This window comes from Manis javanica, chromosome 4 (assembly GCF_040802235.1).
Source record: "Manis javanica isolate MJ-LG chromosome 4, MJ_LKY, whole genome shotgun sequence".
Lineage (NCBI taxonomy): Eukaryota > Metazoa > Chordata > Mammalia > Pholidota > Manidae > Manis > Manis javanica.
The window spans coordinates 112,058,224-112,130,312 of record NC_133159.1 but is presented as its reverse complement, the minus strand read 5'-3'; the positions used below and the strand labels follow the sequence as shown (position 1 = coordinate 112,130,312).

The 72,089-nt window shown below is 44.7% G+C and overlaps 1 long non-coding RNA gene across 2 annotated transcripts; it reads left to right on the top strand.

Annotated features, from left to right (window-relative positions):
- Nucleotides 1-17,957: 17,957 nt before the first annotated feature.
- LOC140848732 (uncharacterized) lies at nt 17,958-40,225 on the top strand. Of its 2 annotated transcripts, none has more exons than XR_012129845.1 (4): nt 17,958-18,147; nt 26,026-26,142; nt 37,427-37,475; nt 39,911-40,225. It is a non-coding gene; the product is annotated as an uncharacterized lncRNA (long non-coding RNA). The 2 variants fall into 2 exon arrangements; XR_012129844.1 differs by lacking the exon at nt 17,958-18,147 and adding an exon at nt 25,551-25,832.
- Nucleotides 40,226-72,089: the final 31,864 nt, after the last annotated feature.

Below are 72,089 nucleotides of genomic sequence, written 5' to 3'. Positions count from 1 at the left end.
AAATTCCCTCAACTTTTGCTTGTCTGGTAATTGTTTAATCCCTCCATCATATTTAAATGATAATCGTGCTGGATACAGTGTCCTTCATTCAAGGCCCTTCTGTTTCATTGCATTAAATATATCATGCCATTCTCTTCTGGCCTGTAAGGTGTAAGGTTTCTGTCGAGAAGTCTAATGATAACCTGATGGGTTTTCCTTTATAGGTGACCTTTTCCTCTCTAGCTGCCTTTAAAACTCTTTCCTTGTCCTTGATCTTTGCCATTTTTATTATTATGTGTTTTGGTGTTGTCCTCCTTGGGTCCTTTCTGTTGGGAGTTCTGTGTATTTCCATGGTCTGTTCGATTATTTCCTCCCCCAGTTTAGGGAAGTTTTCAGCAAGTATTTCTTCAAAGACACTTTCTATCCCTTTTTCTCTTCTTCTAGTGCCCCTATAATACAGATATTGTTCCTTTTGGATTGGTCACACAGTTCTCTCAATATTGTTTCATTCCTGGAGATCCTTTTATCTCTCTCTGCATCAGCTTCTATGCGTTTCTGTTCTCTGGTTTCTATTCCATCAATGGCCTCTTGCATCTTATCCATTCTGCTTATAAATCCTTCCAGAGCTTGTTTCACTTCTGTAATCTCCTTCCGGGCATCTGTAATCTCCCTCTGGACTTCATCCCTTAGCTCTTGTATATTTCTCTGCATCTCCGTCAGCATGTTTATGATTTTTATTTTGATTTATTTTTCAGGAAGACTGGTTAGGTCTGTCTCCTTCTCAGGTGTTGTCTCTGTGATCTTTGTCTGCCTCTAATTTTGCCTTTTCATGGTGATAGAGATAGTTTGCAGAGCTGGCACAAGTGATAGCTAGAAGAACTTTCCTTCTTGTTGGTTTGTGGCCTTCCTCTCCTGGGAGAACAGCGACCTCTAGTGGCTTGTGCTGCGCAGCTGGGCACAGACAGGGCTTCTGATTCCTGCCGGGCTGCTATGGAGTTTATCTCCGCTGTTGCCCTGGGCGTGGCTTGCCTTGGGCCGCTGCTCTGATATGGTGGAGCCATGTTGTCGGGGGAGCTGCCAGGATGCTGTTTATCTGCTCTGTGCTCCCTGCTGCCCAGGGGGTTAGAGTGCCCAGAAATCCCCAGATTCCATGCTGCCGGACTAAGTGTCCCGGGATGCATCCGTCCAGTTTTGTGGTCCCTGTCCCTTTAAGACTTCCAAAAAGCACTCGCAAAAAAAATAAATAAATAAATAATTTTTTAAAAAAGCCGCTTGCTTTTCTTTGTCCCCAGGCACCGGCCTCAGTGACCCGCTCAGAGGTCTTGCTGTCCTGTTTCCCTAGTATCCAGGATCCCCTGCATGCACTGTGTGTGCGCTCTGGTCCAGATGGCTGGGGCTGGGTGTTCAGCAGTCCTGGGCTCCCTCTCCCTCCTCACTCCAACTCCTCTCCTCCCGCCAAGAGCTGGGGGGAGGGGCGCTCGCATCCTGCTGGGCTGGGGCTTGTATATTACCCCCTTCGCAAGGCGCTATGTTCTTGCAGGTGTGAATGTGGTCCGAATGTTGTCCTGTGTCCTCTGGTCTCTATTCTAGGAAGAGTTGTCTTTGTTATATTTTCATAAATATATGTGGTTTTGGGAGGAGATTACCGCTGCTCTATTCACGCCACCATCTTGGCTCCACTGTATAAAGAGAATTTTTAAGAGTCAGATATCAATGTGGTTCTGTAACTTGAAAGAGGCCTAGGGACATCACTGAGAGTATGTGATGAGAAAGAACATGTATGTGATGTCACCCAAATCCCTCTGGATGGAATAAAGAGGTGAAGGACTCATTTTCTGCCAGGTGCTGGGAAGATGGCCCTTCGACCATTGGGGATGGCCTTGGCTGCAGAAAACTGCCTCACCCAGGGTTACTCCCCACTTCCAAGGGCAGCCCAGACCCAAGCACTGATTAGTGTGGTATGTAAAGTCCCAGCCCTGCACCCCAGATTGGGATGACTCTGAGGCCTGCTCCCACTGCTGAGTTTCCTCAGGGCTGGGCTAAGGCCTGTGTTGGTCCTGCATTAGAGCTCAGCTATCTGCTCTGCCCAGTCCCACCTCCTTCCCCTGCCCCCTGCAGGTGTTGATCTCCAGAGCACTCCCTAACACCTTGCTGCCATCTCTGTCGCAGAGCTGCTCTCCCCTGCGGCAAAGTCACCTTGTAACAACACAGGACAGAGACTCTGCAGGCATCTACTGGAGACCCAGCTCGGCACTTGTAACTGTGTGGTCTGGGGCAAGTCTCTTCATTTCTCAAAATGCTTTTCCTCATCTGAATATCCTGCAGGATTGCAAATGTTGGTTGTTCTGTCTAGAGTCAGACAGCCCTGGGTTAGAATTCCAGCCCTGCCATTTATTAACCTGAAACTATGGTTATTACTAAACTCGACAAGACCTCAACTTCTGTGTCTATAGACTGGGTAGAGATGATGTCTTTCATCCCGTTGTATCCCCACCGTGTGGCACCAGCAGACAGTAACCCTACAGTGGATGAACAAATGAAGCTGCTGGCAGGGATGGTACAGGTTTCTTACCAACGCCCAAGATTCTGGTTTAAGCGTTTGCTAGAACAAATATGCCTAATTGCTTTAGAGTATTTTGACATGGTGCCTGATATACCCTGGGATCCTCTTGTTTCCACGTACCACTCAGAACCTGAATCCTCTTTCAGTTTTCAAATCATGTTATTCCTCTGCTCATAATCCTCCAGTCCCTTCATCTCACTCATACTAAAATCCAAATGCCCTAGAAGATCTACTCTGGCCCCCTCATCTCTCTGAATCTGTTTGCTCCTCTTTTTCCCCTTTCTCACTCTCATCTCCAGTCATCCTGCTTCCTTGCTCTTCCTAGAACACGCCAAGCATGATTGCACCTTGGGACTTTTATACCTGCTGCTTCCTCCTTCTAGAGACATTCCCTAACTTCCTTATATAAAACAGGATCACTGCATCCCTGCTGTGGGGGCCCGGCAAACGGCCGAGGCTGAGCCCCACTCTAGCTAGACACCTGCTCACCACCCTTTCCCCTCTTCCCTGTTGGGGATTGGCCCAGCAGACTTCCGTACCCGTGCACAGCTCGTGCTGCCCGCTTAGAGTGGCGCGTGACACCTATCCGCTTAAAGGTCACGCATGATACTGTTCCGGATTGGTTGGGTGACTGAATATAAGGGAGCCCGCCGGGAGGGAGAAAGAGCTGCCCAACAACTGCTGTAACCGCCGTGAGAGATTAAACAATAAAGCCTAGAGAAGAATCAAGACCTTGGGTGTGTTGCTTCGGTCCCTGAAGGGTCGCGACACCCTGCCTCACCCCAGACATGACATGCTGTGCCCTCTTTTCTGCTTTATTTCTCTCCAAAGCCCTTAACACCAGTTAGACCTTCCTTCCTATTTCTTCCTCCTCCTCCTTCTCTCCTCCCCTCCCTCTCCCTCTGCCTACCTGCCTGCCTGCCTTCCTTTCTCCCTCCCTTCTTCATCTGTCTGTCTGTCTGTCTATCTATCTATCTATCTATCTATCTATCTATCTATCTATCTGTCAATCATCCATCCATCCATCCAATCTATCTATTTCTCAATCACTGCCACCAGAGTGAAGCTCCATGAGAAAGGGACTTTATCTGTATTTTCAGAGTTACACCTTCACAATCCTGGGTGCATATAGGAACTAGTAACTGCCCAAGAAAAGATGTGTTGAATGAGAATGTTTGCAAAACATCTTCAAAAACTATCCATTCAGGTCTCAAGTTTCTTGGATTTTTACATGCATTTGGTTTTTTCTTCTTAAAGCAATAAAATCTTAGAATTTTTTAACTTGGAGAGAGAATAGAGTTCTTTAGATTCAGAATGGAGGAAACTGAAGTTCAGAGAGGTTGAATGACTACTCAAATCACAGGCATTGAGATAGTTTGTAAGTGAAGTATAAATTGCTTTTCCATTCAGCAGCCCTTGAAACCTCTAAAATGCAAACCTAAGAAATGTAAGAAATGAAATCTACTTCACTCTGTGGCCAGTCATACATTTTTTGGTGATTCTTCCCCATCTGTGTCCTCTGCTCTGACTCCTGCCCCTTTCCCTCCACCCTAGTTCCTCTTTCAAGGTAGTCAGGATATTGGCACTGAGTAGGGCTCCTTGTGGGATACAGACACTTGCTATCATGTTCTTGCTCTCTCCATCTTTCATGCCTTCTCCCTCTCCCCAAGGGAGAACTAAAAGGGTCATGGCACTCTTCCCTGAATTCGGAGTATTATCTGTGGGCTTAACAGAGATGGGTATGTGGCAGAATTAGAAGAAGTAACCTTAAACAGGGCAGAAAAGATCCTGGGGATGAACTGGGCAAGCCTTCATTTTAGAGGTGAGAAGGCTCAGGTCAAAAGAGAAGAGGGAGGGTGTTTTGGTCAAATTTATTATGTTCCAATCTGAACTCCTGATCTCCCCTGTCCAGTCTGCCCCTCCCTTTGGTAAACAGAGTCATTATTCAAGCAGTTGTTTTTGCCAGAAACCCAGGAGTTATCCTTGAATCCTCTCTTTCCATCACGCAGCACCTTCAATCCACCAGCAAAACCTTCTGGCTTTACTTTCTATAGTCCAAGCATGAGTCCCACGCCCTCCAGGCTGCGCTCAGCCCCAAGCCAAGTCATTCTCCTCTTCTCTCTAGACTGCTGTCTAGAGATTTAACCTACAAATCTTCTGTCAGGACCTAACCCTTCAGGACTTCCCCATTGATTTTCTGGCACCCCCTCTTGCCACCCCACCCTATCCACAAGTCTTCCCCACTCAAGAATCAGAGTGGTCTTTTAAACATGAAAATCAAATCATATTTTCCCTTTTCTAATCCTCCCAGTAGCTTTCACTCCTCTTAGAAAACAAACCTGAAGCTGTGTACCATAGCCCACAAGATCTGCGGCTTACCTTCTCTCTGCCCTCACTACCACTCCCTTTCATGCCTTCCAGCCACAGGACGCTGGCTTCCTTACTTTGCTTCAATTTCATTCCTGCCCCAGGGCCTTTGTATCCCCTGCCAGAGGGGGAACTGCTGCATATTGGCTGTAGCTGGTGTTTGCTGGACACAGCTAGCATGGCTGGGGCCCAGCGTGTGCATTTAGTGGAAGCTGCAAGCAACACATACACTTCGCATTTAAAAAGCACGTCAGAAAAGATTTTAGGCCCTCACCGTCCCTGTCAAGCATGGCGACAAACAGTAGTGGTTTTGGCAGAAGGTCTCTGTCTAGTTCTCTCTGTCTCTGAGTCTTACACCATTCATTTCCTCTCATTCAACCAGCTTTACTTTTGGCTGTGTGACTTTATTTTGTGAGCTTCTGTCTTCTGTTCTTACACTTGAACCTATAAATCTTCTGTCAGGACCTAACTCTTCAACACATGGAGTGCAAAAACCGAGTGAGAAGTGCGCCTGTGAGAGAGAATGTCTTTGTAAAAGAACTGGAAGCCATAACAACATAATGCAGAACTGTCCATTATCTTGTAATATGCCACCTCTCTCTTCAGGGCAGAGAGGGATATCCAGGTAATAGGTGGCGCACCAAGCACATTGGGCGCTTACTAGGTAGGGAGTGCCTCAACGTGTGGCTTCAGACCTGAGAGACCAGGTGAGCAAGCCAGGCTGCCCTGGCGCGGTCAAAGGCACGGTTTGGGTCATTCAGTGGTCGGGGACAGAGGGACCTGAGCTCCGGGCCCCTTCCAAAAGGTTCCTCATCCACACAGTGAGGGGCACCAGGAAGGTTCCCTGCCCTTGACTCCCTCTGTCCAGGGGCTACTATAGTGATCTGTCCCCTTCATAACCGGGACATGGGCTCTTGAAGGAGCGAGGAGCAGAGCGAGGGGGCAATGGGCGCGCTGCTCCCTGCGCGAGCGGGCCGGGCCCGGAGCTCTGCGGGCTGGAGCCTGGGGGAAATGAACAAGGGGCGTCTGCAGCGCTGTCGCCCGCTGTATGAGTCTGAAGCAGCAGGGGGCGCCCGCAGCTTCCCTGCGCGCCCCGCCGCCTAGCTCGCCGCCCGCCAAGAGCGGGCCAGGAACCCGCGGACTTGGACGCCGCCCGGCCCCGTGGACCTGCGGCCCATGGCGGGCGCTCGCCGCGCGGCCTCTCACCACGCCGGCTCCGCGGACGCGCAGCGCTCGCTCACAGCGGCCCCCACCTGAACCCTGCACCCTTGCGTGACCCCGCGGCTCTTAGGTGCCCGCAAACTGTTCTGATCCGCAGGGCTGACCGCGTGCTCCATGGGGCCCCTCTTTTGAGAGAGAGTACTTCTCGCACGAGGGGAGTGAAGGACCCTCCAGCACAGACACGGGTTCCTGCGACACGTGTGCCACCTCAGGGCTCCCAGCCACCTCCCTGAAAGACGAGGGTATGCGGAAGAGGAGGGGAAGCTCCACATGGGACTCCCTTTCCCTAGAAGACGCCAGAGGGAGAAGGAGAAGCCCCAGGGGGTTGCGGTGGGAGGGTTGGGAAGGGGTGAGGGGATCCTCCAGGGTATGTGCCGGCACATTGTGGGGGTGCTTTATGCTTTATCTCGTTTAATGCCCTCAACAGCCCTTTGAGGTAGGTGGGCATAAACCCATTCTGCTGAGGCTCAGAAAGAGAATGGTACCACCCCAAGGCCACTGTGCTGGATATGAGGAGAGCCATGTTTGGTACATTTGTCCTAATGAATTTCTCACAGTGCAGGTGACAGGTGACAGGAGAGAGACGCCGAAACTGAATAGACGAAGGCCTGGGTTCAAAGTGGAAGCCTCAGCCATCTCTGCTGGTTCCGCAGCCAAATGAGCACCAGGACCAAGGGAGAGGGGCTGGCAGTGGGGGAGCCACGCCCTCCTGCCTTGACATAGGTAGGACACTCCTCACCTGGATATGGGTGAAGGTCCTTGAAGGAAAGGAGAAGGACTAGTAGAGCAGGTGGGATAACAGTGGGAGAGAGAGCTCCTTTTAGAGTTTGCCCTGGGATAAAATTTTCTAGTTGTGCCTTTGAACACTACAAAATCCTCAAAACTCACTTTCTCAGCAGTTAATCATTCACTCTCTCCACAGGCCAGATGACCTTTACAAGGTGGTTGGGATTTTGTTTGCCTTTCTTAAAAGTCCTGGCGTTTGTGATTGGAACAGTATCCTTTAGGTGAAGAAGAAAGGAATTTGGGTGCAGTACAGACTTGGTTTTCTTCCTGTGTTCCATCTGCCAGGAGTTCGGAAGCACTTTCTCAACTTTCATCACTGAGAGGATGAGTTCAGGACTCAGAACTAACTGATCATTTCTAGCTGGGGCCCTGTGGGGTGTTGTGTGCTATAGTACCCTAATCAGCTTTGCACATAGAGACATACAAGTTTTCAATTTTAATATAACCATGTAAAAGGTAATTGTCCTCCTTTAAGAATTATGGAGGGCAAACTGGCCATGTGATCTGAGATAAGTCAGCCAACCTCTAAGCCTCAGATACCCCTTCTGCCCAGAGGCAGAGAACTTCCAAGTTGCCTTCTGAGGCAGATGCTCGGCAACCTGTAATCTTGCAGGTGACTATGAAAAGCTATCCCTGTTCCAATGACTATTTTTGACTCAGCGATTAGAGGAGCTTATCAGGCTGCACCCAAAACTCTAACATTTTGATGGCTGGACGATTTCCTAGGCTTCCCACTGGGCACTCCGATTTAAGATCCCTAGCCAAACACATCATCCCTCCCCTCTTCCCTCTTCTCAGCCTGATTCCTCTGGCTGCTCTGTTTTTCTTCCTGGCACCGAGCTGGGCAGCTCAATAGCATTTTTGAAGTCTGCTATAATTCATCCTCCATGTTCATTTGGCACCTGAGACATGAACCTTCTCGTTGTGAAGTGCCCGTTTTATTTATAGTCCCAAAACTTCTACCCAGTTCAGGGCCTCGTCACCTCCACATGGGCCCTTGCTCCTGCCCTGAACCCCCTCAACGGCCTTCCTCCTTTCCCTCCCAACCTGACCCGTGAGCCTTACTTTCCTTGTATGTAGAATGGGGGTCATAAAACCCACCTCAATCCAAAATTGATTCAGGATTATCCTGGTCTGTTGCTGGCTCTGTTTGGGAAACTAAGACAGGCTATCTACCCTCAAAAGAAGAAACCTTTTAGATACAGAGATATTTTAATATGTCTAAGTCTACCATTCTGGATCCTTAAGGAAAAAAGAACAAAAAGAATCCTGGGCCACTAGGATAACCTTAGGCTGCCTAAGAAGCAACTGGCTTCTTTCTTATTCTTCCCTAAAATATGTCTTCCTAGGGTTGTACCTCTTCCAACTATTAGGGTTTATTGCTTCAAGCACACAATTGCCTTCCCTAAAAAGCATGCCCAGATGACCCCATAAAAAATAAAGTCTCTACTTTGCCTTTGCCGTAATTTGCTAGTGCCAGTATGTGAAATGTGGCTTGCCCATTATCTACTCACCAAACAGATTGCAAAGGCCCGGCTGACCTCTCCCTAGCCCACCACTCCCTTCCACCAGAGTTGCAGACTGTTTTACATCTTCTGTGTCTACCAAAAGTCATTCATCCTTGCAGCCTCCATGCTAGACGTATTCCAGTGTGGTTGACTGGTAGGGAATGACTCAGCCTCAGGACATTGCAGTCAGAATTAAGCCTCCTGAAGCATAATATTAGTCCAAAATGATGTGATTTCAGTAAGATAAGGATTACACCAGTGACCACTGAGAAATACACTGCCCCTTGCTTGTCCAAAGTTTCCTGATAGGTTCCAGAGTCTTGGCAAAAATTCCTGCTACATTGTGAGCTGTTACTCCATTTTAAAATTAAGTCCCCCCAAAATGGCTTTTGGCCATCAAGGTCTCCTTTATGATGAAGAGGGGATATAAACAACTGCTTGGACACATACCCCTCCACTTTGATAAATATTAATTGAATTGAAAAAGGGGAGTGATACATAATACATAGCAATCTTTCCTTGGCACATTTCTTTCTCATTAGCATGCTCCAGGCACATCACCCACTCCTGACTGCTGCAACTAACCAGGACCCCGGTGAGGAGCTTCTGCAGTTTCTGCTCTATCCTCTTAGCACAGGTGTAATTTTCTGGGGAGGGTGGGAATGGGGAATAGAGGGTTCTCTGAGTTTGTTAAAGTTGCAGGGAATTGGAGAAAATAGACTGGAATACTCTATCAATCCTTATTCTTGATCCCGAGTCTACCTCCTCTGCCCTTACTTGGAACATGGTAGAATACCTTACCCGTAACAGAAGAAAAGATAATCACAAAATAAAAAGACACCATCTGTATTTAAAGGGTGGCAGAAGCCTCCTCTGTTGTGGATGAACTAGACTCAGCTTTATGGGGATTACCTGCCCCTGCTGGTGCTGTGCCACAGCCCCTGCACTGAGTCCCAGGAGTGCTGAAATCCTTCTCCAGTAGGGTCCCAGCAGCTGCTGCCTTTGAGAAGAATTGCTCCTGCATTTACTTTCCATCCAGGGGTCATAGGATTTCACTGCCACCACTGTCCAGGGGTATAAGCACAGAGCCAGGAGAGTTTGTGGGAACCTCTACTGACAAGAGACCATCCTCTGAGGGTCGGGACCTGGCTCTGCTCATTAACTCATGTGAAGACATTCTACCTCTAAGATTCAGTTTCCCCAGCTGTAAAAAGGAGATCAGAAATATATTATCATAGGTGATTGTTGTTGAGAGAATTATGTGATGTGCATTGGAAAGCACTTTGTGCTGAAAGCATAGTACAAATTTTGTCACATAGCTATCACAAAAACGGTTTTGAAACTTTATTTTGGAAATTGAAATACAATAAAATTGGTGTGTATGTTTGTGTCCTTGTGTGTGTGGACAACTCTATGACTTATACATGGATAGTTGTGTATGACCATCACCATAGTGAGAATACAGAACTGTATCACTTCCTCATTCACTCCCTGAAGGACATTAGTCATGGTATATTATTAATATATTGCTGGATTCAATTTGCTAACATTTTGTTGAGGATTTTGCATCTATGTTCATGAGGGATATTGATTGGAAATTTTCTTCTGCTCTCACTGTCTGATTTGGCATTAGGATAATGCCGACCTCATAAAATAAGCTAGGAAGTGTGCTCCTCTTCTATTTACTCATTTCTTCTTGAAGCATTTGCTAGAATTCACCAGCGAGACTATGTGAGCCTGGAAATCTCTTTCTTAAACGGTTTTAAATTATGAATTCAATGTCTTGAATCATGAAAGGAGTATTCAGATTATTTGTTTCATCATGACTGAATTGGTAATTTGTGGTTTTCAAGAAATTGGTCCATTTCATCTAAATCTGTGTGGAGTGGTGTGTAGTAATTCCTTTATTATCCCATTAATGTCTATAGCGCCTGTGGTTATAGCCTTTTTTCTTACCTGATGTTGATGATTTGTGTCTTCTCTCATTTTTTTATTAGATGCTTATCAATTTTATTGATCTTTTTGAAGAATTATTTTTTGACTTCAATGATTTTCTCTATGATTCTTCTGTTTTCAGTTTCATTGACATCTGCCCTTACTTTGTTATTTCCTTTTTCCTGCTTGTTTTGCATTGATTTTGCCCTTCTTGTTCTCATTTCTTAAAGTTAGATGATTCATCTGACATCTTTCTTCCTTTCTAATATAAACACTTAATCCTATAAGTGTCCCTCTAAATATTGTTTTAGCGGCATCTCATAATTTTCCCTGAGTCATCTTGCCTAACTAATGGATTATTTTGAAGTGTTTTGTTTAATTTTCAAGTTTTTGGACATCTTGCTACATATACTTTTTATAACTATTAAACCTAAGAAATCTAGAGAAGCCATAATTTTAAGAACAAAATAATTGAGCACCTCCTGTGTGCAAAGCACTAGGCTAGGTGCTGTTTTGTGTGCAAGGCTGCATGAGATTTAGCTCCAAACTTCAAGGAACTGACTGGGAGGAAACCAAGACATTCATGTAAACAAGTGAGATGCACAGCAGTCTGTTATACATGTGTCTAATGTGGTGCAGAGCAGTGCTGAAACAAGGCTCTTTTCCTGCTGAGTTAGGGTGAAGGGTACGAGGTGGGCCTTGAGATTCCCATAGTGAAGGTCTGGACCATTTCTATTTAGAGGGTACTTTTCCTGGCAGTAGGTCCTGCCTAGGGGCACTGTCCTCCCAGTGCCCAGCATAGCCTGCTACCACTTGGCACATTTCGCCTGCTCAATTCACACATGCCTATGGAGTTGAACGCAGTAATCAGACTCACTAGGCTGAGGTTCTTCCATAGGGTGAAGGCAGCTCTTATCCTTTAGAAAAGTGGTCATTGGTGAGTGTTTTCTGGGCCAGCAGAGGTGAAGGTGGAGTGACAAAAATAAAACTACTATCAGAAGAGTAATCTACTTCTCGCCCATCCTGCCACCTCACAGATACAGTCTATCCTGTTCTTTGTCAGAAATTGAGCAAGAGTCTAGAAGTCAAGGACTCAAACCAGAAACCAGCTTGTTGGCAGACCCTGGAGCATGCTGCCACATTGTGAACATGAGTCAGGTTAGTTGTTAGGGATCTTGGCCTGTCTGGTCTAAAGAAGCCAGAGAAATGCTAGTCAGTGAAGCCAAAGGAGAGTGAAATGGCAAGGAGTGGGAGAGAGAATATTGTCTTAATCCTGAGGGCTCAGAATCATTGCATGAAGGAACAGGGAAATATGATGTAAAAGTAGCTCCCATCCCCTTGACACATATCAAAGATCAGCAAAAGAAAGAATCCTGGGGAACATGAGAATGAGTGAACACAAAGTCATAAAACCTTATCCTTTTCATTCTTCTGAAGTTTTCAGTCATATTTTATCCCCTTTCCCATTTTTCCTCAAAAACAGATTTGCAGTGTCTAGTTCTAACTAAGGTCTCTACGGCCTAGGGAACTATGGCTAAAGCACTTCAAGAGGAAGATTGAAGTCTTTTGTACTTACTGGCTCATTTTTGTAAAGCATTGGAAAACTGAAAATTCTAAAGCATTTTCTATCAGCATTTGAGTAATAGTTTGGGCTAAAATTTGATTTGTTTTCATGATGTCAGCATGTGGGGTTTTACCTAGTTACTTATGTCGCAAATGTGTGCATAAATTCCAGATGTGTAATGGGAATGAAGTGAGGGAGGATGTGCAAGCCAAGCACATGACTGCAGGCCGCTCTGGGCTCTGGGACTGACCGCTCACCAAGCCTCCGATGGCATGGTTCCTGCGCCTTAGTCATGCACTCTCAGCGAAGCCTGCCAACACGCAGCTTCATGTCCCCCAAGACTCAGCAGGGGACAAACCTTACAGATGGATCTGGCGTGCCCAGGAGGGACTGTGACCATTCTCTAAGCAATTGCGGCTTCCATTCAGTCTCCTCAAGTGATTCTCCAGCTCTTCAGGGCCTAGCCTGCTCTGGGGCAGACCTCAGAAGGCACAGCAAGCTTCAGCAGGCCTTGCAGTGCTGAAACCTTCAGCCAAGCCTCAGCAGCCCCGAAGGGTAAGACTCACAGACATGGAGACTGACACCTGCTGCACATGGTGCCAGGTATCCCACCAAGAGCCAAAAAGAGTCTTTGCCTTACGGCATGTATTTCTCGCTTCTCCTACTCTTACTACCTAAGTAATTGGGAAGGAATTGGTGTCTTTTCTTTCAGTGAATTCCCAAGGTGGTTTCATTGCTGCCAGGAAGCAGGGAGGGAGAGGCAGCCAACAGCCAGCCTGTGCTCTTGGTGAGGCTCCGTCCAGTTCTGTGGGGCTGCCCTGAGCACTGCCAGATGGCTAGCATTCCAGGACCCTGGGCACCAGCATTCTAATCTCCTACCCCTGTCACCGTGACACTCTAAACATTTGCCACTCCCAACCCCCACATTTTGAAATGCCTGTATTGTCCTATTACATGAGAATCACTGAATTCTCTTGACTAGTGACTTTTTTGTTTGGAAACATCTTACCCAGTGACGGTGGAGTTGGCAAACTGAACCACAGGCACAGTTTGGCACAGGGCCTGTTTGGTTTAACCATCAAGCTTAGAATGGTTTTCATATTTTTAAAGGGTTGGGAGGAGAAGGAGGGGAAGTGATAGAATCTGAACATGGTCTGCAAAGTTTACATTCACCCTGTGACCTTTACAGGTAAAGTTCATGACTCAGCGAACGATGGCTAAGTACCAACCATACTGCCAGGTGCTGGAGATACGATGTTCAAGAAGACATCATTGTCGTCCCAAGGGAATATCAGGCAGAAAATAGGTGTGGGAGGAAATAAATGCACCGTAACACCAAGTGCAGTTGTGCAGTGGTAGGGTCATTGGGGCTATGGATGCACAAAAGAGGGGCATCCAGCTCAGCTTTGGAGACTTAAGAACTACAGATAAGGGAAGCCTTCCAGGAGGAGGTGCAGGTAAAATGAATCTTGAAAGAGAAATAGGTACTAGCCAAGAGAAGTGTGTAGTGAAACTCAGAAGAGGTAGAAAAAGCAGCCCAGGCAGAGAGAGAAGAGCATGTATAGAGGCTGCTAATGGGACACAAGTAGAGTGCTAAGAGCTGAAGGGGCAGAGAGGGCTGAGATCTGTGCCAAAAGACTTTGTATCTCACGCCTAGAAGATTGGACTTTACCCAGGTTCAGATGCTGGCCCCATCACTCTGTGTAACTGCATAGCCTTAAGTGAAGTACTTATGACCTTTCTGTGCCTCAACTGTCTCATCTGTAACATGTAGTTAAGAAGAGTACCTGTCCCATAGGGTTGCTAAGAACATTAAACGAGACAGTGCGTATAAAGCATGCAGAACTGTGGCAGTGCATCATCAGCACTCAGAAAATGTTGGTGACTGCTGTTGCCATCAGTCACTGTTCTTGTCATGCTGTCAGCAATAAGCAGGCATTGCAAGCTGTGAGCACCTCCCATGCGCCTATCTCTGCAGTAAGCAGTAGACACAGAGGCCTTACGTATCTTACTATATCTGTGTGAGACTTAGATCATGAAGACTTTTCTGCAGGCAGAAAGTGTGAGAACCAGTTCCCTGATGCTGTTGGCCAGTCAGGAAATGGTACTTGTCTCCCTGCTCTTTGCTGAAGGTGCTCAGGTCAGCATCAGCACAGTGTCAGTGCAGTGTTTGCATCTGAGAGCCCAGGAATGCCGAGGTCTGGAATGAGAGCATTACAAACTCCTCAAGTTGTCATTCATATGCTTCCTTCCTTGTCCTACGAGAAAATACCAAATATGGCTTAACGGTGGAGAAAAGTGTCAAGCCTTCATCAGACCAGACTCATACTTGACTGTGGACTGCTTTTTTCTGCTTCAATGGCCCTACCAAGTCATCTGCTTTCTAAAGTTTCTTTGGACTCATGAAGTCCTTCGGTGGCTCTTTACTTCTTAATACAAAAGACAAAAGCTCTTGACATGCATGTGTTGACCAACCCCAGGCAGAAGTACACGAGAGGGCAGGGCCCTCATCCATGAGTTGTGCCCCTGGGCTTCTCATCCCTGGAAATGGAGTCCACAATGCAGTGAGGAATTGTGCTGAACGGAAGAGGAGTCACTTCTGCTCTCCTTTGTGTACTCTCCCTCCAGCTGCTTGCCTCAGCTCATGGACCCTTCTCAGACACAGACAGAGCCTGGAAACAGGCTGGGGAGTACATGCCAGTTTGCAGCAGGCAGGCCTCCTTTTCTTTTTCCTGTCAACAGTGCAGTGAGCAGAGAGGGCCCCCTCCTTCTGTTAAGCCCCTCCACAGCTTCTAAGCTGGTGATGGCCTCTAAGGTTGGCAGCCTCTCTGTGCAGGTCAGCCATGTGGTAGTGGAGCACCAAGGATGTAGAGCTGCTGAGCGTGTGGCGGGGCCTCTCCATGATGCTCTTAGCCAGGTTTCACCATCCCCACAGCGGGAGCAGCCTGGTACCGGCAGCAGGCAGCCTCAGTCACTGAGCCCAAGGCCCATGCTAGCCTGGGCTGTGATTATGCAATCTCTAAGTGCTCTGGGCTCCTATGAGAAGGAAGACATTATCTCTGATATTATTGTATAGGAAAGAGAAAATGTTCCTGTGCTCTGCAGCTTTCTGGCTGAGCACTCTGTGCTTCATGCTCTTATTTATTTCCTCCAGAATATCAAACTTGACATCACAGAGACACAGGTCTGTGGACATTTACAGACCATCTACCTCTCCCCACCCCACTCTCCTCTCTTCCTCAGCCAACCTGTCCTCTGCCTGTGGGCCTCAGGCCTTCTCAGCTGTCTACCCACAGCCTTCCAGTGCTTACCATGTACAGCCACTGTTTTAAGAGCTTTGCTCCATTGTATTCATTCAGTTCTTACAATAGCCCCGGGAGGTGGGGATTACCATTGTTCTCATTTTACAGTTAAGGACACTGAGGCCTAGAGAGGTTAAGTAACTCCTCCCAGGTCACAAAGTAAGAGCAGAGCATGGACTCACCCTCAGGCCATCTGTTCTCCATAATTTGTGATTTTTAACCCTGCCCTATTCAGCCTCCAGGTCTGGTGCTTTATCTGTGTGGATCTACATACAGAACAAACCATGGGCACCAGGGTGTTTGGCATCCAGGCCAGCGGACCCCATGGAGTCAGGGAGCACTACTGATCCACAGTGACCTCTGGCCATGTGAGAAGAGCAACCCCTTGGAGGCTTTAGATAATTCAAAGTGGGCAAAGCTCTCCTTTCTCCCTGAAATGCTCACAGAGCTTCTCAGGTAACCCCACAGTTTGAGTGTCTGAAATCCCAATGAGAGGCCTGGCACTTCCAGAGCAATGCCTGGGGCTCTGAGAGCTTCCCGGAACCAGACCTTCTTTGAGCAGTGGAGCTATGGACAGTGGGGACTGGACACCTGGGCTCTGGGGCCAGCCACCTGGGCATGGCCAGCAGCTGGCCACAGGGACCCTTCCCAGAAATGCCCAGGCTTCATGTCTTGGAGTCTGTCACAGTCTATCTCAGTCCGGGCCTGTCTGTGGTTGTAAGTGGACAAATGTGTATCTCACGTATGTGTCCATTGGGTCGCCACATTTGTGTCTTCATTTTGTGTCTGTGTGTCAGGGCTCATGTCAAAATATGGATGTGTACCAATGTGAGCATGAAGGATTTATGTACATAAAAACGGGACAGGCTGGAGGTATGTAGCTGTGTATCCACGAGTGTATGTGGAGGCAGGTTCTCCACGGTGGTGCTTTTAGCCACCTTGACATCCTTCCTTTGCTACTACGGGGTGATGGGGCCCTGCCTAGCGGTTGGAAGCAACTTAGTTCCTTTCAGCTGGATTTTGTTCCGTAGTTAACAGCCCCTCCAGCTTTCCGAGGCTCCCACTGGCTTCTGCTTTCCCATCCTGCTCTGCAGCAGCCATGTGGTCTGCCCACATCAGAAGGGAGCTGCTAAACCTTTGGTTCAGAGGCAGTTTTTGAGCCAAAGAAAAGACAGTGCCTGGGAGTCCCTGAGCCATGGCAGGTCTGTGTCAGTGAATTTCTGCATCGCAGACCACTATCTCCTTTTGAACCAAGCCTCTCTCCCCGATCCCCAGATGGCACAACTCATGGGTGAGGGCCCTCTGCTCTCTAGTCATTCTGCTGCTGACTGGTTCTGAGTGGGGGGTAACACCACTCTGTGCCACCTCCAGCAGCCCTTTAAGGTCTCCGGGGATTCTAGCGTAGCCTCCACAGTGCCCTCCCTACAAAGCTAGGGGAACCTGGGAGGGGGCCCTGCAGCCTGTGACTATTTGGAGTCTGATGGAGAGGGAGATACCAAGCCGCTGGTGGGCTCTGAAAAGAGGAGCCACACTGAGCGGCAGATGTGGGAGCTGGGCTTGCAGCCTGGCAGGGAGCAGCCTGGGCACCGGTGCAAGAGCACAGGTGCGGAGTCACTCCATCTGCAGCAGTCCTCACGCTGTCTTGCGCTCCCTCCTCAGCACCATTTCCTTCCCCTCCCCAACCCCTGTGCTCTGGTCTTCTGGGGGTGACCGTCCTCAAGACTGCTCTTGGGCCAGCAGGGCTTAGGCAGGGTTCCCCAGGTGGGGAGTCTCCTATAATGAAAACAGTCAGAAAGCTCTGTGACCTCTGACAAATTGCTTAAGCCCTCTGTGACTCCATTTTTCAGTCTGTACAATGGGGATAGTAATAGGATTATGGTGAGAATCAAATGAGCTTCTGTGTGTAAAGCACTTAGAAGAGTACCTGGCAGGCAGGAAGTACTCAGTAATCCTCTGCTGTTAGGAGACCATCCCAGACATCAGTCTGGCCTTTCTCCAGGGTCTGCTGGGCTGAGTGGGAGTGAGTAAGGAGATGATTTGTCTTTTGTTGTTGATTGTCTAGGCTTGGAAAGGAGGAGCAATGCCCTTCACCCCTGGAAAGGCTTCCCACTGTCCTAGTGTAGGTGGCTCCATACAGCATGACCCAGCCTACAGCAGACCCCCAGTCAGGGCAGATGAGGGCTGTAAGGGTATCAAAAACCTACTCTCCTAGGACAGAATCAGCCTCTTTCTGCTCTTGGCTCACCTCTGAAGTCTTTTCTTCAAAGTCAGTAGAGCAGAGACCCCTCTAGAGTTTGACTCTGGTGGGAAGGCCAGCAGACATAGGCTCTAAAAATAACCCTTAAGAAGATTTTAATAAATACTTTCCACAATTAAGATCACAATTCTTTTTTGTTTCCTAGAGAAATGTGACCTGTTGTGAAGCCCATTTCTACAGGGGAGGAAATGTCAAAGTTTCCAGAATGCAGGACCAGTTTTGGATAAGGCTCTGCTCTGGGGGGTCCAGCCATGCCAGAATGACCAGCAGGCTCAGTGTGGGTCGCCCCCATCCAGTCCCACCTCAGGGGTGGGCCCGGCGCTGCTGCCCCCTCCTCAGCTGGGCGCATTGAATGATCTGAGGCCTATCGGCTTGTTTCTGTACCCAGAAGAAAGCTGGCAGAAGGGAAGGCGGCTTTGCTTTGTTACAATTCGCTTTTCCCCCAGCATATGGCTCTCAGAGGTGGTATCTGGAGAGCACCGAGTCTGTCCAGTTTACAGGGACCAGCCTAGACTGGGCACATAGGGCAGTTCCCGGGCTGTGGAATGCCCAGGGGAAGGGCCCAGGGACCGGGTATAGCGCAATGCAGGCCGACTGGGACAAGCCAGCCCTGGCCAGCGACGGAGATGTCTTTCCAGTTCCTTCTCACTGCAAAGGGAGAAAAGGTCAGCGGGGTGCTGGGATCGCTGTCGGGGGCACAGCCTTCCCCTGGGGAGGTCCAGACCCCGGAGGCCATCGGGGTGGGGAGAGCAGAGAGCGGAGGGCCGGGAGGAACGTGGGGAAGAGAGAGGGGGAGAAGAGGAGGGAAAGAGGAAGGAAGTGGGGGAGGAGCGGCGGGGAGGCGGAGGCTGGAGCTCGGGCACCTGCGGAGCGGGGCGGGCGCGGAGGAGAAGGCGGCGGGGCTGGAGACTCGCCGCAGCGGGAGGGAGCCCGGCCTGGTTTTAGTGACGCCCCGGGGGAGGCCGCGCCCGCGGAGTTGCCCCGCCAGCCAGCCGGGGATTTCCTGCCGGCTCTCCGGTGAATGGTGGGCTGTTGTCGCCGTGTCCTTCCTGGGGCGGGGGTTGAGGCCGAGCGCCTCCGCGGAAATGAAATGTTGTTGTACTCGCCTCTGCCTCCGGTTCGGGATTTGGGGATGGAGAAGATGGCTTCTCTCATAATTTATTCAGGTGGCTGTCACTGTGGTCACAGCTGGCCCCGGGCCAAGAGCAGAGCTGGAGAAATTGAAGCGAGGGAAGGGAAATGCGGCCACAGTCCCGACGGGCCGCAGAGAGGCCACTGCCCAGCGGTGGAGCCAAGCCGCGCAGTCCTGGGGGCGCCTGACGCGTGAATATCGACCATCTACTAAGCACTTTTTACATAGCCACTCTTTACCCGCAGAGTCCCCCCTATATTAGCTAGTATTAACCCCGTTTTACAGATCAGAAAACTACAGGTCACAGAGGTTAAGTAACTTGTTCACAGTCACCCTTGCAGGAGCAGGAAAGCTCGGAGTTGAACCTGATCTCTCTGACTTTGCAATGTTTTCCTGCATACCAGGCAGCCCTCCTGGTTTCTCTTCTTCAGAGTCCCAACATTTCCTTTCAACCAATGTTCGCCTCACCCTCTCTCTTTAACCCACCAGCAGCCCTGCTCAGGCACCCAGTTGCCCCCCTACCTCACTTCAGCTCTACTGTGTCTGAGAGGCTCTGGGACTAGTTCACACTGAGGTTTCAGTGACAGGGAACAGCCTGAAGTGGTCCCTGGCTCATCTCTCCCCAAGATTTGCCTTTAAAAAGAATCTCAGCCTCATGTTAAAGGACAAGTTCTTAAGGGAACTGATGTGACAGCTAAGAATGTGGAGCAGGACTGGCACAGCAAGGCCTGTGGGGGCCCCAGATGCATGTGGGCAAAGCCCCTTCCATCAGTGCGCATGGCTCTAGGAGGTGGGTCTGGGGAAGAAGAGCATCTGAAACTTGTTGAGAACCTACTGTGTGCCTGGCGCATTCTCCACACATGTCAGAAATTTTATTACCCTGTTACTCCTCACAGCTACCATGGGGGTACCCATCTCAGAGAAGGAAACCACAGTTTTCTTAGAAATGAAATAACTTGCCCAAGGAAATGCTGCTAGTAAGTGCCTGGGCTGGACTTCAAACCCATTCACTCAATCTGTCATTCATTAAGTGTATTTTTCTTTTCTTTTTTTTTTCTGTGTCTAGGGTTATGGTGATGAGATGTATGGTCCTCCTCTGCTTATGTTCGTAAGTGGGGAAATAGGTGTAAACAAATCAATACACTAAGGTGTCATGTGACAGTCTGATAGTTGCAGTATGGGGTTCCCTCGATGGGCCACAGACATAAACTCTGTGGCCACAGCTACCTAGGAGCAGGTGGTATGGAGGCGGCAGGGAGTCAGGAAAAAAAGAAAACCTTCTTGAAAGAGACCTAGGGCCAGGCCATTTTCCTCACTCTCCCCGGTGCCGCTTTCAGAAGCCCTTGGCATGGAGGGGAGTTGGGAGAGGGGTCTCATCTGGGGCCTCTTTAAATGTCCCTCGACTCCCCTGCTCTGGCCACCTGACTTCACTGCGGCATTTTGAGGATTATTAGATCGTTATGAAGTACCTTGTATTTCTGGTATTTAGGAGCAACGTCAATGTACAGGAATCAGCTTCTCAGGTTTTTTTTCTCCCCCGGTTCAACAGAGGTTGGTTTTAAAATATGTTTGACTTGAAGAACAAGGATAAAAAATAACAAATGTGGGAGCCTGAGGTAAAAACAGAAAATAGATGAAACCCAAAGTATTTTCAGGGTGTCTTTCTCTGTTTCTATTTGGCAGGTTTTAAAAGTGTAAAGCAGAGGGAAATTTATTTGATGCAGTATTTACATAAGAAGCACGCTCAGAAAAAGAGACTGATTCTGAAGGTGTCCTTATACTGCACCAAAAATCTCCCTTGGGACCAGAGGAGGTTTAAATTAGCTGGAGAGAGGAGGGAATAAAATCCCCCTTTCCAAATTTCTAAATAGAAAACTTCACCTGAGGAAGTGATCACACTGTGTTCAAGAGCAGACAAAGCCCTCTTTTGTAAGGGCTCCACCTTCTCCAACTTTCACTACAATTCCCTGGCTCTATCTACAGCCACTTAACAAGTCCTGACATTGCGCTGTTCACAGCTATGTCACAGGCCTTGAGCACAGCTCTCAAAGAGGCCCTGGTTTTTAGTGGCTGTGCATTTTGCTCTAGAAAAATATCAACAAGCCATTTAATTGATTCAAGAATTCAGTCAGTGGGAATAGCACAAACTCTCCTGCACTTCCATAGGCTCTTATCATGTGTGTGTGTATGTGTGTGTATTTGTATATATTTTCTCTAATGTGTACCAGATATTTGCATGTTAAACTGCACAGGATTTCACAAACAGGGATAATGCTATTTGCACAGTGTTCTGGTTATCTATTGCTGCATAAGAGAATACCCTAAACTTAGTAACCAGCTACCAGTCTGTGAGGTTTTGTGAATCTGAGGATCAGAAATGAGGGCAGGGCTCAGCTGGGTGATTCTCCTGTTCTAGGTGGCATCAGCTGGAATGCTCAGTGGTATTCACCTGGTTGGTTTCTGATCTGAAGGGCCAAAACAGTTTTACTGACACACCCTGCACCTTGGCAGTGTGGCTATAAGGCTGGACTCCATGTGCTCCTTCCCTCCATAGACTCAAGGCCTCTCTGCCTAGTCTCACCTTACATATAGACTTCCTACATAACAGTTCAGGTCTCTCAGAACAAGCGTTCCAGGACACATCAAGTGGAAGCTGCTAGACCCTATCAAAGACCTTTCTTTGGAGTCCAGCATTCCCGGTGTCTTCCTCACCCTCTCTCACCCTACCTCACCCCAGCCCTGCCTTAGGCACTCATGCCCAGAACTGGCACAGTGTCACCTCACCTACAGTCTGTTATTGTCAGAGGCAAGTCACAGTGCTGCCCAGAAGCACGGGATGGGAAATAGACCACACCTCTCTATGGGAGGAGGCTTGGAGAATTTGATCTAAAATTTTATCTCTAACCCAGTGGCCAGCTACACTTAGTGTTGCCAGACTTCATGTTTAGACTTATTTTTCTAGAGATAAGACTAGAATCTGAGGTTTGGATGGAACTTAAAGATCATCTAGTTCAACATTCTAATTTTACAGATAAGATAAGTGAGACCAAGAGAAATTCGAGAATCTGGGACTCCCAGATACAAATTCCAAAGGCAAGCTCAAATCCAAGTGTCTGACCCCAGATTCAATTAGATACTTATTGACTGCCTACTAAATTCACAGTGTGGCATTTATACTGAAGGAGGACAATACAAAGTTAAGTGTTACAAGTTTGTGGTGTCTGAGAGTTTACAATTCAGTGGAATGGAAGAGTCAAGAAAGTAGGTAATACAGGAAAATAAAAACTGCAGAAATATGCCATGATTTCAATAGAAGGATAAATCCAATCTGGTGAGGTGGGTTATGAAGGGATTTCTGAAGATCTGGGTGTGATGTGAGCCTTTAAAGGAGTAAAACTTTTGGTGACAGTAGAGCAGGCGGCATTCTAGCCAGAGCACATAGGGAACAAAAAGAGAGAGGATAGCCAGGGATGAGGCTGAGTGCCAGGTTGAGGAGAAGGACAGCTATGCATTGTCCACACTCTCTGACCCGGTCACCTGGAGATCCGAGGGGCACACTGTTCAGATAGCCATCCAGACCTACACTGGCCTGGGGTGGGTTCACTGAGATGCTTTACAGCAAACTCTCCTACATGAGCACAATGAACTTGTTTCTAACCCAGGTGTTCTCATTGCTGACTGCACATTAGCATCTCCGTGGATGCCCTTAAAATATCCCTGGGTCCTACTAAGTAAGTTAGTTTCTCTGAGATGGGACCCAGGTCTTGATTTTTTTAACTCCTTAGGTGATTTTAATGTGCTGGAGCAGTGGTTTTCAAAGCTAGTGGGCATCAGAATCACATTCAGGGCTTATCAAAACACAGACTACAGGCCCCACCTCCAGAGTTTCTGGTTTAGAAACCCTCAGGAAGGGGCCCAAGAATCAGCATCTCTAACAAGTTCCCGGTGTTGCCCCCGCTGCTAGTCCCCGGACCACACTGAGAGCCATTGCTCCAGACAGTCAATCTAACCAGTGACACATAGAATCCACCTGCTTGGAAACTCTATCTCTGGAAAGAGAACTGAGGTTGCACACTGCCTAGCCCAGAACCCTGCTACTCCAAGTGTGGCCAGTCTCTGGCCCAGCAGCACAGGTAGCACCTGGGAGCTTATTAGAGATGAAGAATCTCAAGCCACACCCCAGACCCAGGGAATCAGAATCTGCATTTTAACAAGATTGCTCAGGTAATCCCAAGGCACAGTACAGTTTAACAAGCTCTACTCTTGAGCTAAATTCTGAGTGTTAATGCCTCCTGGACACCTGAATCTTGATGGCACCATAGCAGAGGTCCCCAGGCATAGCAGCTATAAGGACTTTCCAGAGTTGGGGCTCTAACTAAGCCATCTGTAACACGTGCACTCACCTGAGCATTTTAACACATGAACTCTGAATTTGGATAATAAAGCTAGATAACAAAATATATTTTGTAAAAACCTTTTAGCAGTTTATGAAGAACTTTCACCTATTACTAGTTCTACATCTGTTAAAAAATATTGAAATACCCAACTCAAGCACAAGTAAAAGGAAACAAACTCTAATCACTCAAGTATCAGGAGTAAATTTCCTTCCTGGCTCCTACCAATGGGTGGCCCCAGGCCTTTTTCACAACCTTGGACCCACTTCCAGACTGGATGAAGCTGCTATTTTCAATGCAGGTGTTAATTACCTCCTTCACACTGGTCTCCTTCACGGGTTACAAAAGGAAATGCCCCCAACTGTCTCTTAGTTTCTTGCCTAAGGAGTTTTTTTCTTCCTCTTTCCACTGTGGAGAGTTAATGATCTAGTCAGTAAAGATTTCACCCAGTGGGTTTGGAATTTGGCCTTATTTTCAGGTGACTTGCTCCAAACCAGTTCCACCTATGCTTACCATTGGTAAGATAATGAAAGTCTCCCTGACCCCTTCCAGCAGCCCAGACTTCCTGCTTTAGCTTTTTCTCCAGGTAAATCCATTTAATCTCCTTCAGTGGAGGAGTGAAGCGTGGTTCAGGCTGCTGCCCTGACTCACGTCCACTGTCTCCAATAGCCAATCTCAATATCTACTGGATTGTTCCCAAACCACAAGAGCAGTCTTTCATAGAAGAGAAAAAACACCTGGGGAGGTCACTTCAGCTCTTTCAGCAGTGCAGGCATGGATTAAATGCCATTCTGGCAAGGCTCCAAGTGAGACAACTCCTTGTGGAAATTCTTGTCATTTTCACAGGATGTGTATTTTATATTTTTAACAAAAGAACACCATTCTCTGAGGATGAGAAAAAGCTTTGGCTCTCAGGAAAGAGGAAAGCCACGTCCATGCCAGTGAAAGAGTGAGTGAAGCCTCTTGAAAGAAAAGTCAATTTTCTTGTCAAGATCCAGGTGGTTAGACTATGACTAGGCACAGTCATCAACATGACCTGGCAAATCAGGTAGTTTGTGTTATCTTGTGGCAGGAAAGGATAGGAATAAACTCTGCCAGGTAGGTTTCTTTGTGGGTATATGTGTGTGGCCAGCTTTTAGAAAACAATGTACAAAAATGAGTGCTTGTGAACTTGATCAATCAGGAAGGGATTACCTACATTGGAAAAATAATTTTCCCCAAGTTTCCTTAAATACTAAGTACCCAGGACTTGAGGACTCTAAGAGGAGATGGGGCTCCTTTGAGGGCAGCTAGCTGACTTGGTCTCTCAGGATGACAAGCACCCACAGAGGGATAATGTAGCCCAGAGTCTGTTTCTTGGCCTCGCAGATTCAGAAGCTCAGTCTGGAAATACAGAGCTGATAGGCCTCTGTAGAACTAACTACCACTAATCTGACTCATAAGAGTCCAAAGTATAAATTATTTGCCAATTTGTTGCTTTACTGTGGGGTCTCCCCTTTTTGTTACTTAATTCTACAAATTTTATTGAGTGCCCACTATGGGCTCAAATTCTCTGCCCTCATACTGCATTCATTCTAGGGGCAGAGATATATGATAAGCAAATAGCTATATAATGTGTCAGGTATTAATATGTGCTGTAAGAAAATTAATGTGGGTAAAGGGGAAGAGAAAATGGGGTGGAAGGAAGACTATAGGTTTATTCCCATTTCATTTAGGGATGTCAGAGAAAGCGTTACTAATCAGGACAGTTTGAGCAGAACCCTAAAGAAACAAGGCCCAGAGATTTCTGCAGGAGGGGAACGCTTGGTAAAATCACAGCAAGTTAAAGGGGAGCAGGAGCTTGGTGTGGCGAGGGAACTGCAGGGAGGCCAATGCAGCTGCAGAGAAGCGAGAAGGGGAGTAGGAGGTAATGTGAGAGATGCATCCAGGGCCAGATCCTTCACAGGCCTTTGTAACCATTTTGGCTTTTGCTCCAAGTGATATTTTGACCTGAAGAGTGCCATCGTCTGATTTGCATTTTAATGGCATTTCTCAGGCTGGCTGCCTTGAAAATAGATGGGGGTGGGAGACTGGGAGGCAAGGGAAAAAGCAGGAAGACTAGTTAAGATGCTTTTGTAACAGTGGAGGTGGGAAATGAGATGGCGTGGACCAATCATCAGTAGAAGCTGTGATCAGGGATCAGGTTCTGGATACACTTAAAGGCAAACCTAATAGTATTTGCTGATGGCTTGGGTGGGATGTGTGAGAGAAAAGAGTAGAATCCAGGATAACTCCAAGCTTTGGGTGTGAGGAACGGGAAGAATGAAGCCTCCATTTGCTATGAGTCGGAAGAAAAACTTGGTGAACATGTGGGTTGTGTTGCTGGGGAAGAAGCAGGAGACCGGTTTTGGAGATGCTAATTTTGACATACCCATTGTATATCTGGAGACGCCTGCCATGGGCTACATGTGTCTGGAATTCAGTAGAGATTTAGGCTGAAGATATAAATTTGGGGGTCATGGCATATAGGTGGCATTTAAAATCCTGACGCGAGAGGAAATGACCTAAAGTGAGAGTGTAGATGGAGAGATCTGAGCTTCAGGACTCTCCAACCTTTACAGGTCAGTGAAATGAAGGAAACTCGGCAAAAACCCAGCCAGAGAGAAGGGAGGAGAACCAAGAGAGAGCAATGGTCAGAAGCCAACAGAGAGCGTTCCAAGGGAGAAGCGACAAGCTGTGCCAGATGCTGCAAACAGGCTGAGTAACGTGGAAACTGAGACTTCATCCTGCAATTAGGAACCAGGAAGTCCTCGCTAACCTTGACAAGAGCAGTTTCAATGGAGAGGTGGGAACAAAAGCCGGATTGGATGGGGTTCAAGAGAGAATGAAAGAAAGGAAGCAAGGGGGGTGGTGAGTATAGAGATCTTAAGAATTTTGCTGGGAAAGGAAACAGAATTGAGGTAATGGTGGAGGAGGTGGAGGAGGGCTTAGGGTCCAAAGAATTTTTGTGGGTTTTGTTAATTTTTGTTTTGTTTTAGGATGGAAAGTAACAGAGCATGTTTGCTGGTGAAGGAACATTTTTTGGAGTGAAGTCCTTGGATGGGGGAGAGAAGGTCAAGTGCACAGATATAATGATGGCCTTAAACAGGATCCTGGTGAGTGAGCCTTAGTAACTGGGAAAGCAAAGTGCCCAAGAACAGTGTTAGATGTGCTGGTGGGAGTGGGCTGTCTTCTGCTTTCAGTGAAATAGGCAAGATTTCAGTTGAGATTGAGATCCAGGTTAGACGTTTGATGAGAAAAGGGGAGAGGCTGATGATGTCTAGGACAGTAAGAACCAGTGATTAGGCAGTGGTTCCCAAACTGTGGTCCTGAGACCCACAGCATCAGCGTCACCTGAAAACTTGTCAGAGATGCAAATTCTCAGGCCCCATTCTTGACCTCTGGGATCAAAAACTCTGGGGGGCGGAGCCAGGATGGCGGCGTGAGTAGAGCAGTGGAAATCTCCTCCCAAAAACACATAGAGCTATGAAAATATAACAAAGAAAAATCTTCCAAAAATAGAGACCACAGGACACAGGACAACATCCAGACCACATCCACACCTGCAAGGAACCAGCGCCTTGCGAAGGGGGGCTCCACCACTTTGGAGGAACAGCCCCAGCCAGGCCAAGCCCACAGCAACAGCGGAGATAAACCCCAAAGCAACTGGGCAGGAAGCAGAAGCCCTGTCTGCGCACAGCTGCTCAGCACAAGCAACTAGAGGTCGCTATTCTCCCAGGAAAAGGCTACAAACCAACAAGAAGGGAAGCTCTTCCAGCGGTCACTTGTACCAGCTCTGCAAACTATCTCTATCACCATGAAAAGGCAAAACTACAGGCAGACAAAGATCACAGAGACAACACCTGAGAAGGAGATAGACCTAACTAGTCCTCCTGAAAAAGAATTCAAAATAAAAATCATGAACATGATGACAGAGATGCAGAGAAAAATGCAAGAGCAATGGGATGAGATGCAGAGAAAAATGCAAGAGCAGTGGGATGAGATGCAGAGAAAAATGCAAGAGCAGTGGGATGAAGTCCGGAAGGAGATCACAGATGTCAGGAAAGAGATCACAGAAGTGAAACAATCCCTGGAAGGATTTATAAGCAGAATGGATAAGATGCAAGAGGCCATTGAAGGAATAGAAGCCAGAGAACAGGAATGTATAGAAGCTGACATAGAGAGAGATAAAAGGATCTCCAGGAATGAAACAACACTAAGAGAAATATGTGACCAATACAAAAGGAAAAACATTCGTATTATAGGGATACCAGAAGAGGAAGAAAGAGGAAAAGGGATAGAAAGTGTCTTTGAAGAAATAATTGCTGAAAACTTCCCCAAACTGGGGGAGGAAATAATCGAACAGACCATGGAACTATACAGAACCCCCAACAGAAAGGATCCAAGGAGGACAACACCAAGACACATAATAATTAAAATGGCAAGGATCAAGGACAAGGAAAGAGTTTTAAAGGCAGCTAGAGAGAAAAAGGTCACCTATAAAGGAAAACCAATCAGGCTAACATCAGACTTCTCAACAGAAACCCTACAGGCCAGAAGAGAATGGCATGATATACTTAATGCAATGAAACAGAAGGGCCTTGAACCAAGGATACTGTATCCAGCACGAATATCATTTAAATATGATGGTGGGATCAAACAATTCCCAGACAAGCAAAAGCTGAGGGAATTTGCTTCCCACAAACCACCTCTACAGGGCATCCTACAGGGACTGCTCTAGATGGGAGCACCCCTAAAAAGAGCACAGAACAAAACACACAACATATGAAGAATGGAGGAGGAGGAATAAGAAGGGAGAGAAGAAAAGAATCTCCAGACAGTGTATATAACGGCTCAATAAGCGAGCTAAGTTAGGCAGTAAGATACTAAAGAAGCTAACCTTGAACCTTTGGTAACCACGAATCTAAAGCCTGAAATGGCAATAAGTACATATCTCTCAATAGTCACCCTAAATGTAAATGGACTTAATGCACCAATCAAAAGACATAGAGTAATAGAATGGATAAAAAAGCAAGACCCATCTATATGCTGCTTACAAGAAACTCACCTTAAACCCAAAGATAAGCATAGACTAAAAGTCAAGGGATGGAAAAACATATTTCAGGCAAACAACAGTGAGAAGAAAGCAGGGGTTGCAGTACTAATATCAGACAAAATAGACTTCAAAACAAAGAAAGTAACAAGAGATAAAGAAGGCCACTACATAATGATAAGGGGCTCAGTCCAACAAGAGGATATAACCATTCTAAATATATATGCACCCAATGCAGGAGCACCAGCATATGTGAAGCAAATACTAACAGAACTAAAGAGGGAAATAGACTGCAATGCATTCATTGTAGGAGACTTCAACACACCACTCACCCCAAAGGATAGATCCACCGGGCAGAAAATCAGTAAAGACACAAAGGCACTGAACAACACACTAGAACAGATGGACCTAATAGACATCTATAGAACTCTACATCCAAAAGCAACAGGATATACATTCTTCTCAAGTGCACATGGAACATTCTCCAGAATAGACCACATACTAGCTCACAAAAAGAGCCTCAGTAAATTCCAAAATATTGAAATTCTACCAACCAGTTTTTCAGACCACAAAGGTATGAAAGTAGAAATGAATTCTACAAAGAAAACAAAAAGGCTCACAAACACATGGAGGCTTAACAACATGCTACTAAATAATCAATGGATCAATGAACAAATCAAAATAGAGATCAAGGAATATATAGAAACAAATGACAACAACAACACTAAGCCCCAACTTCTGTGGGATGCAGCGAAAGCAGTCTTAAGAGGAAAGTATATAGCAATCCAGGCACACTTGAAGAAGGAAGAACAATCCCAAATGAATAGTCTAACATCACAATTATTAAAATTGGAAAAAGAAGAACAAATGAGGCCTAAAGTCAGCAGAAGGAGGGACATAATAAAGATCAGAGAAGAAATAAACAAAATTGAGAAGAATAAAACAATAGCAAAAATCAACGAAACCAAGAGCTGGTTCTTTGAGAAAATAAACAAAATAGATAAGCCTTTAGCCCAACTTATTAAGAGAAAAAGAGAGTCAACACAAATCAACATAATCAGAAATGAGAATGGAAAAATCACGACAGACTCCACAGAAATACAAAGAATTATTAAAGACTACTATGAAAACCTATATGCCAACAAGCTGGAAAACCTAGAAGAAATGGACAACTTCCTAGAAAAATACAAGCTTCCAAGACTGACCCAGAAAGAAACAGAAAATCTAAACAGACCAATTACCAGCAACGAAATTGAAGCAGAAATAAAAAAACTACCAAAGAACAAAACCCCCGGGCCAGATGGATTTACCTCAGAATTTTATCAGACATACAGGGAAGACATAATACCCATTCTCCTTAAAGTTTTCCAAAAAATAGAAGAGGAGGGAATACTCCCAAACTCATTCTATGAAGCTAACATCACCCTAATACCAAAACCAGGCAAAGACCCCACCAAAAAAGAAAACTACAGATCAATATCCCTGATGAATGTAGATGCAAAAACACTCAACAAAATATTAGCAAACTGAATTCAAAAATACATCAAAAGGATTGTACACCATGACCAAGTGGGATTCATCCCAGGGATGCAAGGATGGCACAACATTCGAAAGTCCATCAACATCATCCACCACATCAACAAAAAGAAAGACAAAAACCACATGATCATCTCCATAGATGCTGAAAAAGCATTTGACAAAATTCAACATCCATTCATGATAAAAACTCTCAGCAAAATGGGAATAGAGGGCAAGTACCTCAACATAATAAAGGCCATATATGATAAACCCACAGCCAGCATTATACTGAACAGCGAGAAGCTGAAAGCATTTCCACTGAGATCGGGAACCAGACAGGGATGCCCACTCTCCCCACTGTTATTTAACATAGTACTGGAGGTCCTAGCCACAGCAATCAGACAAAACAAAGAAATACAAGGAATCTAGATTGGTAAAGAAGAAGTTAAACTGTCACTATTTGCAGATGATATGATACTGTACATAAAAAACCCTAAAGACTCCACTCCAAAACTACTAGAACTGATATCGGAATACAGCAAAGTTGCAGGATACAAAATTAACACACAGAAATCTGTAGCTTTCCTATACACTAACAACGAATCAATAGAAAGAGAAATCAGGAAAACAATTCCATTCACCGTTGCATCAAAAAGAATAAAATACCTAGGAATAAACCTAACCAAAGAAGTGAAAGACTTATACTCTGAAAACTACAAGTCACTCTTAAGAGAAATTAAAGGGGAAACTAATAAATGGAAACTCATCCCATGCTCATGGCTAGGAAGAATTAATATCTTCAAAATGGCCATCCTGCCCAAAGCAATATGCAGATTTGACGCAATCCCTCTCAAATTACCAGCAACATTCTTCAATGAATTGGAACAAATAATTCAAAAATTCATATGGAAACACCAAAGACCCCGAATAGCCAAAGCAATCCTGAAAAAGAAGAATAAAGTAGGGGGGATCTCACTCCCCAACTTCAAGCTCTATTATAAAGCCATAGTAATCAAGACAATTGGTACTGGCACAAGAACAGAGCCACAGACCAGTGGAACAGATTAGAGACCCCAGAAATTAACCCAAACATATATGGTCAATTAATATTTGATAAAGGAGCCATGGACATACAATGGCAAAATGACAGTCTCTTCAACAGATGGTGCTGGCAAAACTGGACAGCTACATGTAGGAGAATGAAACTGGACCATTGTCTAACCCCATATACAAAGGTAAACTCAAAATGGATCAAAGACCTGAATGTAAGTCATGAAACCATTAAACTCTTGGAAAAAAACATAGGCAAAAACCTCTTAGACATAAACATGAGTGATCTCTTCTTGAACATATCTCCCCGGGCAAGGAAAACAACAGCAAAAATGAGCAAGTGGGACTACATTAAGCTGAAAAGCTTCTGTACAGCGAAAGACACCATCAATAGAACAAAAAGGAACCCTACAGTATGGGAGAATATATTTGAAAATGACAGATCCGATAAAGGCTTGACGTCCAGAATATATAAAGAGCTCACATGCCTCAACAAACAAAAAACAAATAACCCAATTAAAAAATGGGCAGAGGAACTGAACAGACAGTTCTCCAAAAAAGAAATACAGATGGCCAACAGACACATGAAAAGATGCTCCACATCGTTAATTATCAGAGAAATGCAAATTAAAACTACAATGAGGTATCACCTCACACCAGTAAGGATAGCTGCCATCCAAAAGACAAACAACAACAAATGTTGGCGAGGCTCTGGAGAAAGGGGAACCCTCCTACACTGCTGGTGGGAATGTAAATTAGTTCAACCATTGTGGAAAGCAGTATGGAGGTACATCAAAATGCTCAAAACAGACCTACCATTTGACCCAGGAATTCCACTCCTAGGAATTTACCCTAAGAATGCAGCAATCAAGTTTGAGAAAGACAGATGCACTCTAATGTTTATCGCAGCACATTTACAATAGCCAAGAATTGGAAGCAACCTAAATGTCCATCGGTAGACGAATGGATAAAGAAGATGTGGTACACATACACAATGGAATACTACTCAGCCATAAGAAGTGGAAAAATCCAACCATTTGCAGCAACATGGATGGAGCTGGAGAGTATTATGCTCAGTGAAATAAGCCAAGCGGAGAAAGAGAAATACCAAATGATGTCACTCATCTGAGGAGTATAGGAACAAAGGAAAAACTGAAGGAACAAAACAGCAGTGGAATTACAGAACCCAAAAATGGACTAACAGGTACCAAAGGGAAAGGAACTGGGGAGGATGGGTGGGCAGGGAGGGATAAGGGGGGGGGAGAAGAAGGGGGATATTAAGATTAGCATGCATGGGGGGGAGGGAGCAAGGGGAGGGTGGGCTGCACAACACAGAGAGGACAAGTAGTGACTCTACAACATTTTGCTAAGCTGATGGACAGTAACCGTAATGTGGTTGTTAGGGGGGACCTGATATAGGGGAGAGCATAGTAAACATAGTATTCTTCATGTAAGTGTAGATTAAAAATTAAAAAAAAAAAAAAAAATGAAAGAAAGAAAGAAGGAAAAGGGGGATTACTCCTTAACAGGATAAAACCATTGGTAAATCAAAGATCAACGCATGCTTTAAATATCCTTAATGTTGATCACTTAAAGGGTGTCAGATGATCAGCTATGGAGGTACTCTTTTCTGATAATATTCCTTTCTCTTAATTTAAAAAAAAAAAAAAAGCAGTTACTGTGTGCTGACCTCCAATGAGTTCTGCACAGTGGTATAGAGGGCATGTCAAAGTGTGGGCAAAGGGTCTGTTTGTTTCTATGCAGAAGATCAAGGCCTAGCTTGGATACCCAGAAAATGAACTAAGATACGATATGAGGAGGAGCTTCCGGCATCAGCACTCTCTGGAGGACTTGTGCCGGGGGATGATCATCAAAAAGCCTCCACAGGGATCCGGACGATGCTGCGGTTGTGGCTGCATCCAGCCCACCGTCTCCTGGACTTGCCATAAGAATGAGGAGGGAGATGTCTAGGCTGGCATGTGCATACAGTGAGACAACGAATTTGACCGGATCTGTACTGTTGGAACTCAACCAGGAGTTGGGAGGGGTGCAAGTTGTAGCACTCCAAAATCTCATGACTATAGACTATCTATGGTTAAAAGAACATATGGGATGTGAACAGATCCCAGAAATGGGCTGCTTTAATTTGTCTGATGGTTCAAGTACAGTTGGACAATATCCATCATATCATAGATAAATTTTCACAAATGCCTAGGGTGCCTAAACGGTTTTCTTGGCTTCACTGGAGATGGATGGTAATTATAGATTTGCTTTGTTTATGTCACCATATTCCTATTATGTTAATATGTGTGTGCAAATTAGTTAGTAGTTTAAAACCTATACATACTTAAGGTACTATACAAGAAGATATGTCAAAGAAATAATCAATCCTCCCAAGTTTCCCTCATATGCTACATCTATAGCTTTTCTTCTTCCTTCCTAATTACAACCCTTAAATAGAATTCGTGCCTCATATCGAATTTACCGAGTATCATAATTCCTCCAGGTGGTAAAGATACCTCGAGACAAGTGCTGGGCATAGAAGCCACAGGGCATAAATCTGCAAAGAAGTAAAAAGCTAACCTTTGCAAACAATATGGCTTCTCTCTCACTTACCAACTTTACATTTCCCTGTATGGCCCCGGAAGATGACTGGTTAGCCAGAGACGGGTAAGATTCCTCAAGGGAGGAACAACCTAAGACAGGCACAGTCGCAGGGGGGCCATCAGGTGAGAATTTGGGGATCAACAGAGGTGAGGCTCAGAACCTCACCCCCCCCTGCTTTGAGAGAAATCTTCTGCATCCGTGGATGTCTTGATGCCCTTGTCTAGCCTGGATTAATACTTAGTCCATAAGCACACACCTGATCATCTGATCATCTACATTTGCCCTCTTACAGCACCAAACTATGTTTTCTACCTTTATCTTGCATCTACCTACCACTTCAGCATTTTATTAAAAATAAAAATAATAATAATAATAGGAGAAATGTGGGATCAACATATAAATCAAGTACAAAAATCAAACGAATATTCATATTTGACCTGATTGTTTATAGGTCATATTGCATGATCAAAACCGAAAGTTTCTGTGATGACTGCCCTTGTACTGTTCACCATGTAAGAATTTATTCACTATGTAAGAATTCGTTCACCATGTAAGAACTTGTTCGTTATGCTTCAGAAGATTGGAGACTGACGAGAATTAGGCTTGAGATGGATTAATGATTGTACATTGAGCGTTGACCCCCCTATACTGAATTTTATTGTTGTTAACAACCATTTTATCAATAAATATGAGAGATGCCCTCTCAAAAAAAAAACAAAAAAAAAACAAAAAAAAACAAAAAAACTCTGGCACCAAGTCCAAGCTCTGTGCTCTAACAAGCCCTCCAGCTGACTTGGCTATAAGCTTCAATTGGAGAAGCAGTAGTTTAGGGATATAAGGTATGTTGCAAGGCAGCAGTAAGAGCCTTCTTGAGGTTAGTGGTTGTTGAGTTTAGAGTGAAACCAGTCAGTGCATTTCATCTGAGTCCATCCTGAGAATGCATTCCCCCTTCCAGCAATTCTATGAGGAATGAGTGGAAAACCCAGTTCTAGCTAATTCGCTGCAGAAGATGGTGGGGAAGGGCTTCTAGAGAAGAGCCATTCACTTTTACAAATGAACTCAAGGAAGTCAGAATCCCTTCTCTCCTTTGGGACCTTTCTTCATCTCATGTCCCTGCCATTCAGCAGCAAGAGGAGTTTCTTTCATGTTCTTAGTTTCTAAGGTTCATTTTCAAAACCCAAGTTAGGCCCACCCATTACCTTTGAGGTCAGTTCATAGAGCCCATTAGACAAGCACCGTGTGTGTGCTGGGCATTGAAAGAAACAGGGCCCCTTGGCCTGTATAACCTGTAAGTGTAGACTTTCTTCCTCACACTTAGCTGAGGGATCCTTTAGTTCTCCAACTAAGACACTAAGGCTGCTGGCATTTTAAACATTATTTTATCATTCACTCCTTTGCTGTCACCATTTCTTGCTTGGTGCTAAATGCTGCTGGCCCTGCCCCTGCCCACTGTGAGAAGTCTCTGACCAAAGGTGGCATCAGGAGAGCCTTGGCAAGTCCACCTTGGGAAGGAGACACCACATGTCCGAGGGAAGCAGGGAGAGCAGGAGGAGGGAGGGACCAGAGTGCATGCAGTACCCACAGTAAAGCAGTAATAGCAAAACAATAAAACAATTCACTAAAGGAACAGTGATACACAGAGGGCGGGTGCCCCACAGACTGTTGGAGATCTGGCACAGATGACTCCTGCCTGTCATCGTTGGGTCTCCCCTACCTGTCTGCAGAGGCAGGCAGAACAGGCTGGTGCAGGATGGCACCTGGATTGAGAGCCAGCCCACACCCAGGTACTCACAGGACAACTGGTTACACCTCAGGGATCAGCTCTCGCTGCTCTGGAATTGTGCCCTCGGTGGTATCATGAGTGGCTAGGGCCCCTTGCAGGAGCCACATTATCTCAAACTGGGATCTCTATGCAAACTGGGGTCCCAGGATGGATCTGGTGCCTCCAGGAACTAGGTGTTCAATCTGAGTGCTAGACCTTGGGCCTCCCGAGGACAGAGGCAGCACTTCATTCATCAGGGTGCCCCCCGGGATGAGCCCAGAGCCTGCCATGAGACATAGCACTGAAAGTGTGTTGAATTGAAGGCCTGCTTGCTTAACTGAAGGGCAAACTTTTCCTATAAAGGGCCCAATAGTAATATTTCCCTATTAAGTAAATAGTAAATATGGGCTTAGGGAGCCATATGATTTCTATTGCACTCTCTTCCAGCAGTTACAGCAGCCACAGATACTATATGTGAACAAAGGACTGGAGATGTTCCAATAAAACTTTATTTTATGGACACTGATATTTGAATTTCATACAACTTTCACATGTCATGGAATATTCTTCTGATTTTTTAGCCATTTAAAAATGTAAAAGCTACTCTTACCTTATGAGCTCGCAGAAACAGGCAACAGGCCAGATTTGGTGTTTGGGTTATAGTTTACGGACCCCTGGTTTTATGTATCAAAAAAGGCCACTTCTCGTTTCCAATGGCAGTAAGCATAGCTTTTCACATTTTGGTCTCCTTAAAGCCATTGGGATGTGCAGTGCCTCAACAGTTGAATAACCCACATTCCTCCCTGGTATGTGTGCATGAACGCACATGCACACTCACACGCACATACACACTAACACACTCACAGACCTACCTAATACATGGCCACTGTTCGGGACACCAAGGTGTGAGGCAGCCAGTCTCCAGGTTGCCAGGGTAATTGCTGACTCACTTTTAGTCCTATTGCTGCTTCTAGGTAAGAGAGAGATGTGTAGACTGTTAGTAACTTGAGGCTGATTTATCTTTCTGCCTCCTCCACCCCCCATCACGCCAGTGCATATTAGGCTAGGGTGGGAGGCTGTAAATTAGTGTGAAGCTGAGAGAGAGACTGGGTAGCAAAAAATATAGCAGGGGGTCAGGAAAAGGATTTCTAATGTTAGCAATGATTCCACCTGGAATTTTACACTTTTTAGTGCATTTTAATTTATAAGGCTGCTCATTCATTCCTTACAGCACCATGAGGGATAATTCACCTCACTAAGGAAACTACAGTCCAGAGAGCTTTGGAGATTTGCTTATAGTCACATGGCCTTCATGTGGCAGAGCCATGACTCAGATATGGGTATTTATCCAAAGTTCATTTGTTCATTAGTCAGTAAACAAGCATTGAGGGTTGCAAATGTCACACATGTGCCCCACAGGAGGAATGTAAAGATGAATATGACCTGGTCCTTGTCCTCCACTGAGCTTCTCAGGCCTGCTTTATCATTGACTGCCTGTGAGACCTCTGCAATGATGGTTCTCAGGCCCACTTTTCATGGGCTGCATCGGGATCTGCAGTCGGAGCAAACACCCCATAGCCTGAGCACCCTCCTTCAACTTCACCACCCCCCCCTCAGACCAGCACTCGGCCTGGGAAAGGTGGGCTCCAGACCTAAGAGGGTGCTCCTCCTGTCCAGCTGGTGGGGGCCAATTCTAGAATAGGGTCTAGTGTCAGGGTTCACTGGGATCCCCAAGGAATCTCCACACCTCCCTGTATGTATTTCGATGTCTTATTCCGGAGGGGTATTCCCACTGAAAGTTTTTAATGCTGAGTTGGAATTTGGCACAGCCTTGTAGTGAAATGACAAAAGCTTGAGATTTGAAACAAGAGGCCCCAGATTATGTGACCCTAAGCAAGTCACCTAACCTCTCTGAACTTCTGTTTCCTCATTTGAAGGGACAATGGGGACAATAAGAGTAATACCCCGAGTGCAAACATTCCAAAAGAATGGGCCTAGGAATTTGTGGACGTGCCATCACCTTATGGAGTCCTGCCATCTTCCCCCATGTAGTTCTGCCATGGGCCTGCGCTTGACTGTGGCCAGTCACGGAGTGGCTTGCAGTGTCCTAAGTCAAGTAGACCAAGATTTTGTCCCTAGATGCCGGCATCACCTTCTGAGAAGAATCAATGTGTTCCAAAGCAGTAGATGCCCAGACATCTTGCAGGATGAAGACAAGCCTTAGTTGTCCTCCTGCAGCCAGTCAGTGTTTGAAGTGAACTCACTGCTGAGAATATAAAATGAAATTCCCATTAAATTCCTTAAAATACCATAGAACTCAATTTCCAAATGTATTTTGTTGACAAGCCATATTTAGGGGACACTTCTGACCTTTATATAAGCTTGCGATGTTTCTTTTTCTGTTTTCCAGATGAACTCTTCTGTCCTCCCTTCCAACTTGCAGCTTTTGCAGCCATCAGGTAAGCGCCATCAGGTGTGGTCTGACACTGCTGCTTTCCCAGGCTGCACCCCTCTTCCTGGCCCAGGGGCGGAGGCTCTGCCGCTGCCCCTGTCCTGACTCTGCTTCCCTGTCCTCAGGGATGACATGCTGCTCTGGCCTGCCACTGAGCCCTGAGCCTGAACTAGGGAGTTTTCTTTCCACAGGGGGAGGGGGGGGGGGCTCCTGCCTCATTTCCATGGTTTCTTACCTCAGTTAGATGGGGTTTTTATTTAATACTTAGATTTTAATAGCTGATTGCTTCAGATGGGCTTTGGAGTTGTTTATCTTGCCTCTGATGAATGTTTTCTTATCTAAAGTTTTAAGTCCCTCTCTCTTTTGGGATTTACAGCCTGGCTGCTCTAGGTTCACAGAGCTTTTCCATTAATGGTCTCTCTCCTCTGCCAATATTTATTGCTAGCGTCACTGTTTGCCCAGAAGCTACTGTCTGCTGCACCTTCTGGGAAGTGAAATTTATGTCCTGGCACTGAAGGGGGTGACATCACCAAAGCACTGTTCACATCACCGAGTGGCATAAACCCTGAGCCCAAGTCTCCAGTGGTTGGCAAGGGGGAGATGGGAGCGAACCGAGTGGGTTTACCTTCATCTACCTCTTCCTTCCCCTCCCCTCCCTGCACCAGCCCACCCACCACTGGTATTGACAGCATCATTATGTAATTATAGAACCTCTTAAAATTGACACCCCTTCTTAAAATTAGTATTGAGGGGCTGGGGTCAGTAGCGCTGGAGGGGGATGCCCAGGCCTTATGCGAGGGTGTTTGCTCAAAGGACAACAGCCCTGCTTTCCCTTTGCAGCAAGTCCCCCGCATATGAACCCTGTTTTGCTCTCCTCTGTGGACAGTGAGAGAGTCTCACTACTCCCTAGCAGAACTGGGATTTGAGCCGAGTAGTTCTTCAGACCCAGGGCTCTCTCCTCTGCTTCCATGACCGGATTCGGTGGCATGTACCTCCAGGAAGGCTGGGTGGAGCTCTCAGCCCCACCCCTCACCTACCTGCCCTACGTGAAAGTCACCCCCAGGCTCCCGTGAGAGCTGGGGAGAGAGAGACAGAACCTGTGTGGGCAGCAGTTTGCTGGGCACAGGCAGCCTCAGCCCACTCTCTTCGCTCCTTCCCTATTTAGCCAGCTTTCTCCTACTACACCATGGCTATTTTCTCTAGGGAGTGTTGGTGCCATCTCTACTTCCTCACCTTCTATTGACTCAGGGCTCTTCCCCTCCCTCCCAGTTCACCTGAAATGACCAGTGGTCTCCCAAATGCCCAGCTCAGTGGATGGCTTTGGTCCAGGGGCGACTTCATGGACACGAGATGGGTACAGTGACCCAGAGCCCTGCACCCAGAAAGTCCCCATGCTTGCTTTAATGCTACACTGCTGCAGTCTTGAAATACTTAATACATTCTGAATAAAATGAGGACTCTAAATTCCCATTTTGCACTGGGCCCCACGAATAATGCAGGCCATCTTCTCTGAGTCTTTCTCAAAGGTCACCTCTGTGACGCACACCTACCCAGCCTGAGTTCTCCCTCCTTCTCTCCAGCAGAATCCCATTTTTTTCAGTCACCATCAGAGACCCTGTGATCTCAGGAAGAGGCCCTTTCCTCATCCACAGAGAATGAATCTGATTAAAACAGTGATGGAACCTCAAAACTATTGATCAGGAATTGATCTAAAATGGATCATATGACCTAGATCTCATCAAGAGAAGAGAGGAAAATAAAATTTGTTCTGGGAAAACTTTGGTGTTCCTGAGAAAAACGGACAGACTCAGCTGGCCTGCCCCTCACCCTTGTGCCCATTCCCCCTCCATCTGCTGTGGAAGTGGACACAGGCCCTGGAGGGGCAGCAGCCACCTTGTCTAACACGCTGTGAACAGCAGACAGAGAGAGAGAGAGAGGAGCTGGGTCTCTAATGGCATTGTGATGCCGCTGCCCCTTCCAACATCCTGCCATGTACCAAACAACAACAGGATCAAAACCCTTGCTTTTTAAGTCACTGCTGTGATGTTTTTCTTTTCTACTGCCGATTGACTGTATTGTAGCTGCTACAACTTTTAACACAATGTTGTCTTTTCCCACCACTCAAAACATTCTTTCCCCACCACTCAAAACATTCTTTCACTGGCATTCATGACACCATGTCCCTGGATTGTCTGATCACTCCTCATGTTCCTCTCCTTATCTCAGTCCTCAATGTGGGGTCTGGCAGGATTTTGTGCCTTGTTCTTTCATTCATTGTGAGGTATTTATTGAGTCGTCCTGGGTTGGGCCTTAACCTCAGTGAGGCAGATGCAGCCCGAAGCCAGGAGAGGCCCTGCTCTCACGGAGCTCACATGGGAGTCTCAGCCCACCTCCCCAGCCTCTGTCCACATTCCTCCTGCGTGATTTCATTTACTTTCTCAGGACTTCCCACTGACCTAATTCATCAGCAGTCAACAGATCCTCCTAGAAAAGAAAGAGAGAAGAGCTAGAGCCGCCCTCTGTGCGTTCGTCACCAAACAGCCTGTACTCCGCATGCTCAGCCAAGGTAGGAAGAGAAGACGTGGTCTGCCTTTCCTCATCCCTGAGCTCCACCTTTCCTTCTGCGCAGCACACAGACATGTCGGGGGTTCTGCAAGAGTAAATGCCTCTGACAGAATCCTGTCGTATGTGGAGAGTTTTATTTGTCTCCCATGAAGCACAGTGCAAGTTCCCATCAGGCTTCACAGTTACAGAGCTGACAGTACTGCCGGCCCCTCACTCACATGCAGACTGACAGAAAACAAGAGAGGCCCTCGGAAGCGGAAACGTGCCGGTTCCCCCTTGTGAAGGAAAACCGTTGCTATTGATAATGGCATTTTTTTTAAGTGCTTCATTTGGGAAAAGTTTAAAATAAAACGGTAACCCACACTGTTTCCATTTATGAGAATGTTAAGGGATTTGACATAAGGATATAGTCCAAATGACAGAAAATAATTGATACATAGATAGGCTTATTGTTTATATATGTTAACAGAAGATTGAGGAGAAATTTTCTTATTGTTATCCATTTAATTCACTACAGTCTTAGGTTAGAGGAGAAATACAATGTGATCATACTACATGATAGATGCTGAAAAAGCACTTGTTAAACTTCAACAACCATTCCTAATCTTTTTAGTAAGCCAGGAATAAAACAATCAACAACACACACACTGAACATGGAAACAGAAAAAGCCTTCCCATCAGAGTGTGGCAAAACACCTTATAGGTATTTTAGAGCCAGGACTGTAGTTAGGTGAGGGATGAACTTGAGGTACAAAATTTAAAAGCATGTCAAGAAATCCTCAGTAATCAGAAAAATATATACTATTTTGATCAATATTTTTTTTAAAAAATCAAAATGCAAAAACTCTGTGAAGAACAAAATATACAAAATATATGATTTTAAGTAATAGGATCAGCATTTTTCCTGATTTTTGTTTTGCCTCCAGCTCTAACATGATTCTCACATTTATTAAAATATTCTTTATCTTAAGCTTTCTGGTACCTCCCTAAATTTTGTGCCCAAGTCAAGTCCCTCACCTCAAACTGGCGGGTACTGAGCTGTAAGTGAGCTCCCTGCAGTCCTCTGCAGTGGTCTGTGTGGGACGGCGACACCCCAGCAGGGCCATGGTTGTCTCTGCCCTTCCCACCCCCTCATCCTTCAATCCAACATCTGAAAGGGCCTACAGGAGGGGTTTATTTTTGGCAAATATTTAATGGGCTACATCAGTGTGTCAGCACTAGAAATAAATGATATACATGCTCCTGGCATTTATGGAGCTTCCAAGTGGCTGATGGAGAACAACAGCTAGACAGGCAATAACGATAAAGTATGGCCAGCGCCATGGTGGGGTGGAGGCCCAGGCGTTACGAGGGCACCTGGCAGGTCTCTCGGCCTAGTTCACAAAGTTGGAGGAAATGAGGTCCAATCCCTGAAGTTTAATTAGGAACTAAAGAGCATGGAGGGCTAAGAAGAAAGGTGTGATGTCCCAGATGGAGATAATTGCTTATGACAAGGCTCATTTGAGAATGTGAAAGAATGACAGTAGGGCTAGAGGTCTTGAGAGACACGTGTGGAGTAGAAAGAAATGAAGTGAACAAGGTAGATTGGGGAAGACATACAGGACTTTGAAAGCCATAGTTAGGTTTTGGAATTATTCCAAAGAACATTGAAGAGGCTTTGAAGCAGGAGAATGCCTGGATTGAGGTGGTGTTTTAGAAAGACCCCCCTGGCTATGCTGTGAGGGGTGTTAAGAAGTTGAAGCTGCATCCAGAAGACCAGTGAAGAGGCTGTTATGGACTGAATATTTGTGTCACCCCAAAATTCTATTGCTGAAACCTAATGTCCAATGTGATGGCATTTGGAGGTGGGGCCTTTGAGAGGTCATGAGGGTAAGAGGCCTTATAAAAGAGGCCCCAGAGGCCTTGTACCCTTAGTCCCTTCTGCCAGGTCAGGACCCAGTGAAAAGGCAGCCCATCTATGAACCAGGAACTGGGCTCTCACCAGACCTTCACCTTGGACATCCCAGCCTCCAGAACTGTGCTGTTGTTTGTAAGTCACCCAGTCCGTGGTATTTTTTAAATAGCAGCCTGAATGGACTATGTTGGTGATTTAAGAGGGAAAGGGTGGTGGTCTGGATTAGGGTAGAGACAGGGGAGTGTTGATGCAGTTTAGAAATATTGAGTAGGTATAATCAATAGAACTTGGTGATCGATTCGATGTGGTTGTGACAGGAAAAAAATCAAGGATGACATCTAGGTGTGTGACTTATGCAATTGACTTTTTAATATATTAGCCTTAGTATCTAGAAACTATGATAACTTTCCCTTTAGTTCTAAAATGTAACTGTAGATTTTCTATATGGACAATTGTATTAACTGCCCATAAGGATAATTTTGTCGCTTACCATCATTTATGTTTATATGGTATCAGTCAGAGACAGTCACGGAAAGAGAAACTGTTCTTGGTATTTCAAGCACAGAGATTTAATAGAGGGGATTGGGTACTTACAAAACAGTTGGGAAAATGAAGGTTGTGAAAGTGAGGGGAAGCCACTGCCAGCTTTTAGGTTTACCACTGCCGGTGTGGCCCCCCTACTCAAGGAATTGCTGCTACTATCCGGGTCAGGAAATTGCCAGAAACCACCACTGATGATCACAGTTATCCTATGGCAGGTGAGAGGGTTCCTTGAGACCTTTGCAAATCGTCATTTTTGTCAAAGCCCGAACACAAACCTTGCTTCCAAGGCCCCAGTTCTAAATTTTAAGCAAGTGCTTCTCATTGACTAAATGTTAATGCAGTTCAGAACCCTGGAGTTAAAGGAGCATGGGATGAGTAGTTCCCAGGCTTGAGCCCCTGTAATAAAGGGCACAGATAGTAGAAATAAAAGCTGCTTGTGAAAAGAAATAAAGAAAAACCAACATCCAGCAGCCTTCATATGCTAGCCTATCCTTCTGTATGGAAGACACTAAGATGAGTTAAACTCTCCAAGTTCTTCACTCACTTTCATTACTTCACTCACTTACATTGTATTCTAGAAGATAAATGAAATGGCATGCTGTCTTGCCAGTGAGTTTCAGCCCCGGACAAGTTCACTATGGATTCAATGAGACCAAAGAATGACAATGGAATGTTCTTGGGGTGAAAGGGTTATACCCAACTTTATTCCCACAGTGGCAGGTCAGTTACTAGAATCCCATCCACTCAGAGCGAGTCTGCATGCAGCAAGCTGGTCTCTGCCTTTGGGCCTGTCTACCTCCACAGCCATCTCAAGTCTCTGTCCTCGGTGCTGCCACCACTCCAGTCTCATCTTTACTCTCCTTCAGCCTTGCAGCCACGCCACCGTGTCACCATGCAGAGCACTGGGAGGAGCTCCTCATATAGAGTCAATAACCACGTGTTACCCACACGTGTGTAGTGAGCTAGCCAACCAGGGCCAGGTGAGAATCCTGGCCACAGGAACCTTCACTTTATCTACACATGCAATTTTCCAAACATATTTCCATGGCTTTGCACTTGTCCTACCACTCAAAGGTTATCTTTCCTTTGACTGAGAAGACGCCTCCCATTCCTCCACCACCCTCTGCCCCCGCTGCCTCGTAGGTTGGAACTGACCTGGATTTCTCAGCTTTTCCCTGAACTTGGGTCACAGTTCTATTATGGCAATTTGTCCCACTAAATTTCAACTTTTTGTCAAAGTATCCATCTCTTCCAGTAGGCAGAAGCATCCTAAGGTAAGGGAGCAAGGCTTATCTCATATATCCAAACAACCCCCTATAGTGGTTGTAGCAGAATAGGTGCTCATTGAAGATTATGAACATATGAAGGAATGTGTCTACTTGGTCACTACATGGTAAGCACCTGAGGCTGCATGCCATTCATTCTTGAAAGTGGGTCTAACCAATGACAGAATCTTAAAAGGATAAAAATTCATGCCTTTAATTGCTAATTAATGCTGGCTTTAAGTTCTAAATTTTTATTCTTTATTTATGTTGACTTTTTCCTGTCTTTTCCAAGCTTCTACCATCTGTCCATGCTTCTGGTAGCACCAATTCCCATTAAAATATAATTTCCATTCAACATTCTGGTTGCCCCCATCATGTCAAATTAATACAATGACAACTTAAGCTACTAGGAAAATATGGGTCATTACATGATGCTGACAGTGACATTGAAGCAGGGACAGAGAACATCTTAATAAATGATTATACAAAATCAGAGAACTCTAGAGTTTCAAGTGTCCTTAGAGGTCAGCCTCTTTTGTTTATTCAAAAAATGGAGGTTGGGAATTTCCCATGATTCCTTAGCACTGTGAAGAGTTGGTTTGTGAAGCTCATCTCTTCCTTCTTCAGGTGAGAGACGCCTCCACAGCCAAACTTCTGAGACCTTGTAGCTGCTAGTAGAGTGTTAGATGCATCATCAGCAGTTAACCAAATGTTTTCAAATGGGTTCCTGGGTATCCTACTTATTAATTCCTCAAAGCCTACCTATATTGTATAGGTGGCCCCTAAGGGAACATGTACCCAAGGTAACTTGGGAAATCTTTGTTTTCCTTTGTGGCAGATACTGTATACTTAGTGACTCAGCATCCATCCCTAACCTCGTTTCTCTTGCCCACCTTGCTTATAAAGCTGAAGGAAATGAGATACTTTCCTAGTCTCCCTGAGTTACAAGTGAGCAGATGACAGTTTTAGTCAGTGAGATGTAAGCAGAAGCCTGCATGAGTTGTCTGTGAACCTTTTGCCTTCCTGATAGAAGGGACAAAGGTGGTAGGTCCTTTTCTTGCCCCTTTTCCTGTCTGGAAGGTGAACATGTTGGCTGCACTACATCAGCCTTCTTGTGCCCATAGGGAAGAAAGAGAGAATCATGGAGATGCTGGCACGTATCACTGGACTGCCAAGCCATCACTGGATCCCCCTACGTCCTGACTTCTTGTTATGTGAGAAAAATAAACTCCTTTTTGTTCAAGCCACTGAGTTTCTATTCCTTGCTCCTAAGTGCTTTCCCAATATTTGCTCTCTCCTAGCTGTAGAACCTCACTAAGGTCATTGCCCCAAACAGGAAGGACAGTTCTATGTCTATCAAAAATGACAGATGTGGGCATCACCATAAATTTACTTTGTAAGTTTATTTTTGTAACATTTACCATCACCAGGTTGAAAGAGGTTGTTTCAGTCAATACATGAAATTTGAAAATGAGGGAACCTGATGGTAAATGCAGTCTTAAATCATCCTCATTCAATGTATTTAAAATTTTTATTTTAGTTGAGCTGTCTTGAGAGAATCCTACGTCACACAAATGAGTGTTTGCAAATATACAAGTTTGTTCACCTTACAATTTCAGGTCAGAAAGTTTGAAAGTGAGGACAGTTTCCTTTCAAAGTGGAGTCAGTAATAGCATGTAATGGGACTACCTTCTACGGCATGTCTTAAAGTAAGATCCATTTGCTATTTTGGAGATAGGCCTGCCTTATAGAGAACAAAAAGCCAGTGTAATTGAATGAATGACCAAAATAGGAGGGGTTGGGTTAGGACTCATTAATTAACCTACGTAAAACAAATTCCAAATTTTAGAAGGGGCTTTTGGATAATTTAAGTGGTTTTTAAAGCTCTGGCCAATGGACCCTTACAGTTATGCAGGAAAGCTTTAGAAGCCTACAAATATTTGATTCAAATTCATTTAGAATTTTGTCTTACAATTAAAAATTCTTCAATTAAAAACATTCACAGTTAAATATTTCATACTGGAGACAACTAAATATTAAATTGTGCTTCTAGCTTTACATACTTCTATGTATGCAGCTCCTGCCATAAATATTTTATAAATGTTTATTGATTCAGAATGCTGCATTTCTGTACTGGTCCTTTTTATATTATGATTATGATTATTAGTATAATTAATGCAGGCCTTCCCATATCTGTTTACATAAATTTGTACACGAGTATTAAATTTAGCATGCATGGGCTCTGAAATTAAATGCCAGGTAAAATATACTTTTGCTCAGCACCATGGTATAGTAAATAGATTTAAATAACAATTGGACAAGGATTGTGGTGTAATGACTGTCACATTACATTTAGTTTTAGCACCTATTCTAAGATCTGAATGCTTCTCTTTTCCTTTTAAATGCTGAGTAAGTTTACCTTGGCAAGATAAAGCATCTGGGTTAATCCTAGATAACTGGTCAGCAAAGACATTAAACCTGAAGTATGGATTTAGTGTTCTTCAATAGAAACTTCTCTATTTTAAATTTTTGAGTAAATATCTGACAGAGACAGGCAACAGAGGATCTAGGACACATTGGACATCTCATAATTGTTAACAGTTGCTATTATGATGTGTCCAGCACTGTTCTAAGGGCTTATCTATATTGACTGATGTAAACCACCTAACAACCTTATAAGGTAGCTACTATTAATGTGCCCATTTGACAGATGAAGGTTCAAAAACAGAGGCATTCATCCAGCAAGTGATAGTCACAGGATTTGAACCCATGAAGCTTGCCTCCAGAATTTGGACTCTTATTCACTTAAAAGTACATATTGTATTTATGTACTTTTAAACAATGAAGAGTCACTTGGTTGAAGAAACTATTCACTGACTCCTTCCAGATGGGATATTTTCCAGTTTTAAGAATAACAGCAGTACTTACTTGATGTTAAGGTGCTTTTGCCAATAAGTTAGTCAATTCCATACAAAATGACTTAAACAGTGAGGGCATTTGCTGTCTCACATAACAGAGTTTAGAAGGAAGGCAGCTCCTTCATTGGTTAATTCAGTATTTCATCCGCTTCATTAGGGACGTAGATTTTTCTGTACTTTCTGTATTTTTCTGCACCATCTTTGTCATGTTGGCCATTTTCCCTCATGGCCACAAGATGACTGCCACAGCTCCAGTGATCACATCTGTGTACAACCATGTTCAGAGGTAGAAGAGAAACTTTATATTCATTGTAGTTCTCTTAAAAGCTAAAATGCCTCGCCCAGAAGCATCTCCAGTTGTTACCCTCCAATCTCATGGACATGTTCTTTCTTAAGCCAATTCCTAACAAGGGAAATAAAATTATCATGATTGGTCAGATTATCAAGATTGATGTGCTGGGTCTGGGAATAGAGCCAAGTAGAGGAAAGTGCATGGCCACACTGAGGTATGTGCGCATTGGAAAACAAACAAACTGGGATTCTGGGTGGGAAACAAAGTGTGTCCGCCGAAGAGGCTGGAGGATCGGTTTCTAAAGAGGACCAGAAATGTGACCTCCCTCCTGTGTGTCATGTCCCCTCTCCAGCTGGGAAGGAATGGGAGGAAAAGACACCAGAAAAATTTAAGACAAGAGAGAGCTAGGTGGCATCTTAACAGTCAAAATTTTCCAATAAAAATGAAGATTCAATTGATCTGAATGTTTATGCAGCTTAATGCCACATATTTGGAATACTTACAGAGGGCTTAGTTTGAAGGTTGTAGATGTGCTGACGATTTAACTTTGGCTTGCTGTGGCTCTGGTGTATATATGGTGTAGGTATGGATGCAAAAGAAGTTTTCAGCAAAACAGTATTTCCTTTTATGATGTGTTGTTTAATATTTTGTGTATGTGTATCATGAAAACTTCCATGAATCTGTTCAACTTATGGACCCTCTCCCAAGCAAAAGAACACAGGTATACTTTCTTGTAAATTCTGCAGTTTTAGGATGCCTGTCACTCATTCGTGGGCTGAAAGTTAGAGCTTTACGATGCCATTGGTTGGTATACTGAACAAAAGAATAAGACTCTGTGTGAGGTAATAAGCGAAACAAAACAGCAAAATCAGGAAGTCTGATGGGCATGTGAGCTGTGTGACCTTATTTGGATCTTTTTAAGGCTTCAATTTTACTTCTCTAAAATGGAACTAGTAGAGTTATTTCAAGAAACAAGTGGATACTATGAAAGATTGTTTTAAATTACAAAGCACTTTACAAAGTCAGCCTAAAAACTTGGTCACCAGTAAATCCAAACAGCATGATGGCTTTTACTTTCCAGCTGAATTTACTGAATTCAAAATAGTGCACCGCATGAGGACATGCCTCAAAGTATGTGTCAGGTTTCAAGGAGCAGTTTCCTCCTTTAACAAGCAAATGTCGTTTGCACACTCATGGATTGAGCCATGTACCATTTTTCAGCAGCTGGTTTGATAAGAGGCACCAACCGGAACACCCCTAAACCCCTGCTGGGCATTCCTCTCAGTGAGTGAACTCAGGAGACGCCAGTGTGGCCACAAGACCAGGACAGAAAGGCCAGTCTTTTAGCTGCTCTTTCCTCTGCCTGTCTCGGGTTAGCACCCAGCCCTGGGACTCCTCATCATGCTTGTCCCAGTCACTGACTGGTCCCTTCTGTGGATCCACTCCAAGTCCCTCAGGAGGGAAGCCATCTCCCAAGCCACACCTCACCCTGCTGCCCATCCTTCCTTCCTCCTGGTGTAAGAGGCCCAACTCCCTTTCTTGCTTCTCATATTTTCATAAACATTCTTTCCTTTCTGTGTCCACCTGCCTTGGAAGCTGCGCCTGTACCCCTGAATAGCAAAATGCCCATTGGAGTTTCCCCAGGGATCAATCAACAAGGAGCTACAGTGGGTGGCAGACTGTCTGAGGCTCTGAGGTCCCTGGCAAACAAATCTGGCTCCTGTCTCTGTAAATCAGAGGGCAGGGAGTCCTTCCTGCATCTCCCAGCACAAGCAGACAGCTGACTGGGGGAATTTGATTTTTTTGGGCGTTAGAACTGTGCCCACGTGCACCCATGATAAGACAATGTAAAGTTAGTATCAGTGAGGCACAGAAAGAGTCTCAGATATGCTGAAGCCACAGGGACACTGTGGAAGTACAGCTGTCCCTGGGGACCGGGGGCCTAGTTCTTCTGATATGTGCTGGACCCATGCTGCCTTCTTAGGTCTTACTGCTTAAACCAGTGGGACAACAGCCTACACTAGAGGGCTCAAGGTCTTCCAGAAGAGGCAGTTCCCCAGCATTCTATGTCTCCATGATTTCCCAGCAAGATTAGAGCACAACGCACTCCCCCATGGTTGAACTCCATAGCTGGGGGTCGGGGACTTGAGGGAAGACCCAGTTCCTAGTCTCTCCCATGGCCAGTGACAGCCAGCCCCACACATGTCAAAACAAGATACGGAACAAGCAGTGCCTCCTGGTGAACCTCCTTATCCCATAAACTCCCAGGCTGCTGGGAGTTTGTGCACCAACAGAAGTTGGGGAAACTGATGCCAAGTGAGCTTTCAAGTTTCCCACCCATCCAGGGGGTGACTGATCTCCAGGAGAGGTTTTGGAGAGAAGACAGACCAGCCAGACCATGCAAGGCACAGGGAACAGGGTGGCTGGCAGGTGGGTTCACTCCTGGCTTCAGTATCAATTCAGATGCTGTTTCTGACAAAAATGGCATATCTCCTCAGCAGGTCTACTCAGGGTCTCCCTCAGATTCATATCCTCTCAGGAGGAGAGGAAGAATAAAGATCTGCTGCAAATGGGCATCCTCTCTCTCCTCACCTGATTGCTTCCAGAGGATTCCCTGGGAATGCACTGGCTCCCTGCTCTATGGTTGCATGAATGCAAAGATTATTATCTTAATAACCATGTTCATCTTCAGGGTCATTTCATGAGCACTGCACAGTCCCTGCAGACTCTGATCTGACTCTTCGCCCAGTGGCCCTCTGCTCATCTCTCTCCCTAAGACTTTGTTTTTGCCCTCGATCTGGGATAAGCTGAAGGTGTTCAGTTTCCTACTCCATTCTCCTGGCTTAGCTTACAAGGGAGCTTCTGATTATTGGTGTGTTTAGTTCTCTGTAGATGGCATGCATTTTAGTTAGTTTGTTTTTGTGTTTGGTCCTTTGGGGGCTGTATAAGCTTCCTTTCTTCCATCTCTGGTTCATTTGTGTGCATTTTGATTTAGTATGTGTAACAAAAGCATCACTGTGGTTTTCACTTTAGGTGACCCTATTCATTTTTTCCACTTTTCCTTCCTTATTTTGTTTTCTTCTCCATTACAGGGATGTTTTCAGGCTTGTTTAGTCCCTGAGATTGAATATGTAAGAAAAAGAACCCTGCTTTAGGTGCTAAGCTTTTGTGTGGGCAATCCTGTCCTTGCCACTTGTTAGCTGTATGATGTTCAGTCAACTCTATAAATATGCCTTCCTCCAGCTAGGCAGGGGGAATAAAATGTCTTTCCTCTCTTAGAGATATGGCTTGAGGATAAAATGAGGTCATGGGTAAAAGAGGGTTCTAAAAACTAGTATAAATATCATATTAATTTCCATGTACCAGTCACCAGGCTAAATTCTTTGTATACTATTATATACTATTTTGTTTCATCCTTATGACAATGGGATAAGGGGTAGTATCATTACTATCTACTTGGAGTGAGTTATACAGATATCACCAGCATCTAGCCATGCAACTAGATGCAACCAGCATCTAGTTACTCATTTACTCATGAGTAACTTGAGTCTCAGAGATGGTAGGTAATTGGCCCGAGATCACACAGCATGCAAAAAGAAAGGCAGATTTGAACCAAGTCTGTCTGGAAAAAGACTGTGGTTTCTTAACCACTGCACCATCCCAACACCATCTAAACCAAAGGTGCCAGCATGGCTAGATGATATCTGTATAACTCACTCCAAAAAACCCAGTGATTAGGAGACAATGAATGTCTCAGCATACTCTGTGAGGAGTTATTCATTGTGTGGTTGTCTGGAGAAGAATTCCCCTGCCAAAATTTTCTTTGAGTTTCCAGAATCAAAACACACCATTCCCCAAGGGGGTGGCCTGGTGTACAGGTAATTAATGTCCCTGTCCACAGTTAAGGAGACCACACTGGGATTTCAGGCAAGTCAGTCTCTCTGGCTTTCTATAATGTCCCTGTGAGGAGGAGAGGCTTTGACAAGAAAACCATTATGGTCTCTGCAAGTCACAATAATAATAATAATAGCTAACATGTATTAAGAGCTTACTAAGTGCCAGGACTTTTTCTAAGCACTTTATGTTTAATCTTACATTGTTCTCAGAAAAACCTTAGGAAGTTAGTGCTACTGTTCATTCCCTTTTTGTAGATGAGGAAACTGAGGCACAAGATAGTTTGCCTAAAGTCACACAGAGTCAAGGGCAGAGTCAAAGGAACCCACACACTTAACCTTTCAGCTATTTTTCTAACTTATAGGAAGTATATTATTTATTGCCTTGGATGGATGGATAACCTCATTTGACAACTACTTGATAGCCTGCTCCCACTTTTTCCTACACTAGATGAAAAATAGTGCATATTTTAAAATACCCATCACACTGCCCAGAATATGGTAGGTACTCAGCAAATATTTGCCTACTTGATATTTCATCACTAAAAAACATTGTATGAAAAAGGCACGGGTACAAACAAGAATAAGAAACAGAAAATAATAAGGCTGCCTAACTGGGAGAAATGAACTGACTCAGACCTCCTAATATGAACTTTCTTATCAGAGAATAATCCAAAGATAAAACACAATATGAGCCCATACAGTTTTTATTTGGATGAAACAACCACCAAAAAAAAAAAAAAAAAAAAATCAAAGCATCCTGCTTGCAGAAACTTGATTATTGACTTTGGCAATGTCTTCTCTGTCTCTTTATGCCAATAAAGTTATTAGAATTGAATTGAAAGAGGCAGATGTGCCAGAAGAGATGAGACAACATGCTGAGCACTCGAAACCAGTGACTCGCAGAGCTGATCCTGGGCCAGAAGCTACAACAGCTCCTGGGAGGAAGCCACCACTCTGGCCAGCGGCCCTGTGCTGCAGAAGCTGCCAGTCGGGTTTCTGGAGGGCACTCCCAGGTGGCTGGGGCCTGACAGTGTGGGAAGGAGTAAAGGGGTATCCTTCCCATTACCAAGGGCCAGACAGACCAGCACATACCAGGGCTTGAGAACAGCAGGGCTTTGCTAGACTCACTAGCCTCCCAGGCTGTGGGTAGGGAAGAGAAGGCTGAGAAGGAGGACTGGAGGGAACACACTGTTACTCACACTTTGCCTGTGACAGGAAGAGTGGCTGAATAACCCAGAGCCAGATTAATGAAATATTACTTCTCTCCCCTAGCAGAGCTGCTCCTCTGGTCCCATCCCCAATAAAGTGGACAGTTACCAGAGGAGCCATGGAGCTAATTAGCAAATCTGCCCCCAAGTGTGCCATAGCCCTTTCCACTAGAACTGCGAAGATGGCAAGTGTTTAGACACTAACTGAATGAAAAAACTACTGGCATTTTCCAGAAGCCATCATGACCACTTGACATTTCTTCTAGTCACTTCTGCCTTTCTCCATCAGCTGTCTCCTGACCCTCTCTTGTGTCTTCCCCTAGTGTCTTCCTCCCACTCATGTACTCCATCATCCACCCATCAACCACACAGCACCAACACCACCATTTAAAGTTTGTGTCCAAATCTCTGAGAATGACTGTACCTTTATAAATCTTGGTGACCATCCTAGCAAGGGTATTGGCTTTTGATTACTTCATCTGTGTGTGTACTTGCTTCTCTGTATATATATTTTATACAACAACACCAATAATAAATAGCACATGTTGAGTACTTGCTGCACCAGGCACTCTTAAATACTTAGAGTGCTTAGGGAATCTGTGTAAACTAAGAGGGGCAGACCTAGGAATACTGAGATTGGAGATTTTCCAACAATTGTACATAGCAGCACAAAGGCCAAAGCTCCACCTGCTTGCCCAGTGTTTTTAATATGCTTAAGAGCTCCCAATCAGATAATAGTTCCGCACTCTTAATTATGATCACATATCCCAGTATCACCAGACATCTGAAGGAAGATGTTAATGTAGATGATAAGCACCAAAACAAATAACAAACAGAAATTAAAGTAACTATGTGGAGCTGCTGAGAACATGCAAGGAGAGGAAAATTAAAGTGTATATACTCTATTTTTAGAGAGAAGAGAAGATGTTGTATCCAAGAATAAATAATAGACTGAAACAAAAAAGGAACATTGAGAGATTCAAAATAATAATTGGAAAGTAAAAGCAGCAGAAATGAAACAATAGTAAATCTCTCAGGAAGTAGAGAAAAAAGTCAAAATGATAGAAAAGTTGGAGAGAAAAGAAAAAAAAATTAGAAGAATAGTCCAAGAAGTCCATTATATATAATGGGAGGGAGGGAGAGAAAACAGAAAACAGAAAGGAGGTATTCACAAATGAAATTTCCCCCCCAAAATTTTTTTCCAAAGATAAAAAAAGACAAAAGTTTTCAGCTTCAAAGAATACATCAAACACTCAACACAGTGAATAAAAATAGATTCATATTAAAGCATCACATTGGAAATATTTTAAAAATTGAGGGAAATGAAATCTACAAAATTCCGGAGATAGAAGTCACATACAAAGAATCAGAAATTAGAAAGGCTTTCAATTTCTCAATAACATCACTGTAAACAAAAAGAAAATGGGGCAAAGTATTCAAAATTCTAAAAGGAAATGCTCTCCAATCTAGAGTTCTGTACCCAGCCTAATTACCAAAAATTACACAGATAGAATAAAAACATTTTCAGACATGTGAAGTCTCAAGAAGGCATTCCCTGTGTGACCTCTCCTGGGAAAGGAAAAGATATAAAGGCACACAAGTTTCAACATAGGAAAGAAGTAAAGGATATTTCTAGGAAGGTGGTGAAAAAAGGTCCCAGAATGACTCTGAACACTGACCTCAGAGGATAGCAGCTCAAGTTGGTTCAACATTAGTTAAGAGATAGGTATATAGGAGATGCCCAGATTCACTCTGTTGTCCTTTCAACCCATGGACAGAATGCTCAGGTAAGTTTGGCCCACATTCTTCACCTGCTGCTCTACTGTTGGCTTGCTGTCTAGATGAGCTTGTTTCACCCTCATGGAAGTACTCTGCTTTACCTACTCCAAAGAGCTGGAGTAAGCCAAGAGGAATTTAGAAGCAGAATAGGCCAATTTCCTTGATCATTTTCCTGTAAGAAGGTCACAGAAGCGTGTGTGTACAAGAATAGTAAAGGGATCTAGAGGGAATATGGAATGAAAACTCTGTTACAATAAACAACAATATCTGCTAAGTCTACAACTGGTATGAAACTCTTTAGCAGCTTGAAGAGTGAATAGGGACTCGACTTTCCAATGTTCACAACCACTTTCTCCCTAGTTACATTCATCTAAGGATTCACCATGCTTGGATTCCGAGGTCACACTCATATACTCAGCTATTGTTTCCAAAGTAGGTCCTGTGTGCTGGTACGGCAGGTTCAGAGAAAGGCTTCTGCTGCTTACTGAGCCAGAATCAGCACTCCCATGTCAAGCATCAAGCCTAGCAGTGAGATCACAGACTTTCTCTTGGGGGCAGGTGGTGTTCTTGGGCCCTTTCCTTCCAGGTAACTCCACTTGGAACCATCTCAATAATCAGAAAGATTAGAAGCATGTCAGGGACTAGAATGTCTAGGTTCCAGAAGGTTCCTTGATTTTGGTCCAGTTTGGTCCAATTTCTCCCTAGGTTTATTTAAAACAGCAGGCTTTGTCAAATTCAGAACAAGGTCTTGTCACTTCCTTTACCCTCTAGGTAATGGGTGTCTATGAGTCTTACATGGAGGGAATACTCACGTAGCCTGGGAACAAAAGTCTGCCCTCAGGTGACCTTCTGTCTCCATCTAGGCAGAAAACAACTGATTACATTAAATGGCAATTTATTTTGCTAACGTTCTACTGAAGTTGATACCCACCCTGCCCCAATAGGAAAACCTTCAATGAAGTACCTTTATACTCTGCATTGAATCCATAACTAATGATTCTTTATATCTGCCTACCTACTCCAGAGCCTGGTACAGTGCCTGGCACAGAGGAGCTGCTCAAAATATATTTATAAAGTGGACAAATGAATAAATATTGACTCTTGAGACAACCAAGATCAGGTAGTTAGGATTCTGCCAGCTTTCAGGAAAAATCAGATCCATAATTGAGTATTAATGTAAAATCTCATGAATCTGAATGTACGGTGGAAGGCCTTTTAAAATTAGTGATAGTTATACATTAAAAAATGACTTAGAAAGAAATTCACTTATTTTATATTCAAGAACTTACCTTAACTCAAACTTGACCAACCGGGGTTTCTATAATAGAAGTCTTAGTGGAAAGGAGGGAGATATAATGTTTACACAATAATTGTTAACATATCAGTAGATACTTCTGAAATATTGAGGATTCTTGAAAGCAGTTGTTCTTTTCAGCATTATAAGCACTCTTCATAGAATTGCATTTTATTTAAATATACTGTACAGCCAGAGCCCTCATATATTGTGAGAGAGAATATAAATTGGCATAAACACTTTGGCAGCATCTACTAAAGTTGAACAAATGTCTGCCCTCTGACCATGCAATACCATGCTTACACTTAGACTCTGCAAAATGACCACTATGATCCCCAGCGTACACATACAAGAAGGCTCAGGACAGCACTGGTCAGTAGCCCCAAACTGTGGTAAACTAGTGTCTAAACTAGTATCTGTCAACAGATAGAAAAACTGTATATTTACACAATGGAATGTTTCACAGTAACAAAAAAAAAACTTACTAATTGTTGCACATAATAAAAGGCATATTATTGAGAGAAAGGAACTAGATACAAAGGAACATGCACCCTGAATCCTGTTTAAAGAGACCAAGAGCAGGTAAGAGTATAGAGCGATCAAGATCAGAATGGAGGCTCCCGTGAGGTGGCATGCCAATCGGGTAGAACTTGATAGAGCCTTTTAGTGTGCTGGATGTATTCTGTATAGTTGGAGTAATGGTTTCATGGATGTATCCACATGTAAAAATTCATCAAGCTGTACACTGTTTAGTCCTTTCCTGTATGTAAGCTGAAATTCAATTTAAATGAATACTGTGACACTCAGTTCTATTTTAAAAAAAAGCACCGTGGCTTATAATAAAAAAAGTTTAAGATTGAGTTCCTTCCCTGAAAGAGGTTCAAAATTAATTACAAAAGCTAAGATATATACTCAAACGACACTTCTGATAATGTTGGGTGAGGGGCCCGAGTAAATATCTTAGGTTTGCAGAGAAGGGATGGACCACGGAGGAAAATGGAACATGGGACATCGGGGCTGGGCTCTGAGTGTCCTCTGCGTGCTTGCTCCACCAATTTCCTCTCCTAAGTCTCCTTTACAATCCAGTTCTGAGCAGATCACTCTGTTCAAGTCTCCTGCATTGAGTTTCCCTCCTCAGTGCATCCTCCAAGCTCTCTCCTTCCCCTCTTAGATGAGTTACTGGGTAAAGGAACCCACCTGCTGTCACCACGTCCTTGTGTTCATTTGATCCTTGACCTCCTGCCTTTCGGCTCCTCTCACCCCTCCCCACAGAACCTTCTCTCACCACGTCAGCAATGATTACCCAGGTGCCAGATCTCATGGCCTCTTTTTAACCCTTATATTTCTCGATCTTTGCATCACTCAACACTGTCAAACACATCCCCTTTCGTCTAGAGTCACTCCTCCTCTGTTTTCTGAGAAGCCTGTCTCTACCTACCTCTTTGCTTGCTCGCCCTGGCGGGCTCCCTCTCCTTGAACCTGGGCATTCCCGGCACGATGCCCTCAGCGTGCTCCTCTGTCTATGTTTGCGCTCTCCCTGGGCCAGCGCTCACCTCCCTCTGATGTTGGCCCCGGGATCTCCAGACCACATCTCTCTCCAGAACTTGGATCTCCATGCACACAATCTCATGGGGATTTCTGTTTGGCTGCCTGACACAAAAATCAAGGACAGCATATCAAAACCTTCATCATTATTTTTTTTTTTGAGAGGGCATCTCTCATATTTATTGATCAAATGGTTGTTAACAACAATAAAATTCTGTACAGGAGACTCAGTGCACAATCATTAATCAACCCCAAGCCTAATTCTCAACAGTCTCCAATCTTCTGAAGCATAATGAACAAGTTCTTACATGGTGAACAAGTTCTTACATAGTGAATAAGTTCTTACATGGTGAACAGTGCAAGGGCAGTCATCACAGAAACTTTCGGTTTTGATCACGCATCATGAACTATAAACAATCAGGTCAAATATGATTATTCATTTGATTTTTATACTTGATTTATATGTGAATCCCACATTTCTCCCTTATTATTATTATTATTATTGTTATTATTTTTAATAAAATGCTGAAGTGGTAGGTAGATGCAAGATAAAGGTAGGAAACATAGTTTAGTGCTGTAAGAGGGCTAATGTAGATGATCAGGTGTGTGCCTATAGACTAAGTATTAATCCAAGCCAGTCAAGGGCAACAAAACATCCACGGATGCACAAGATTTCTCTCAAAACAGGGTGGGGTGAGGTTCTAAGCCTCCACTCTGTTGATCCCCAATTTCTCACCTGATGGCCCCCCTGCGACTGTGCCTGTCTTAGGTTGTTCCTCTCTTGAGGAATCTTACCCGTCTCTGGCTAACCAGTCATCTTCGGGGGCCATACAGGGAAATGTAAAGTTGGTAAGTGAGAGAGAAGCCATATTGTTTGAAAAGGTTAGCTTTTTACTTCTTTGCAGATTTATGCCCTGTGGCTTCTATGCCTAGCATTTGTCTTGAGGTATCTTTACCACTTGGAAGAATTATGATACTCAGTAATTTTCGATATGAGGCACAAATTCTACTAAAGGGTTGTAATTAGGAAGGAAGAAGAAAAGCTATAGAAGTAGCAGAAGGAAGAAAACATGGGAAGATTGATTATTTCTTTGACATATCTTCTTGTAGCGTAAAATAAACATGTACAGGTTTTAAACTACTAATTAGATTGTGTGCACACATTAACATAATAGGAATACAGCTACATCACCAAAGCAGACCTACAATTACCAGCCATATCCAGTGAAACCAAGAAAACCAGTTAGGCACCCTAGGCATTTGTGAAAACTTATCAATGATATGATGGATATTGTCTAACTGAATTTAAATAGTTTGAGAAAAATCAGTCATATTAAAACAACACATTCCTGGGAACTGTTCACATGCCATATGTTCTTTTAACAGTAGGTGGTCTATAGTCACAAGATTTTGGAGCGCTGCAACTTGAACTTCTCCTAATTCTTGGTTGAGTTCCAACAGTATAGATCCAGTCAAATTTGTTGTTTTACTATATACACAGGCCAGCTTAGATATCTCCTTCTTCATTCCAATGGCAAGTCCAGGAACCGGTGGGATGAATGCAGCTACAACTGCAACAGCGCCAGGCTCTTTGTTGAAGTTTTTTGATGATCATCTTATGGAATGGCTCTTCCAGAGAATGTTGATGTTGGAAGTTCTTCTTCATACCGTATCTTAATTTGTTTTCTGTGTAGCCAAATTAGGCTTTGATCTCTGTATAAACACAAACAAACCCTTTGCCCACCCTTTGATATGCCCTTTATACCATTGTGAAGCACTTATTGGAGATCACCACACAGGAACCGCTTTTTTTTTTTAAGAGAAAGGAATATTATCAGAAAAATGTACTTCCATAGCTGATCATCTGACACCCTTTAAATGATCAAAATTAGGGATATTTAAAGCATGCATTAATCGGTGATTTGCAGTTAGTTTTATCCTATCAGGGAGTAATCCCCCTTTTCTTTCTCTTTTTTTTGTTTGTTATCATTAATCTACAATTACATGAAGAATATTATGTTTACTAGGCTCTCCCCTATACCAGGTCTCCCCCACAAACCCCTTTACAGTCACTGTCCATAAGCATAGCAAAATGTTTTAGAATCACTACTTGTCCTCTCTGTGTTGTATAGCCCTCCCCTTTCTCCCACCCCCCAATTATGCATGCTAATCTTAATACCCCCTTTCTTCTTCCCCCCCTTATGCCTCCCTACCCACCCATCTTCCCCAGTCCCTTTCCCTTTGGTACCTGTTAGTCTTTTCTTGGGATCTGTGATTCCGCTGCTGTGTTGTTCCTTCAGTTTTTTCTTTGTTCTTATACTCCACAGATGAGTAAAATCATTTGGTATTTCTCTTTCTCCACTTTGCTTATTTCACTGAGCATAATACCCTCTAGCTCCATCCATGTTGTTGCAAATGGTAGGATTTGTTTTCTTCTTATGGCTGAATAATATTCCACTGTGTATATGTACCACATCTTTATCCATTCATCTTCTGATGGACACTTAGGTTGCTTCCAATTCTTGACTATTGTAAATAGTGCTGTGATAAACATAGGGGTGCATCTATCTTTTTCAAACTTGAGTGCTGCATTCTTACAGTAAATTCCTAGGAGTGGAATTCCTGGGTCAAATGGTAAGTCTATTTTGAGTGTTCTGAGGAACCTCCATACTGCTTTCCACAATGGTTGAACTAATTTACATTCCCATCAGCAGTGTAGAAGGGTTCCCCTTTCTCCACAACCTCACCAACATTTGTTGTTTGTCTTTTGGATGGTAGCCATCCTTACTGGTGTGAGGTGATACCTCATTGTGGTTTTAATTTGCATTTCTCTGATAATTAGTGATGTGGAGCATCTTTTCATGTGTCTGTTGGCCATCTGAATTTATTTTTTGGAGAACTGTCTGTTCAGTTCCTCTGCCCATTTTTTAATTGGATTATTTGTTTTTAGTTTGTTGAGGTGTGTGAGCTCTTTGTATATTTTGGACATCAAGCCTTTATCAGATCTGTCATTTACAAATATATTCTCCCATACTGTAGGGTACCTTTTTGTTCTATTGATGGTGTCTTTTGCTGTACAGAAGCTTTTCAGCTTAATATAGTCCCACTTGTTCATTTTTGCTATTGTTTTCCTTGCCCAGGGAGAGATGTTCAAGAAGAGGTCACTCATGTTTATGTCTAAGAGGTTTTTGCCTATATTTTTTTCTAAGAGTTTTATGGTTTCATGACTTACATTCAGGTCTCATCATTATTTTTTAACATATTCTTCATTTAGCACCCCATTGCCATTCAGTGAATGGTATCTCTGTCCACTCAAAGAAACCAGGTAGTCATCCCTGACCTCCCCTTCTTTACTTCCTCTAACATATGCTCCTGGGAACCAAAGCGTGTTGGTCCTACCTTTTGAATAACCTCAGGACCCTGTGTAAGTCCCCAGTCACAGCTCTCCTGGGCATTGCAACAGTCACAGGAGTCATGTCCTTGTTTCAAGTCTCACTCTCATCTAGACCATCCCATGGGATCTCCCTGCAATTGGAACCCCATCTGCCCCTTTCCAGCTCCCCTTCCAGGACCACTGTCCTGAGTCTTTGCCTGGACCTCAATGTCTTCTTTCTACTGACCTCCTGCCCATTTGTCTCAGGCAGCCTGAGCCCCACCTGTACTGAATTCCAAATGTCCCACACTTTCTGGTGTGCTTGTAACCCTCTTCCCCTTCTCAGCTGCACCAGAGAATTTCTGGCTGTCCTTCAAATCCCGATCCCCATAGGTGGACATGGAGCCCCTATTCTCTGTGTTCCCATAACACCCACAACATTTGGAACTATTTGCCTACTTTCCCTGGCCTAAACTCTCAGAAGGCAGATATTTTGTCTTATTCATCCTTGTATCCTAAGCTCATGGCTCAGAGTTGGTGCTCAGGAAATTTGTTGCATAAATAAGTAAATGTTCAGTCCTTAGGTACACCGATGTTTTTTGCCTCAAAGATACACAGCTCAGCAACTGCATTTCTAGCACTGTTACTGTTTCTATTTCTGAATCTAATTGCTATCGCACAAAACCATTCAGGGCAGAACTGCAGTAAGTGGGACGGCCCAGTGACTCCCTTCCAATGCAAGGTCCCACGCACTTGCAAAACTGCTGCCATCTTAAAAAGGTGTAGGCCTTTGGAATTTCAGGCTGGAAAAAAATTGCTGTCCAGTGTGCTGCCTCAGAGACATTTACTATATTGCTGAAAAGCTTCTTTCTCCAGGATTGCTTCCCCATGTCTCCCCCAAATTAACAACATTGAAAAATTATAAGCCTAAAAAATACAGGCACCCAGGCCTCGATCCTTCTGCCAAACTTTCTCTGTAAGACAACTGCAGTGTCATCATGAGGCTTCATTGAAGGATTATTTAAGAAGTCTTGACCCCTACCCTTCAAGAAGGGGGATAGCTCCCACTTTGTTACTGCAGAGCAACCTTGCTAGATGGCCCCCGCAGGGCCTGCTGCCTTCTTTGGTTCTCACTGCCCATTGCCCATGCTGTTGTTATTTTTTGAACACTGTTATTTTTTAGCAAGCCATTTCTCTTGAGATGCCAGAGCCTATTTTCTATATTCTCAGCACTCACCCCAGTGCCTGACATAGAAGGGAGCTCAATAAATGTCTGATGAATGAATGACCTTTAGATAAAATAACCAAGTTTAAGCTCCATGACTTGCTCCATTGGCTCTATATTCATCCCAAATGTCTATTTCTGGATCCCCCTCCATGTGCCCAGCAAATATGCATCCGCTTGAAAATGCAGTATGCTGTTACACACTTTGGCTTCCATTTACTGAGCTCTTCTCAGGTTGCTCAGCTGTCATCCACAGTAACACCAAGCTCCCAGCCCCTGGGAACAGGGACCCATCTCTAAGCTCTCTTATTAAGGCCACAAGGCCTCTGGTTGGAAGATGAGTCCTCATCCTTTAGGTTTTGTTAGCACACAAATTATTAAAAATACAGCCGCTAACTCACATCCCACTAAATGGAGAGGGGAATGTTGATACAGAGATGGGATCTGTAAGGAAAAGCATGTTCCTTAGAGCTGTGGGACCAGGCCCAAGTCTCAGCTCCATGCTTACTCTTAGTGTGACAGCAGACCAGTCTCCAGAAGTCTGTAGGCGTCAGGGTCCTCTTCTGTACAAGCAGGCACTAGGCATAGACCCTGCCATAAAATAAGCTCCGGATAAATGCTGGCTGCTATCGATTGCAGATCTCCAAAAGCTTCCAGACACAGGATTCACAGAGATTTTAAATGTCCCCAGGCTTTTGAGTTCTTCAGTATCTGGTTGAAGGTGCTTTGGGAGGAGTGGGGGTAGAGATAAGAAATGGAGAGGACACAGCCTCACGCCAAGGAGTGCTCCACATGTATTTGATTAGCTGAGCTTTTCTGGAGATTTTAGGAGAAAGAAAAGAAAGAGTTCTCACTGCCAAAATTAATCCAGATTGCAGACTAATGCCAGAATCTCCTCCTCAACATCCTGGCCAAATGGTGGTCCTGTCTTCTTAACACTTAAATTCTCTCTGTGAGGCCCCAAACTAATTTTCTTAGCAATTTTCTTGCTTTTCAGAATATTCAGAAGCTCAAACAAATAGCTAGCATGGTTTTACTGCCACCTCAGAGTCCCGCCAGACCTACTTAATGACAAGAGCATTGTTCAGAATTAACTGATGTCCTATACTCTTGCAATTACCACAGGAGGCATGGGAAGTGGTTGCCCTCCATAAGTTACACAACATCTCCAGCAATGTTGTCCACCCTGTGTCAATTTGCTTAGCAAATCCTCTTAGTTATAGTGAGTGTCAAGATAATTTCCAGCCTGGGCCTTGGTGCAAATTACCACACGTTCAGAATCAACAGTTTGGAAATAATAAGGCTTTAGTGTTGCTGCAATGAGCTTTTGCCTTCTGCAACAGGGCTGGTTTTTCAAAGCATTTTCATGACTGATGTGTTATGTTAGCCACCCCCCTGAGTTGAGAAGAGAATCAAATAAAATTCTAGATGTTAACGTGTTCTGTAAACTGTAAAGCTCTGAAAATGTTTGTCATGAATAACTTATTAGTTCCAGGTCTCCCAGCTCTGACTCACAGCCTGGCCTGTCTCCATAAACATTTATGGCCTCTCTCGCTCTGAAAGGATAGAAGAGGACTCAAGTGAGAGCTGCCTACCCACAGTTAGAAAAATAGTCTGGCCATCTGCTTGGCTTGGTGTCCTCCAAGGCCCAGGAGGACACCGGTGATCTGTGGATGCTCATGCAAAAGGGAAGAGAAGCAGTGAATAAGTGAGCATGCGAGTGATGCTGTCAGGAAGGGACAGCTGAAGAGCCCTCGTTCACATGCAGGCCTGCCCTTTGGTTGACAGTTACAGCTGCTTTTTGCTCTGCTTGCTGTCCTCAGCCCATTTCTGTTTTCAGGTTCATATCCATCTTTCAAGCCCAGGACAACCAGTTCAAATGTTGCCTCCTTTCAGAGCCTATTCTAATCACCTCAAGTTCAAGTCATCCCTCCTTCTCCACTGAACTTTTCAAGCTCTTTGCCGCACTCTCCTGACCCTTCCTCCATATTGCCTTGTATTGCTGCTAGGCAACAAGGCATTTCTTTCTCAGTTTACAGCCACCTGGGAGTGGGACCCATGCAATTTTCATCTTACCTAGTACACTGCATTTCACAGAGCAGGTTGTGACAGACACTGCTACTGTCTCAATTTTCAGTAAGTCATGGTTGAGCACATGGCTGCTTAGCAAGAGCCACATTATCCAGATTCCTTTGCAGCTAGGCATGACCCTGTGAGGTTTCTGTCAAATGAGTTAGAGCAGAAGTGAGGTACTTCTCTGCTTCACATTCCTAACAACAGAGTTAGTTGCCTGTCCCTTTTGTGCTTTCCTGCTCCTACAGGCCAGGTAGCAGGTGGGGGAGACAAGAAGCAGGCCCTGGGGATGGCAGAGCAGCAACACGGAAGGAACTTGGATCCCTAGCAGAGCTCCCCATTAACTGGACTGTTCACCCCACACACTTACACAAGAGATAATAAACTATTTTTCTTAAGTTATTCTACCTTGGGATCTCTTTGTCGAAATTGCTTCTCTAATCACTAATTAATGTACAGGTGCTCCACACAATTTTTTTGTGTGAATGAATGAATGCATAAATAAACAAAAGAACAAGTAAAATGAAGGCATGAATAAGTAAATGACCTGCTGCCGATTGTAATTCTGCTTGAAATAACACCTGACTAATTTTCCTACTGGTGTCTCTGATTTCCAGGATAGAGAAGGAGCCAGGGAACAGTTTGGGGAAGAGAAGAAGGACCTATAGTTCAGAGGGTGGGACCTCAGGGAATTCAGGGATGGTGTAGCTACTGATTCACTTTGTGTATAATGTTAACTGCTCCCAGTGGACCTGCTGCCAGAAAGGGAGTTTTCTGCTGTCAGGAGTTCAGTTGAAATGGCTTGAGCTGGCAGCGTGCAAGGAATGTATCAGATGACAATAAAGGACAGTCAATGGATTTATCCTTTTTATGGCAATGTTCTTTAAGAAATTCAAAGTATTTTCCTGTAAGGTGAAATGGCATCATATGGTGGAGAAAAATATGTTTTCTACATTCTTCACAAAGTCATAGTGAGAATCAAATGAGATCATGTGTGCAAAAGAGCTCTGCAAAAGATTAAGCCCAGTAATGGATGGCTGTTGTTTTATCTGCCTGGCAACTTCTGTCCATTATCTATCCATGTAATTCTGCCTACTAATTACAATCCCTATCCTGGGCCAAAATGGTGAGAAAGTAACCTAAATTTGGCCAATCAGAGTCCCCAATTTTTGGCCACAGTGATTCATCCGGGGGTAAAAAATGACCCAGGCCAAGCCAGTCCCTAGGAAAAGCTGGTACCTCTCTGTTCATCCAGGGGTTCCAGCTGTCGTGATGTCAGCCTAGAGTTCTTTGCAGCCCTGGGCTCTGAATGGCAGAAGCAGAGTTTGGAGAAGGAGGGGGAGGCTCTGACTGACTGTGTCTGAAACCAGCCCCGCCTTTGTCCCCCAGAATCACATGAACTAATTATTTTGTCATATGTAGAAATTTCCTTGTTTCTCTTGAGCTGATTTGAGTTGGGCATCTTCCATCTGAAATAAAAATAATCCTAAAAAATGCTATATACAAGTAACTTAACATTGAAGAGATTCGTTCAAATGGGCTTTGAGAGCTTATTTAGAGATTCTAACCTGGGACAATGCCCCTTGACACTCCAGCCAAGAATGGCCATGCCTGGTCTGAAGAGTCATCCATTTTGGCCAACCACATGGCTTCTGAGGAGACAGCCACTTACTTGGCAGTGAAGGTGGGTGAGGAACCTAGCCAGCCCACCAGCCCAGCGTAGCCCACCCTGTGGTCACTGCCATGATGGGGTGCTTAAATATTTCCAAGGATGGGAGTGTCACCTCCTCGCAAAGCTGTGCACCTCTGATTCTTAGAAGTAAAACCAAATCAGGGCCCTTTAGACATTTCTCTGTCTTTGTTTCACTCCCTAAAGGTACACGGGATTTCAATCCACCCTCCCAACTCTTCTGTATGGATAACTCTTCAGATACATGAAGATAGATACCATGTCTCTGAGTCTTTTCTTCTCCAGCCTAAAAAGCAACTTTACTCAGGTGACAAGGCTGTTCACCAACCCACCTTGTCTCTCTGGGTAGCCACCAGCGAGCCATTGTGTCTTTTCAGCCATTATGCCCAGAACCACAGTCATAAATGCAGGTGTGTTCTGCCAGTGCATACCTGAATGACCACCTCCTTGATCTGGGCCTGTGCCTTCCAGAAATGAGACCTAAATCGGTGTCTTTTAAAAAAATTCTTCTTAGGGTATTGACTTATATTGAGCTTAAAATAAAACTACTAATTCGTCTCTTTCACGAAGTGCTTATTAACCTTTTACTCTTGTGGCTTATTTTTTGAAGCCCAGTGAAAGAAATTATCTTGATTCTGGCTCATTATTTCATGTTTTTTTCATTGCGGCCCATCATTTCATATCTTTAAAAATATTAAATATGTGAACAAACATGTTTTCTACATCGCTCATAGAGCTGGGTTATTTGGAAATTAAATAAGCTTGTCTCTGACTTTATTTAAATCACTGATTAAAATATTGACCAGGATTGGACCAAGGGCAGGAAACCTTTTTTCAGAAGGCTAGGGATTTTTATTTTCCCATGAGGACCTTTGGCCAACTATGAATCTGCCCATAGGTACACTGCCAACCCAGCTTTCTCCATCTGGTTTCCACAATGAGAAATTTGTCAAACTCTTGAGCTGACCTAATTAATGCATTAATGATAATTGTCCCTTAGCAGTGGAGAAAAGCCTAGAGTAATAGACAAGGAATAGGTTTATTTGGTGAGTGGGATGAGAGGAGCAGTAGAAAGGGTCCTGCAGAGAGATCAGACCAGTCCAGAGGCCCTGAGTAATCAGGGGCATGAGAGCTTTTGAAGGAGATGTGGAGGAGATTAGCACACAGTTTCACCCCACTCACCATTTGCCCAGGCAGGGCTTGTAAGGGATATATGCTAGATTTAACCACTCAGCATGTAGTTACCTAGTCCTTAATAGTGATGACATTCAGTAGTATAAGCTCAGTGCTACAAAGACAGCCTTAGGCTTCCAGAATCTATCCATCCTCATTATGATTTTAGGATTTTCCTGAGCCCTAGAACCCTTGAACATGGATAGGCGAGAAAGAGTGCTAAACATCCTTAAGAGCTGGGCTATGGAGCTCTGTTGAGTAAGTACCTGGGGAAGGTTATACAGGACCGTGAAAGCATCAAAGTTCTGCTGGAGGAGTCAGGAGCCTGCGGACCCCTGGGGAAGTACTCTGAGAGAGTATCAAGCCCAGAGAAGCTGCGTAGAGCTCCCATGCCGAATTTCTCCAAGATTTGGACTGAGGTTTGGGTGTCCATTATCTTTCACATTGAACATTTGTGAGAAGATAGCATTTCAGAATCCTATTAGTTTTAATAGGATTACTGTAACAAATTGCTCCAAACTGGATTATTTAAAACAACAGATTAATTATCTCACAGTTATGGAGGCAGAAGTCTGAAATCATGGTGTTAGAAGGGCCACACTTCCTTCTGAGAATCCATTCCGTGCTTTCGCCTAGTTTCACGGGGCTGCTGACAGTCCATGGCACTCCTTGGCTTGTAGCCACATCAATTCCATTGCTGCCTCCATCTTCACATAGCTGTCTCCTCTTGGTGTCTTCTCTTAGGACTGTCTCACACCTCCCTCTGATATTCTGTTGTTACAAGGACAAAGGTCATCTGATTTAAGGACCACTGGATAATCAAAGAGGATCTCATCTCAGGATTCTTAATTATATCTGCAAAGACCTTTCTAAATCAGGTGTAACACAAGTTTGGAGGATCAGGACATGGACATATCTTTTTTGGAGGTGAGGGGATCATCATTCAACTCACTATTAAGAATCCATCTGAGTTGTCTTTTGCTAGCACCAAAGCATCCTGCCATTCTGACCTGGAGCAGTGCTTCTGCTACCAAATGCAATCATGAGCTGTAGCTAGAAAGGATCAGTATGAGTGTTACCACCTATGGATGGAACAGAGCACCTTGTTTACCGGGATCTGGAAAAAGGACGCACACAGACAAAGGAAACATTTTATCTTATGTCCCCAACACCAACCACCATCTTACTCTTTAGATATATTGCCAACTAGAGTGACCATAAATGTATTTTGGGTGTGTATGTGTGTATTATGTGCTTTAAAGTAATTTATCAGGATGTATTACTATTTTTTGTTGTTTTTTCTTTTATCTAGTAATTTGAAGGCCCCTTCTGTTTATCATCAGACCATTGTATCCTTCCCTAGTTTCACTCTTGCACTTAGTATTCCTGGCCTTTGATAGTCATCAAAGAGATGATTCAGGGGCCTCCTCTGTACCTAAACTTGGCTCTCCTTATCATGCCTACCCCATTCCCCATAGGCACTCTCACCCCGTATAATAATTCCTGAGTAGCTGCTGTGGGATAGACTAGCACTTGAGGATGCTTGAGGGGAGAAGGAGGGTCAGGTGATATTTGCATAGGGCCACTGCTTGAACAGTCACAAACCAAATCCATTCATTTATTGTTTATGTGTTAGGTGCAAAGCACCCATCTAGCTCCCAGGAGATGGAGGATATAAATATCCCTGCCTCAAAGGCACTTAAAGCAATTTCATAACGTCCCATCTTTCAGACTGAGAATTCTGAATTCAAGGAAAGATAACAGTCATGGTAGTAGTGTGGCCACTAAGAACAGTGTCCATGCCTTCCTCATTCTTTACAAGCAGCACTCACAGTCATCACCTCATCAGAATGAACGGGATCGTCATAGTGAGGTCGCTAACCTCTCACAGTTCTCAAAGGAGGAAGCAGAGGCTGGGGGGGTGGGCAAACTAGTTTGCCCTAGGTTCCCAGCCAGTGGGCAGCAGAGCTGGGGGCCAAGTCCAGGTAGCCCCTCCCCACCACGAAGCCTGGGGCTTTTTCCACTCTGCCATGAAGAAGTTTGTCTTTTCTCTTTCCTGCCTCCACTTCTGAGCCATTTTTAGCCCTCTTGTGGTGCTCCTGGGACCCCAGGCCCTTAGTGGTTCCTTTGCCTCCCCACTGAGATTGCTGAGCTCCCTTCTCTTCATCCAGGAGCTTTTCAGTTCTCTGGTTTAATAAATTATGCTATGGATGAAAATAGGTCAAACACAGCACATTTCCTTTCCTTTTTTAAGCTTTGGGGAGATGAAGCCTTAATGGAAAATGAATACAAAGACTATTTAATGGACATGCTAGCTGAAGGATAAACTACTTTCATCATCACACAAACATTTATCCAGCACTTACCCTCTTGCAGGAAATGAGCTTGGAGGTATATGGTGTGGTTGCTTCCCCAGGGCCATGGCACAGAACGCTTGGAGTTTGGGCTGCTTGGAGCTGTTTGAGTCCTTGCTGTCAGATACTGGGCTCATTGAGCAGAGTGTCCTGTGAAATGGAGATAAAAATGCCTACTCACAAGGCTCTTACGAGTATTCAATGGCTAGAGTAGATAGCTTTGCCTTGCAGGTGTTAGGAGTTTAAGTGTTTAGTGCATTAGTTTCTTGCCTACACAGAGAGTTTACATCCCAGATGAGGAGGTAAAGTCACTAACGTGAACTGACTTGAGGCTCACTGACTCCGACAGTCTCACCCTTCCTGAACCTTGTAAAAGAGCTGCACAATTTGGGAAGGTGGTACAGGATGGGACACAGGTGAGAGGATGTAAGTGGGGGGCAGGGATGGACCCAAGTGGGGAAGAAGGCATGCAGGTGGGAGAGCAGGGGAGAGGCCTCTGGCCAGGCGTGTAGGCTCAAGCATTCGCAGGGCTTGAGGGCAGAAAAGACGGGTGGTAGCAAGTGCCAAGTAATGAGCCTCCCCTCCGTGGATGGCTACCTGTCTTTCTTACACTCTCTAAAAACATGTTTACATTACAAAACAATATATACTTACAGAAATAAAAAGTTCAAACAATACAAAACGTTATGAATTCTTTATGAAATCTGATCCAGTCACCTCTCTCACCCTCCCAGCACAGCTGCCGGCACTAAGCATTGTTACCGACTTGGTACTTCCTGCCACACCTTCTCCTGTGCCCTGGTGAACATTTCTTATATATGCTGCTTTGATTTTAAAACAGCCCCAATAATTGTTCTGCAACTTACTTTTTGCTGTTGTTTTTTACTCAAAGTCTTATCACAGCTAATTTCCCATGCCACTAAATATAACCCTACCTTGTTGTTTTAAAGGCCTGCATGGTGTTTCACAGCATGGACAGACCATAATTTATTTCCTAAATACTCCCAATTGCAGCAGTTATCTCAATTTAATGTAATTGTTCCCTGTAAGCCTGTTGTTCTACTTCTTTACTCCTCAAGAATAGGATCCATGCATTTTCTCTTCAAATCCTCAGTGCCCTGTGTAACGTCTATGCTGAGTAGAGTAGCTTCCTAAGGCTGCTGTAACAAAATACTAGAAGCTGGGAGGCTTAAAACAAACAGCAGTTATTCTCACAGTTTTAGAGGCCAGCAGGGTAAAATCAAGGTGCTGGCAGGGCCCCATTCCCACGGAAGGCTCTGGGGAGAATCCTTCTGCATCTCTTCCGGCTTATGCGAACTTCAGACATTCCTTGATTGGCAGCTTGCCTCCAGTCTCTGCCTGTCTTCTCCTCTGTCTGTCGCTGTCTCCCTCTGCCTTTCTCTTATAAGCACATCAGTCATTGGGTTAAGGACCACTCTACATCTAGGAGGATCTCATCTCAAGAGCCTTCATTACACCAGCAAAGGCCCTTTTTCCAATGCCTAACAATTGCCCCGGATCTTATTCTTAAAACCCACTGAAGCCTGCCAGTGTAAATGTAATATGGTGCAAACACTATGTCAGTTTTTTTAAAAGTTAAACATATACCTACCATTTAATTCAGTCATTCCATTTCAATGAATTTACCTAAGAGAAGAGAAAGCACATGCCCACACAAAGACTCATATGCAAATGTTCATAGCAGCTTTATTTGTAATCATCAAAAACTGGAAATGACCCAGTTGTCTACCACATGTGAATGATAAACAAATTGTGGAGTATCCAAACAATGGAATCCTACTCAGTAAAAATGAAAGAACATGGATGAATCGCAAAATAATTGTACTGAGTAAAAGCAAGACAAAAGAATACATACTGAATGAGCCCATTTAAAAAAAGTAGAAAATGCAAACTGAGCTATAGTGACAGAAAGCCGACCACTGGTTAATTGGGGATGGGAGGGGTTGGAGGGAGAGACTACAAAGGGACACCAGGAAACCTTTTGGGAGTGACAGATATGTTCACTCCCTTGATCTGGTGATTTTGTACTGTGTCAAAACTTATCACACTGTACTTCTTAAATATATTCAATTTATTGTATATCAACTATACCTCAATAAAACTGCTTTTTAAAAGTGCACTGAAGAGGCAGAGCCAAGATGGCAGAGTGAGCAGAGCAGTGGAAATCTCCTCCCAAAAACACATAGAGCTATGAAAATATAACAAAGAAAAATCTTCCTAAAATAGAGCCCACAGGACACAGGACAACATCCAGACCACATCCACACCTGCAAGAAACCAGCGCCTTGCGAAGGAGGTAAGATACAAGCCCCGGCCCGGAGGGACCCAAGCGCCCCTCCCCCGGCTCCCGGCGGGTGGAAATAAACTGGAGCAGTTTTTTTTTTTTTCGCGAGTGCTTTTTGGAAGCCTTAAAGGGACAGGGACCCCATTGCTAGGGAGGCAGGGTGGCGGGACCGGTGAGCGGGTGCCTGGGACCGGCACTTGAGGAAGGAGGAAATCGCGTGTTTTGCCCCTTTTTTTTTCTCTTTTTGGCTAGTGCTTTTTGGAAGCCTTAAAGGGAGAGGGACCCCGGTGCTAGGGAGGCAGGGCGGCAGGACTGGTGAGCGGGTGCCTGGGACCGGCGCCTGAGGACAAAGAATATCCCACGTTTTTCCCTGCGGGACCGGTGGGTGGGTACCTGAGACCGGCACTTGAGGACGGAGGAAATCGCGCATTTTCCCCCTTTTTTATCCTCTTTTTGGGGAGTGCTTTTTGGAAGCCTTAAAGGGACAGGGACCCCGGTGCTAGGGAGGGAGGGCGGTGGGACTGGTGAGAGGGTGCCTGGGACCGGCGCCTGAGGACAAAGACTAGCCCACGTTTTTCCCTGCGGGACCGGTGGGTGGGTGCCTGAGACCGGCAAATGAGGAAGGAGGAAATCGTGCGTTTTTCCCCCTTTTTTTTTTCTCTTTTTGGCGAGTGCTTTTTGGAAGCCTTAAAGGGACAGGAACTCTGGTGCTAGGGAGGCAGGGCGGTGGGACTGGTGAGCGCATGCCTGGGACCGGCACCTGAGGACACAGATTATCGCGCGTTTTTCCCTGCGGGATCAGTGGGCGGGTGCCTTTTGGAAGCCTTGAAGGGACAGCGACCCTGGTGCTAGGGAGGCAGGGCAGCAAGTCCAGTGAGCGGGTGCATGAGGACAAAAAAAAAAAAATCACGTGTTTTTTCCTTTTTTTCTTTTTTTCTGTTCCCTCTCTAATTGTTGCTGTTGTTGTTTTGGTTTGGAGAGTGCTTTTTGGAAGTCTTAAAGGGGCAGGACAGGTCACTTAGACCAGAGGCAGGGAATCTGGGGATCTCTGGGCACTCTAAACCCCTGGGCAGCAGGGAGCACAGACGTCCCTTACGGAGATAAATAGCCTCCCAGCTGCTCCCCCTCCAATGGGGCTCCACCATTTTGGAGGAGCAGACCCAGCCAGGCCACGCCCACAGCAACAGCGGAGATAAACCCCATAGTAACCGGGCAGGAAGCGGAAGCCC